General features: G+C 37.6%; 1 protein-coding gene across 1 annotated transcript; it reads right to left on the reverse strand.

The window, feature by feature from the left end:
* Window positions 1–6,462: 6,462 nt before the first annotated feature.
* On the reverse strand, window positions 6,463–19,179 carry LOC110711231 (probable 1-acyl-sn-glycerol-3-phosphate acyltransferase 5). The gene is made up of 4 exons (XM_021889606.1): window positions 18,831–19,179; window positions 12,955–13,558; window positions 12,334–12,464; window positions 6,463–8,685 (listed from the first exon to the last, which is right to left on the reverse strand). The coding sequence occupies exons 2-4, from the start codon at window positions 13,524–13,526 to the stop codon at window positions 8,243–8,245; spliced, it is 1,146 nt and encodes a 381-aa protein (XP_021745298.1). The 5' UTR covers window positions 13,527–13,558; window positions 18,831–19,179; the 3' UTR covers window positions 6,463–8,242.
* Between the last annotated feature and the right edge of the window lie 52,910 nt (window positions 19,180–72,089).

Consider the following 72,089-nt stretch of genomic DNA (forward strand, 5'->3'; position numbering starts at 1 on the left):
ATTAGGCTTTCGTATCTTAACGGCTGGTGGGGCCGGATGGTTATCCTTGACCTCATCAAGGTCAATTGGCTCTTTGCCCTGACCGGATGCTGCTGCCGCAGGCTTGACGTCCGAGAGATAGCATTCTCGAGCCGTCTTCTGGTCCCCGTTCAGGGAGCCAACAGTCCCATCATCCGTCTCATACTTGACAAGCATAAGAGTTGGAATGATGACTGCCTTGCACTCGTTAAGAGTGGGTCGGCCAAGGATGAGGTTGTAGGCGATCAGCTCCTCGACCACCAGGAACCGGATGGTCATGTGCCGACCGCTACCCTTTTCTCCCTGTCGGATGGGCAAATCAATGCGTCCGACTGGATGCACAACTCCTCCCCCAAAACCCACAAGGGGGTGGGAGACATCCGTCATACTATCCAGCCTGTATTTCAGGTTGGATAGACATTTGTAGCTAATGATTTCTGAGGAGCTTCCTGAGTCAATTAAGATGCGACCAACCAATTGGTTGGCCACTTTACATTCTATGACCACAGGGTCATTATGCGGCCGACAGACTTTGTCTCTATCCTTTTCGGTGATGATGGTTTCAAGGAAGGTGGATGTGTTAACCGTTTGTCCCTCTTCAACAGAATGGACCATCTTTCTCAGATGATCCTTGTTTCCCCAGATGGTTGGACCACCACCGCTGAATCCGCCTGCTATCGCAAAGACCGGTTCCTCATCCGTTTTAGAGCTGACATCAGGCTGGGGAGTGTTTTTGCTCGACTTCCCAGGATTCGATTAGGAAGCCACTTTGGACTTCACATAGGATTTCAGCGCTCCTTTTTTGGCCAGACGGTCAAGTTACCGCTTGAGGCTGAAGCAGTCGTTGGTGTCATGGCCGACATCCTCATGGTAGTGACAATGTTTGCTCTTGTTCCAATTTTCAGCGGAACCTTTCATAGGAGTCGGCTTCTCAAGAGTCAGTCGATCCTTAATCTCCATGAGGATGGAGTAACTGTCCTTATGGAACTTGTACCTTGGAACGTACAACTTCCACTCTTTCTTTTTCTTCTGGGCCAGCTGATCGGAGTTATCAACCACCCAAATTTGTTTTTTCTTTTTGCTCTCTTCTAGTTTTAGAGACGGTTAAGCAGGCCGACTCTCCTTTTGTCGGTCAGACTTCTTGGAGTCCGACTACTTATTAGAGAAGCAGAGCTCGGTCGCCTGTATATAAGCGTCCGCCTCCATCAAGGCTCCTTGGAGGGTGAAGATTTTCTTGCGGGCGAGTTTGAACTTGAAAGTCGACCCATCCTTCAAACCTTTGAAAAAGTATGAGAAATCCACTTCGTCAGACAGTCCTTGTATCTGGATTCTCACCAGATTGAACCGCCTCACGTATGATCGCAGCCCTTCTCTATCTCCCTGCTGCACATGGCCTAAATCAAGGCTTGTTTTCTTTGCAAGGATGTTCATAGAGACGTTAGAAGCAAACAAGAACGCAAGCGTCTTGAAGCTATTTATGCAACCAGCCGGCAGATTGCCAAACCACTGTTAGGCTATGCCCTTCAGGGTGGCTGGGAAGCATCGACACCAGGCGGCATCATCCAACCCCTGTAAGTACATGAGGTGGGTGTATGCCAAGAGGTGGTCTTCAGGGTTGGATATATCATCATAGGTTCCAACCATGACATTTTTAACCTTGGCCGGCTGTTCGGCCTCGACTATTTTCTTGGAGAACGCAGAGGGTTGCTCCCCGAGGTTTTGTATCCGAAACTGTCAGTCCAAAGGCTGATAGTTATACGCCGCCTGTCCTTCGAAGAAGGCGGTCTATATGGTGGTTGTGCCACATACTGCGCCAAATTGATTCGGTGAGGCCCCAACTACATGAGGGGGCCGCTTGAGGGAAACCTCGGCACGGAAGAGGATTTCCTCACCGAGGTGTTCTGAAAACTGTCGTGATAAGTCGACGTTGAAGCCGACTCCGACAGCTGCTGATTCCTTAGTTGGTCGATGTACTAACGAGCATCAGGAAATGTCTGTTTGCTACCATCCGGATGAACATGCCGGATGGATTTCCTTTTCACCGTTTTAGGGAAACGAAGTCTTGACAAGTCAAACTGAGGCCGATCCTTCTCCGGGTGAGGATTCGGCTGTCGGTCTAGTACCGACTTCTGCTGCCCAGACTTGGCAGGCCTTGTGGCCGACTGCTGCTTTCTAGGGGCAGTCGTCCGCTTGTTGATTAGTCCTTTAATTTCACCCCTGAGGCTACTCATGAATTTCATGAGCTATTCATGGGTGACTGGGGCTGATCCTGTCGCCTGGGAGCCATCAATTGCATGCCCCGTGGGCTTACTTGAGGGTCCAGGGGGCCTATTAGTACCCGCCTAGTTAGCATTGCGCTCCTGCCTGTCTTTCTGACGGAGGCGCTTAGAGATGAGTGACCCATTAGGGGCCACATAGGTTTTGACATCTGCGTCATCACCTGAGTCATGGTCCGTCTAAACCTGTATTTCTTCCAGAGGCCGGTTGGTCTCTGGAGGCGGCACAAGATTATCTTGGGAAGCCATCTTAGAGGTAATCTCCCCACAGACGACACCAAATGTTTCGGGGTTTTTTGTGTCCCTCGGGAGAGTTACAACTCAAGACTGGATTCCATAAGGTTGCTTGTACCTGCAAAAAAATGACCGTCGGATGGTCGGTGGTCCGCCTCCAAAGATTAAGTTAGTAAAGTATTCGGAGTAAAACGTGCGGAAATAAAGTTATTTGCTTGGATTCTAAGCTCGGGTATTGTGCTGTCTGTTTCTTGAGAACGACAGCTTTGTAATAAATGTTGATGTGATGTCCTGTCCCCCGTAAATGAAGGAATTGTCCCTATTTATAGGATCTTTTGGGGAAGTGTGCCCTCCCTAAGGTTTGATGACCTAGGGATTAGGGCACGTCGTTTTGCGGCGCCTCAAAGTTTGGGCCTTTGAAGGCCGCCATTTCAGAGGTGATATCTGAGTGACATGTGTCGCACATCCTAAGAGGCCATTTGGGCGTCTCTTAGGGCGACACGTGTCGCTCTCTTTTTGGTCCATTTGGGATCATCAAATACCCTAAATCAGGGATGTATCGGCCTAACACGTGTCACCATCTGGAAGGTCCAAGGTGGCGCCCCTTCCAGTGACACACATGTCAGGTTCTGATTGGGCCACTTGGCCGGGTATAAAATACCTAAAACAGATGATAATATATTTCATAGATAAACAATTTAATCAAAATGGTAACCCGTTACAACGCCCGGGCCGCACACTAGTTAATAGAATAAAAGTGCGAGGATAGTTCAAAATTTATAGTTTTAATCTATGTTGCACCGATACGGACACGGACACGGACACGGGTACGATACGGACACGGTAAAACGGCAATCCTAAAATAGGGGACACGGGTACGGCGAATAACTAGGCATATAATATATTAAAAAAACGAAAATTTGACAACCTATTCAATAAAACACTAAGTAATTAAACTCAAAATAAGTCATTTTGTTTAAAACAAGTAATTATTTAGTGTCCGTACCAGTGTAATTATTTAGTACCGTAAAACAAGTAAACAAATTCGGTACTCATCTATCTAAACAAGTAAACAAACAAGTACACAAATACACTCAAGTAAACACTATTTCTTCTTCCTTTCTCTCTCCTCTCATCTATCATTTCTCACTCTTAAACTCCCATTTCTCGATCTCTCTGTGTCTTCCTCCAATCATACATCACAACACTTTGAAATTTTTTTCAACTCTTCAATAACACCAAAAAATCTACTCTAACAAGAAAAATCGAGAATTAAGGGATGAATTTAAATGAAAACGAGAATGAGAGGATTAACTGAGAGCACCGGCGGTGACGAGCGAGGGCGACGAGCGACGGGAAAGATTAAAGGGGGTTTCCGTTAAATTCGAGAAAGAGAGGACGGAGAATGACACCTGCGACCGGTGTGAGTGGTGACGAGCGGCGGTCAGCCGGTGACGAGTGACGGCAGTCGGAGACAATCTAGGTTGCGGTGAGGCTGAAGTTCCAGTTGTTGCCTTGTTGGTGTTTGAGTGACGAGAGAAAGAAGCAGAGAGGATTGAATTTGAGATAGGCAGGAGGACATGAGAAATTGAGCAGTAGGGTTTGAGGAAAATGCAAAATTAGCGTGTCCACTACCAAACGGGCCGTGTCTAGGGGTGACACGGTCCGTGTCCATGCATCGTTTTTTAAAAAAAAAAATTGGACACGGATTTTGGTGTGTCCGAGACGTATCGTACCGTGTCCCACCCGTGTCGGTGTCGGACACGCGAGTCGACTCGGACACCCCTATTATGTGGCGTGTCCATGCATCACAGGTTTTAATAAAATGCTTAAATTTACTACTTTCTCCAACTTTGTTTGTTCTTTTGTAGTAATTTTTTATGTGTAATTTTATAAAACTACCCTTAATTTTTTTTTTTTGAACACCCTTATTGAAATACTGATTTTAACTTATTAACTTAAACCCTCACATTGATTAACTTAATTATTTCCACCAAAATCATTCCCTTTCCATCTTAATTTATTTTCATATTCATTGGCAACCCACCACCACCAATCTCCATTCTATGTTCATCAACCCTAAAATTTATCTCTCTGTTCATCTCCACTCGATTTGAGTGTAACATTTTATGGAGACACCACCATTGCCAGAAGTCATTGTCGTTGTCCCTTTTGTTGTGCCCGCCTCCATTTTCTCTCTCTTCCTCTTCTTGTTGTTTTGTCATTGCCTGTGAAGCACATATTTGAAGGTTTTATTGTCAAATTTAATCATAAAAACTCTAGACCAATTAAAGCTTTAATTGATGATAAAGAAGGCATTTGTTTGTGGTGCTACGCGAGATTTTTTGGGTTCGTCGTTTCATGGATTGTGGGTTCGTGGGTTTTGAGTTATGGGTTTGAATTTGTTGTTGAATTTGAGATTTTGGGTTTGGGTTTGAGTTTTGGGTCGAGGATTTCGGGGTTGTGGGTTCATGGGTTGTGGGTGGTGGTTTTGGGTTCGTGGGTTGTGGGTGGTGGGTTTCGGGGTTGTGGGTGATGGTTCTAGGTTCCTGGGTTGTGGGTGATGGTTCTGGGTTTCGGGGTTGTGGGTGATGGTTGTGGGTTCATGGGTTCTGGGTTTCAAGGTTGTGGGTGGTGGTGGGTTGTAGTGGGTTCGGTGCTGCTAGGTGGTGGTGGTGGGTGGTTTCATGGTGCTAAATGGTGGTTTCATGGTGCTAGATGGTGGTATTGGGTAGTTTCGTGGTGCTAGGTGGTGGTACGTCAATTCAAGTTGCTGGATTGTGATTTTTGATTTAATTTATTTATTTTATTTTTTTTGGAAAAATTGATTTTAATAATCCCACCTTTAGCTGAATCGCTGTTAATAATCCCAACTTTTGATTATTATCTAATAATCCAACCTATATTGTCGATTCTCTTCTATTGGTCCTTAACTTGTTGGTAACCGATTTTAATAGGTTAAACATTTATGTGTTGATTTGTGAATGATTGTAAAATTAAAAAAATTAAAGAAAAAAAAATTAAAAATCGAAAAGAAGAAAAAAAAAAAAAAAGCCATCACGCCACCCACCCTACTCCATCTTCCTGCATCCCCACTCTCCACCACCACCACCACGGAACCCTACTTCCCATCCTCACCCAAAGAAAATAGCCCCTACCCCTAAAACCACCACAATTACCGCCCCCAATCCTCCTAAAACCGCTCTAATTCCCAATCCCACCCAACGAAAACCACCTATCCCCATCCCGGCGTCGATCTATCATTTTGAGCATCTAGGAATCGCCATATATAAATGCAAATTATGCTCGAAAATAAGCTTGCAGTAGTGGGATAATGAAGTCGTTTGAGCTCAGGAAGAAGTTTTTTCATGAGAAAGAAGTGTTGGGCATTTCCTAATTTGAGAATAAAGTGTGATAAGTGGATCAAGAATGACAAAAATTGGGTTGACGAGAAGTTAAATCGATGATTTCTTTGGCCAGAGGAGGGTCTAATTAAGTGGAAAGTAGGTTGTGGATTCGATTTGGGAAGCATTTAGGGTTCTTGAGAATAATTGTTTGGCTTTTGGGTTGTTTGTTTTTGTTGTTGTGATGATGGTGGTTTTTGTGGGTTGATTGAAGAAGAAGATGAGTGGAAGAAGAAACGATACTTGAGAAGATGGATTACCCGTTATGCGTAGAACATAATTGCAGGAGGGTGGCGCGTGGGTGGTTATTATTATTATTTTTTCATTTAAATAGTGACATGTGTTATTGAAATCACAAAAAAAAATTTACCTGATGTATAGGTTACCGGTCACAAAGGACCAATAGAAGAGAATGCACAATAAAGGTGGGATTATTAGATAATAATTCAAAGGTGGGATTATTGAAAGCAAATCGGCTAAAGGGGGGATTATTATAACCAATTTTTCCTTTTTTTCATTTTTTTTTTGGGGGGGGGGGGGGGGGGGTTGGATTAACACTTAAATGCATGCCCTTATTTTTCATTAATCATGCTTTCAATATTTTGCCTAAGAGTCCGCAATCCTATTTTATTGAGTAATTCGTAACGGAGGAAGTATATATTGACATACGTGCATATTTAAAAGTAGAACTTTTGGAATTAAAGGGAAATAAATCAGCACTATAACACTTCTTTACTTTCTTTAAGATTGTAACACTATTCCGGATTATGTGGTAACATTGTAACAATGATGATAACAAGGATGAAAATGATGATAACAAGGATGATGATAATAAGGTAACACTATTTCATCCTTCTCAAGACAATTTTAATCAGATAATGATAAATGCAAGGAAACTGCCACCCCACGATGTGATAACTACTATCCAAGACTATAAAATTAGAACAAAACACCATAATTCAAGACATCGAATCAATTAATCAAACTTGCATTTTACATTCTTTTCTTAATTCTTTTTTTTTTCTTTTTTTTTTTTAAAGCTTCTAGGCCTAGTGGCACAGATTAGTTAGGGATAGCGAGAGCATTGGTATGTTATAATAATTGGGAGCAGTTACACATTTCCGATTGAGATTAATCATGAAGTGTTGATTCAATCAGTAGTCTGTTTGTTTCTCTAACTTCCTACTTTTATTTGTATTCTGATGATCAAGCAATTAATATTGTCTGTGTTCTTTGGTAAAAGAAAAAGTACTGTATTTCATCAAACCACGTTGAATTTCATCTCAAATGTCTATCAATTGTTTTTGTTTTAGTAGTTGAGAATAAAATAATTATATAGCTTAGTTGATTAGATCATCTCGCCTGGTTTCAGAGGATCCTTATATTGATTTTCTTTTTGACAAAGAGATTGATTTTCATAATCCACCCCTTACAGCTTTATAGCTATCTGAGGAAAAAAACAAAAAAAAAATTGTTTTAATAGTTCTAATACTGTATATTTCCTATTCTTGAATTAGATAGGTGGAGCCTCGAGATGAGGTAGATCCTTAACAGCAACAAATTCCTAGCTACTGCAGAGGAGGATCACTTAAGGCACATTCACGGGTCTACTAGAGTTTTTGCAACTTCCCCACTTCAAGCTGAGGGGTTAGCGGTGCATGAAGCTATACATCGAGTGCCTGAGTATTATGCCAATGTAATCATCAAATCAGACTCTCTACAGCTGATTAATGCTTTGAGGAATCCAGAGACCGCAGATGAGGATATCAAGCTATAAGTCCAGGACATCAGGACAGAAGCTACTAAAAGAGACTTTCTAGTTTGTATCAAAGTAGGTAGAAGTAATGTGCAGCTAGCACATGACTTGGCTGTTAGAACCAGATTATCTGGCTAGTTGGTTACCCACATTTTCTGTCTGCCTAAAAAAAACAAAAAAAAACAAATTCCTAGCTTTGTTACCTAATATATGGAGTCGACTGCATGAACCGAGAGTTTACCTCATATGTTCATCCACAGTAAAGGAACCAAACAGAAGAAAAAATATGAAAAATAAAAAAAAATTACTTCTGTTCTGATTAGACTAAAAAAAGCCAGTTCTTTCCTACATTACAAAATTGGTTTATTTTCTTTATTATAGTTTGTAGATATTCAGTATGATATATCACCATAGTTAAAGTGTACATTCACAAGCAATAGCCTAACAAGGAAAAGGGCATCAGATTACAGGTGTTTGTATGTGCTTCTAGGAAACTATCTACAAACTCAAGTTTAATGGAAAAAATTTCAATTTTTTTTTCTAATATTCTTCCTTCATTTTTTAAAATTGTCTCTACATAGCCGTGGCTTTATAAAGTCCAATAATGGCAACGGTCGAAAGTTAAAATAAGTAACAGAAGAAAGATATACACAACTTAAGGCTATGTAAACTCTTACCCACATAGAAACGAAGGCAAAATATGTAAAAATACCAGTCAATGCGATTACCAGGGTACAATTTATCAAGCACTTAGCAGTTGACAGTTCTGCTTCGGTTCTCTGGTTTGGAAAATGTCCTTTGGTGTTGAAGTATGTAAGCAACTGATCCTTGCGCCGAAATGCATCCATCAACCAAGCAGAAGCCTCCTCTTCAGGTACTGGAATTTGCTTTAATGGAATGCGCCGAATATTAATATGGACTTCTGAGGGATCTACTCCAAATACATTGTCCATCAAATCAGGACAACTGTTCTTGTATGCAATAGTCACATCATAAACTGCAAATAATAGATCAAAAGCTGTAAAACTATTGTTGGAGAAAAAATACAACAAAAGAGATCCAAAGTCTTGTCACAGATTTCACAGGCTACAAAGATTACAAATTCAACATGTTTAAAAAGAAGCCCGTATTTTGTTTTCTTTTCCTAAAGAAATATGTGCTCCCCTCCCATTTGTGCGCGCACGAGCATACACACACACACACACACACAAACAAAAAAAGCAAATGTAATCAAGTTTTGGAAAAAGAAGGCTGGTTCGGCTACACAATTAAACTGGCAACAAATCACGCTCTCTGAATGTTCTTAATACTTTATCAATTATTTCTGAAAGCTCTTAAAACTTACACTATTTTGGATACAGCGAAATAGAGAGAAAGGAAGAGAAGAGAAAAGAAAGGATGCATCATCCTTTGATTGGATACCTAATGCAAGGAGGGAAGGGGAGGAAATTGGAATGATCCATTTCCCTTTCCCTTTTAATAAACCAAATCCCAGAGATTTAGAAATGAAAAGGCACCATCTTCCTTTCCCGTCCCCATCCCCTCACCTCCCTTTCCCTTCTCTCTTTTTCCTTCCCCGTCCAATTCCCTTCCTTATTGCCATCCAAATGTAGTGTTAATTCCATTTTCTAGCAAATTCCTTATACTACTTACCCCTCTTAATCAACAATATTTACAACATTTACTCACTACTTATATTATTCACATTTTTCTTACACCTACTCACCTTTATACATTATCTCTCTTAATTTACCCACCTTTCTTTCAGCCACTCATCACATCAACATTCACTCTTGACATATACTATGTTTAATACCCGCTTTAAGATAAGGAAAGACAAACTCAAGACTGTGTACATGAGAAATACTTTTGGCAAGGGTCAGTATAAGATAAGGAAGAATTATGAGTTGCTAAAAGATGCTCAAGATAAATGCAGATGGGATATACTAGTTTGGGAAAGATTAGCCACTCCCAAACATCAGTTTATCAGCTGGCTGGCTATACATGGCAGACTTCAGACTAGAGACAGGCTTTCTAGGTTTCGGGTATTCTCAGAAACAAAATGCCTGTTGTGTGGCATTGAACAAGAACCCCATGATCATCTGTTCTTCACATGTCTGTACAGCAAGAAAATCTGGGAGCATCTTGATTCTTGGTGCAGTATCAATGGGAATCTGGATAGCAGAAGATTAATGCGAAGGCTAGGAGATGCAAGCCTGCTTTCTAGCAATGCCTGATGAGAGTCTGCACTTCAGCTGTGGTGTATTGGATCTGGAAAGCTAGAAATACAGCCTTCTGGGAGTTGAAAATTTTGTGTACAGATACAGTTGTAAAAAATATAAAAAGAGATATTAGAAATAGACTCTTAGGGACCAACTCTAAGAGGATAGATTGTAAAGCTAGAGAGTGGCTAGATGAGCAAGTTGTATAGTCTTTAGCTTGCTGTTTTTTTTTTTCTGGGTGCTGCTCAACTCCCTGTTTGGGATTGGTTGTAAGAAAGGTTTTTGAGCAATAAAATCTACTTATTTACCCAAAAAAAAAAAAAAAAAAAAAAAGTGCTTTAAGGTTAATTTCGTATGGTTTTCAGCTCTTCGGAGCTGTTCTCGTTAACAATCTCTCTTCTAGTGTGGTTTGATCTATTTTATTGTGTTATGTAGGAATTTGGAGATTTTAATGTGATTTCCGACCTCATTGGATGTTACAAGAGAAATATACCCTTACTCAACTACGTAATAGGAGAACTAGTTAAGTCATACTTCCTCCATTTTTTTTTATAGTTACACTTCCCTAGAATGGAAACGTCACAATAGTTGCAACACACTATAAAAGGAAGGTTTTCATGGTGAAAATTGTGTTATTACCTTTATTTAAAACTCATGGCTCACTTGATTATACTCCTAACAACTTCTTAACCCTATTTTAAGTGTATTATATCATTTGAGGTCCACTTTTCTTAAATACTGTGATAAAGTAGGTGTTGTAACTATAAAGAAACGGAGGAAGTATTTGTTAGGTATGCGACACACCTATTAACTCTCGAATTATCTTAAGTGCAAATAGTAAATGTTAAGAACTTCTAACAACAGCAGAGGTAGTAGCACTTAATTTTTTTTTATAGAAATGTGTTTTCCAAAAGAATTTTGAGCTGCAACTCCCTCCACAATATTATATTCTTTAGGAAAATTTGTCAGAAAAAACCATTTATAGCAACTATTTTGTTGGGAAAAACCTTATAAATTTTTTTTGGCAAGAAGAAACCAGATTCTTAAATTATTTTGTTGAAGTCAACCAATGGTGAGAATCCGGCATTGACTGAGTGTTTTCCGGCGTTGACCTCATATGTGCCGGTCACATGCTCCTTTATTTTTACTAAACCCATCCAATTTCTCCTAATTCCCCCACTAATTTCCATCTTTCCTTTTAATTTACCCCCTTTTATCTTCTTCTTTCCCTTCTCCTTCTCTCTCCTCTCTTAGATCTCCTCTCTCCTATGTCATCTCTCCTCTCTCATGGGTTTTTCCTGGTTTTTTGAATTTATCCCAGAAATAGTTTTCTTCAATTAAATTCGACCAAGGATACACTGAAAGAGGTGTTTAATGGTTGCCTAATTCTTCAAATTGCAGGTGTTTGAAAAATTAGGTCTTTTTGCCCCCTTTTGTAATCTTCCCTAATTGATCTTATTGTTCTGAATTTGGCAGCAATCATGGCTCCATTGAACGATATCAGATGTTCTTGTGGTTTGGACATCTTGGACCCACGACAATCCTTACACTCTGGGTTTATATATAGCTTTGTAATTGGTTCCTTTTAGCTTCTTTGAACACGACACAACTCCAACACTTCCCTCTTTCCTTGCTTTGTTCTTCGCCATTGCAGAGAAGATTGAATAAAATTTCAGAAAAAACTTACCCAAAAAAAGGAAACCCAAAGCAATTAGATATAAACCATTAAGTGAACTTACCGTTTAGGATGGGTGGAAATTAACTTTTTTGATTGATTTCCAGATTGAGGAGTGACGCCATGGCAGAACGCGCAACAACCTTTAATTACCTCAAGACAGGAGAGAGAAGAAGAAGGGAAAGAAGAAGATAAAAGGGGGTAAATTAAAAGGAAAGATTTAGAGGGAAATTAGTGGGAATTAGGAGAAATTGGGTGGGTTTAGTAAAAAAAAGGGGCACGTGACCGCCACATGTGGGGTCAACGCCGGAAAACACTCGGTCAATACCGGATTCTCACCTTTGGTTGTCTTCAACAAAAAATTTTAAGAATCTGGTTTCTTCTAGCCAAAAAAATTTTATAAGGTTTTTCCCAATAAAATAGTTGCTATAAATGGTTTTTTCTGACAAAATTTCCTATTCTTTAACTACAGTATAATTGGTAATCTCATGCACCTCATAATATTATCACAGATATAAAATTTCAAAACCATGAACCACCAATTCAAATATTTATTTAATTTTTTTAAACAAACAAAAGAAAGAAGAAAATAGGTGAAGAGTCCGGTTTTCACAATTTCTTTCTTAAGTACGCACTTCTCAGAGATTGTACTTTACTGCCTGATTTCATCATGGAGCACATTCTTTGGGGAATGGCATGAATGGAAATTAACAGAAAAAGGAAAAAGGAAAAAAGAAATTGAACTAACCTGCATCTAAGGAACTCCTTAAAGTGTCCAGACAAGCACAGAAACCTTTTGTTTTAGGAAGCAAAACATTCTTCAGAACAGGAAGACCATTTTCAGCGGCGAAGTTCTGACTACTTGTGCATTTCTGTTCTCTGCCAAAATTATATAGAAAAGTGATAAAGCAGTCAGTGGCTAAATAAAGGGAAACAATTGAACAATTAACAATAAAAGCCATACAATACTTTGGGAGCCAATAAAAGTCAAGCATGGAATCTATTGCTTGACTAACCTGTTAGCATAAAATTCCATAACATGTAGAACCCATGGTGCCTTTTTCATTGCGAAGCATAGCTAAGCAATTCACTGGAGTTAAATCCCCAGTAGTCTGGCCAATAATTGGCCACCATATTATAAGGGACTACAATGTGCAGTAAGAATAGCATTGTAAATTTGTAATATCAAGCTACATTAAGGATTCAGAAGCATTGCATTGATATGGCAAGCATTGAGAACAGTGAAATACTACATTGTACACTGATGTTCGATTCAAATATCACTATGCTTGTCACTTTTCTCAAAATAAAATATCAAACCAAGTGATGAAAATATATTAATTTGATATAGAGGAGTATGAGTTATTACGTAAAATCAGTTCCTTCAGGGAACAGAGCAAGCCACAAGGGATCCTGATGGCTAGTAAATGTCAGTAGCATTTGGTGCATGATTGGTTCATCAGTCTCCCACTTCCTTTCTAGAGGTATGAACTCAAAAACATTAAATGCCCAGCCAAATATTGGAAGTTTCATTAAACTATTTTTAAGGATGTATTTGATGTAGCCAAGGCGTCCCTTCCTCAGTGCGAGATCCCATAAGTACATCCAATCAACCTCAGTTCTGTGATTGGCAATAAGCAAAACACGCTCCCCAGCAGGAACGTTTTCTCCAGAGAAAAAAAGATTGGTTTTGTTTATCTTCTCAAATAGAAAAGGCCATAATGCCAACCAAAGACCAAAGAAAAAGGCTGCAACTTTCCTACTGTAATGGATACTGCAGACCCGTAACAAGCCTGCTACCAGAGGTGCAAAGAACACTAAAAACATAAAAGCAGTTGAAAGAATAACCGTCAAACATATTAAACCCCTCAAAATCCTAAAAGGTGTCAAAGGACGGTGCTTTAACTCAATTTCAGTTTTAAGGGGCTTGCCAACTTCCATCTTCAAAATTCAAACCTCCCTCCTCAGTGCAACTGCATAACGAAAGAAAGAAAACGGCATTTGGATGTCACCACGCATTATAAGACATTAAACACAATATTTAAATTTTAAGGGGGGAAAATCACATTGGTAAGACAGTGGAAATGCAAAATAGACGATCACTTAGTTGTAAATAATTGATGAGAAGCAAAGAAAATGATCATGGAACAAGCCCCCAAAACTATGTAACAGAAGTGTACTACAGAAATCAAATATGAGAAGATTTGGACAAAATAAACACAAAGAAGAATTTGCCAACTAGGAGAGAAGGAATGAACATGTGACTTTGGACAAAATAAACACAAGAAAAATTTGCCAACTAGGAGAGAAGGAATGAACAAGTGACAGAAGGGAATTGCAAGATGCTGTTGAAGTTAGTTTGGCCCATCTAGCATGATTTATCATTAAAAATGGCAATAGCAACTAGCCCATCTAGCATGATATAACTTTAAGACTGTGAATAGAAACCTAAAGATACTTAGCACTATTGTACTAGTATATAGCCCAGACAATGCTTTTGAGTTACTCTATGCTCTAAAATGCATGGATTACTTATTTGAAATTAAATAATCCCTCCATCCCAAATTATTCGCCACACTTTGACCGGGAAGGGTTTTAGACAGACAAATTGACTTGTTGACTTCTAATTATTGATAGTGGGGGAGAATTTTTATTTTATAGTTAGTGAATAGTGGGTTTATATTTATCATAGATAATAATTAGTAAGGTTCTCTTATTAAATTTAGTTAACAGTGAGGTTTTTTTTAAAAAAAAATAAAATAAAATTATTATGACTAGTGATAATAGATACCAAGTAAAGTGAACAAAAATAATACTAAATAACGGGCCCATGCATTTATAGATGTGTTGCACGCAATACGAGATGACCTAATAAGAAAAGTCTTACAAGTATACAAAGATGGAAGGAGTAATGATTTTTCCCTACTCCTCCGGTAGATGGGAAGGAAAAATAAAACAGTATATTGGTAGGAGTTTAATTTTGTGACTTGGCATTAAAGTGTGAATTTTACTGTCCTCACTTTCCACCTTTGTTACTATGCACTTTGATATATACTCTAGAAAAAGGGGAAAAAGGAAGAATGACATCATACAGTAAATGATCAGGAATGATTGGAAAACATACAAGGGCAGTCAAGGAATTATCCATAAGTTTGTTTGAAGAGTGAGAAGTAACATCTACTAGAATATAAATACGGGAATAAGATAATGGAGAGGGCATACTGAAAACTGTTTCATCACTTTTGCTTATTGTTAGCTAGGAGGCCAATCCACTCCTCAAATTTTGTGGTAGCTTGTAATTGTTTGGTTACTCTGATCAATTAATTAAAGCTTATCTCCATCCTCTATTTCTTCTTTCATTCTCATCAATTAATTTCCATTAGATCATCAATTTGTGAGAAAACCAGACCTATATCCCAACAAAGAGATGCATTTCTAGTTCAATTATCCTCACATAGACCATTCCTTCAAACTCATATTACCACCCAAGCAGAACCAACACATGCATAACTTTAACAGGTGAAAAGGTTAGAAGTATTGAAGAACAGGAGTAAATTATTTTAGGCTTATACCATATTTCATCTACTCTTGTCATCTCAACTACAATCTAACCATAACATTAATCTCATGGACAATGATAACACAAACTTAAAGGTACCAAAAATCTACAATTACATCCCGCAAACTAACATTGACAGACAACATTGGTTTCAAGATAAAGCGTTGTGAATTTTATGGGTACGAAGTACTATAATGTTTTTAAAATAAGAGATCGTAAATCTCCATGTTTCAGTATAAACATATATAAAGTTAACCAATTTGGAAAAAAGGCATACACAATATCTTTATTCTTATAATTCAAAAACCGCCAACAACTTATACACTGTTCCATCTAATTATTAGAAAATTTTGTGTAAAACTACCCTAAACATAGGTTGTTTGTGAACTAACTACCCGTTTTTTTTTTCATTCTGTTTAAAACTACACATAAGATGGCAAATATTTGTCCGGCACTACCCATAAACGATTTCCGTCCAACTAAACCGTTTGTGGGACACACTCCTACGTGTCCCACTCAATTTTCTCCTCCTTCATTTAGTTTCCCTCCAAACTCATCCAAAAATCAAAGAGAAAAAAATTCAAGCAATTCAACATAATTTCTCACTAATTAAGTAATGTTTCATTATAAGGGATACAATTTAGGGTTTAGAACTTTAAATCAGTTTGGAGATTTTAATTTATAGGGCTTAAGGATTGAATTGGATTAAGGGTTTTGCTTATTTTGTTTTTTACAAATTTAGAATTCTAAGTTGAACAATAAAAAAATTAGGGTTTACCACATGTTCAACAAATTTTAATTTAAATGCCAAAAATTTCATAGTAATTACTATATTGTACCTTGTTTATCCTTGTTTTCGTTCAATATTTTCTGCATTTACTTTGCCCTTCCCTTTAGCCATTGATGTAGTTTCAACCTTTGACACGGAATTACCCAAAACAACAAGAAGATGAATAGGAAAGAGAGAGGGAACAATAAAAAAGGGTTTTAGGCACTGTCAATTTTCTAAAAAGGGGAAGAATTTGGAGATTTGCTTAGATCAGATTAAGATGGTGAAAGGTGGAAGGCCAAAGAGAAGTGAAATGGAGGAAAAGTAAATAATGAAGGAAAAGAAAGGTAGTTGAGGAGGGGAGTTAATTAGGTTGGAAACCGTAGAAATAGGCCCTAAAAAACGATTCAATAGACGCAAATCGGTAATGGGTAATGGTAGACAAATTTTTGCAATCTTATAAGCAATTTAAACAAAATTTGAAAAAACGGGTAGTTGTTCACAAAATAGTTTATTTTTAGGATAGTTCTATACAAAATCTCCTAATTATTATTTTTGATTTCTACATCTACCTAGTACTATGACAAATGACAATTGACTTAAATGGGGTGTTTTAATAGCAATGGTGGAGGGAAAGAAAGAGGTAGGACAAAGAGAGAAGGAAAGGAGGAGTAATGCAAGCATTCTTTCCTTAATCCAGTTTAGCTATTGCTTTATGTGTGCAGGTAGCTAGACTATCTTCATTAGTTAGGCTTTTCATACTCATATTAGTTTGAAGTTTACCTTAGGTTGTAATTCAGCCAGTGGTTAAAGAAAGCTCCTTGAGCTTGAAGACTGAACACAAGAAATCTACAACAGTTCTAAGAGTCGAAACAACAGGAACTTAATTAGCTTTAAATAACTAAAGTTCCATCCTATGATGTAATTCATCTAATAGATATAGTTATTTTATGAAAAAACTACCCATGTCATCTTTCTGAAAAGCTGCAACAAAGGAGCAGCAGTCTGCAATGATGAAGCTCAAGAAAGAAGGCAAACAGCTCCTACCAACTTGGAATATAGCTCCATTTAAGCCAACACTTCTTTAGCTATAGAGGGCTTTGATCTTAATGGTTAGATGTAAGGTTGTAAAACTGATGTTCGCAATATTTAATTCTGAACACAGTACACCAGCAGGGCTTAATAAACCAGCTCAGTAGAGAGACCTTTGATTCAAATGTACAAATTACTGAATATAATTTTGAACTTTAGATTGAATTTGTATAAGGGGAAGTGTTCTATTTCTTCTTGAACCTGGTTTGTTAGTTCTAATATGGGATTTCTACAGAGTTATGGAATCAGTAGCTTGATTGGCTAAGTATGATGCATAAATGCCATCAGTGCTAATTCCAGCGAGATCAAGCTTGTTTTACAGTAAAGTACTTTATCTTATGGCAGCTTAGTAGTTCTATTCAGGTTACTTAGGTACACTAGTCTAATTTAATGATTGGATCATGGAATTACCCCAGAAGAATGTTTGAGTTTCACGTTCATTAATTCATACTCCCTCTGTCCCCCGTTAAATTTCCCATTTCTCACAAAAATACTTGTCTCCCATTAAACTTCTGATATCACATTTTGGGTGGATCTACATAATAAAATGCATTTTTCAATCGTCTTATCTCCCCTTATAAAAATACCCTCTACATGTTTCAAGAATTCTAATCAACAAATCTCCACTACAACTTCCCTCGTAAAAACCTATGTCTAGGAGAAACAGAAAGTTAAACGGGGGGCTGAGTAAGTATCTTGTTTAGTCTTAAATTTATTATCATACATTGCATATTCTTCGCTCATTGAGCCAATTTTGTTCTGTCCAGTTCGCCTTTCATAAATTGACACTTACATGAGTCAACCTAAGTAACGCTTTGTTTGGATAGCAAAGAAGGAAGGAAAAGAAGGGGAGGGAAAATGGAGGAAGGGAAGGGAAAAGAAAGGGAGGGGGAGGTGAGCTCCATTTTCCCTCTAAATCTCTCCAATTTTGGAGAGATTATGGTTATTATAGAGAAAGGGAAAATGGATCCCTCCCTCTCCTTCCCCTTCCTTCCCCCAATCTTTTACCCAAACAAGAGATTTTGTCCCCCTCCATTTCTCTTCTCTTCTTTTCCTTTCATTTCTTCCTATCCAAACAAAGTGTAAGTTAGCAGTCAACAACTAACTCGGTTAGTAACATTTCTACTTTGATTTTATATGTACCACCTCAAAAAACTTGCTTATAATATCACGGCATCATAGATTGGTTTTATCTGAATTAATTCAATGCTGTCCAATAACTTTTCACTACACCGAAGATAATTGTAGTCATAATTCTAAATTCTACACATCGCGGGTAATATATAATAACGCCAATGCCATATCCTTCCAATACACATTAGGAATCCGATCCTTCCAATACACCAAATGCCGGAAACATGGCTACGAAATCGAAATCGAAATCGGATCCTCGTTTAACATCAAGCATTATTCAAGATGTGACCAGATTTAGAGTCAAAGGAACTTTGACTATAACACTGATTGATAGTTTATGTTGTACAAGTCATCCCTAAACTACTCTATTATCATAAAGTCAACAAATTTTGGGTTGTTAGGATTACATTTTAAAATCCACAAACAAATTAGCAGCCAATTTTGACTCAATAATCAAATTAGTCGAAAATAAGTCAAATTATACTCGATTCATAATATGAATAGAAAAATCCTAGCAACAAAATCGGTAGTTATAAATTCATAATATTTCATAACTTCAGTAATTATTAGCACTACTTCAATAATTCATCTTAGAAGAGCCCTAAATTGACTAAATTTACAATAAACACTAGGTTGTGAAATTCATATTCCATGATAAAAAAAAAATAATAAATAAATAAATAAATATTACCTGAGAAGCTGCTTTAAAGGAGGAGAGAAAGCTCAGAAGCGGCTTCAATGGAGAATTCAGAGTGCGCTTTAATGGAGAAGAGAAGAAGGAGAGGGTTGGTGGATGCAGCGTCAACGTAAAGAAGCTCCAAAGAGGAAAAAGAGAGAGAGTTAAACATAAATACGATAAAAAATAATGACACGCATACGTCAACCGCCAAATCTGAATAAAACAGTCATTTTCATTTATGGAATATGTTTTTGTTCTTATGGAATTTTACGTGTTGATAGCCATGACAGGGGTGTTTATGATCCAAGTTGAGTTTGAGTTTGAAGTAATTTGACTCGACTTGTTAACATATTCAGTCGATTTTTATTGGAGTCGAGTTTTGATTGATTTTTGATCGGCTTGACATTTGTTCAAATTTGACTAAGTCAAGCTTTGCCCGAGTCTATCTCGATTAGCATATAAATTGATCCATTTTAGTAGAACTTGCTATTTAGTGTAAGATCTCTTCCTACTCTTTAATTTTGTCTTTTGTGAAATGTACATATAGTGATATGATTATATAAATAACATACTCCCTTCGTTTCAATATGATAGTCACATATGGAATCAATCATATAAAATAAGAAAAGAATAATATTTGGAATCTAACATTAAAGTACAAAAATTGTTCATAATTAGTTTTACCTTATTTAAATTTTTTGATTTTTTTTTGGAAAGTATTAGCCATAATTGCATAGGTCATGGGTGAGATTTCCTTACTTAGAGTCATGTCATCAATCAACAATCAATTAATTTAACCAATTAGAATTTAATATGTATAAAATAGGAAATCAAAACTAAGTTAAAAATGGAATATATTCAATATAGGTATAAGTTTTTGAGACATCTAAAAAAGTACTCCCTTTGTTCCACAATGATGTTCTTGTTTAGAATTTTTTGACTCTTTCAAGAAAGATAGAATCTTCTAAATTTCTCTTAATCTATAAGAACAAATATATTCATGTGGGATCTAGTTTGATTCGTCTTGGTGAGAAGATTATTAGAGCATCTCCAATGGTATACAAATAGGACTTGCTTGCAAATTAATTAAAATTAAAAGCATGTAGTTTACCATTAGAGTGAAAAATTAATATAGCTAGATTAAGCAACGTTGCATGATTTTTCAAAGATAATATCATCCATTAAACATATGACATGTGTATAATAAAACATATTTTTATTATTTATATTTCTTCCAAGCTACAATATATGAATATACTACTATTAACCATTAGAGCACTTTGTAGCTACAAAATATATTAGCTTGAATATTTGATGTGGCAAGGTAAAAGCTACAAAGTATTGTAGCTTACCATTGGAGATGCTCTTAATATCTAACTTTTATAATTTTTGCTAGTGTAAGATTAAACATATTTATGGTCAAAGTTGGGTAAAAATTTACATCGATTTACGAAACAGGAACATCATTCTGAAAGAGAGGGAGTATATGGGACTAACATTATGAAACGAAGGGAGTATTGATTATTATTGTAAAAAAATGTTTTCAAATCAATTTTTTATTTTTTTTTTTATCAAAATATAAGGGAATTTGAGTTTCTCATGTGATTTTGAGTCGGGTAATGAGCTACTCAAATGTACTCATCAACATATCGAGCCAATCTCGAGCTTGAGTTGTTTGCCAGTTGTCTTTACTCATAAAAACCTTGCCGGTTGTGATTAAGTTTAATTCAAGTTAGGAGCGTTTGGTTGGTTTGATAACGGAAGTAAGTATGTTCAAGAACGCCATATTAAGAAAATTTTTTAAAAAAAATGATAATGAAAATACAAACCCTTTTGTTTGGGGGTAAAATTACCCCAAAACGTGGACAAATCTCCTAGTGACACGTGGCCCAATCAAAAGGCGACACGTGTCACTATAGGAAGACACCACGTAAGCATAATAGGTACTAATTGCGGAAAACATGAATCACATTCATAAAACACCTAATCCCAAGATCTCATGCACAACACATAAAGAATAAGAATTATACCTTTGAAGCATGATTCCACGTATGATCGATCAAGAACAATAAGGAGAACAAGAACCCCGCGTGTGATTCCTCTACTAAGTCCACGAGCACGGATCAAACCTCCACTAATGCTAGTTAGTCGTGACTCAACACTTCAATCAACCTTCAACGGAGATGAGAGTCATAAGCATACCACGAACCACCTGAACAACCACCACACGTGCCGCCTTGGAGGCCGGCCGTACGGTCAAGGGAGGAGAGAGAGGGTCGTGTGGAGATAGAGAATTAGGATTTTGGGAGTTGTTTGCTTGGTGCACAATTCACAGTGAATCAATTGTTATATCATGCAACCCTAGGCATGGATTATATTTATAGATCGCATCTCTAAATAAATCCATGTCAAGCCCAAAACATTCTAAGCTCATCAAACTATCCTAGCCCAACAATCAATGTGGCATGCCATAAACTCATGAGGCCCAATAATGGGCCTCTAACTTGTTTAACCCAATACTCTTTTGTGTGACCTCATAGGTTCCATTCTATAAGGCTTTGGGAACTTAAAATTTTCAATGCTTGATAACCAACATATCTTTTCGCTTTATACGTCAGTGAGTATAGCTCATTGATGTATTGATTCAAGTACGAATTAAAGGAAATGATGGAACTTTATTATACGGTGCATTAGATGCTTAATTATGCCTAACAAAGTATAAAAGTCAAGGACTCTTAAAGAAATGATTCTGAAAGATTATGAGATAAAGTATGATAAGAATTATAGGAATCGAGGAACAAAGAAAAGGAATAAGATTCCAGTTCTGCTAAAGAGTTTATGTTATTCTAATTAACTTAGCAAGTTATTATCTTCACAAGTATCAGATACTACTTGAGTGTTCCACTTTGAAAGTGACCTCAAACTATTGAAGATAAGCTAAGTTATTGACTTACAAGCTACATCAGTTGTAAGGTAGTTTGCTTTGTTTAAAGACCTTTTAAGCTAAGACTGGAACAAATAAATGGTTATTGAGTTCCATAACCATCAAACAATTCGTTAACACACGGAAAGACTAACATTTGGAGTAAAGAGCAATAGTTGCAAATTTATTTGAATGCATGGTTGCGTTGTCTAAACCATGAGTCAAGATTTCTTGATTATTGTAGGGAATATTTCAAGCATTACCCCAAACTTGAACCCCACTGTGATCATACACTTAAGCATGGTGGCGTCCAAAGGGAAGGAAGCTAGAGCAAAAGAGTCGCCAACAAGTTTTAGAGCTTGTAAACCGTTCACAGGATGAAGGTTGAGCCCCTTAACGATCCAAGAGATCGTTAGCTCCAATAGATCTGGAACCAAGACTGGAGGTTCGGGGATGAAGGTACAAATCCAATCTAAAAGAGAAAGAACTCGCCCTAATAATAGGCCTATACTTTATTCTACTCATATTCATGTGCGCTTTTTGACTAATATGCAATCAATAGGTTTACCCTAAACCTGTTTATCTATGTTGGTTGAATATTAATGCACAAATAAACCTATTATTGGCGATCACTTGAAATGAATCATATTAACCCTAAACAAGTTTATTAATTATCTTATTAAGCGTGATTACAAGTACAAATTCCCTTTAAACATGCGTAAAAGGCATGATCAAACAATAACAATAATATATAATCAAGCAACATAATAATAATAATAATAATAATAATAATAATAATAATAATAATACTAATAATAATAATAATCGTAATTATAACAATAATCATAACAACTATAAAAAATAATCATATTAAAGCATAATAATAATAGCAAGATCCTAGGCATGATACTAACAAGATTAATAACAAACCATGGCATGTCACTAAAAAATAAAGATCAAAGCTTTAGCCCTAACATGATACTAACATGCTATTAGGAAAGAAATAGGAAGCATCATAACAATCATACTTGATATTAGAAATTTTAGTTATTACCCTAAACATGATACTAGGAAGCAATAAAACATCCTAACATGATACTAGGATGCAATAAAACATCCTAATATGATTTTTATATCAAAATATCAATAAAGTAATTAAATTACTTACTTGGATGCCTCGTATCTCTTTCTAATAACAAAATACACACGTTAATAACTTGAAGGAAAATAATAAAATCAAAACAATTAAATTAAATAATTGAAATAGAGATTTGGGACCAAACCCTCGGAAGTATCAAACCTTTCACGTTTAGGGCGAAGGCAACTTCAAACTTGGATAGGTGTGTCTAGTGCTAATGTATGAGGAATGGTGTTTGTAAAAGGCTAAGATAGAAAGAGGGAGAGAATAAGCTTTAGCTTAGAGAGAGAGAAGAATTAGAGAATTCTGGTTGAGAGTTGCTGAAAAACGGAGGTCCAGGGACTCTATTTATAAGAAAATAGTCCGGAATCGATAAAAATGAATCAGAGTTCGAAAAGGAATAAAACATCCTCCTGTCGCCAACGACAGGGGCTCGTCGCCAGGCTGCGAACTTGTCGCCAGGCGACGAATCTGTCGTCATGCGGTGCAAGACAGTTTTTGCGGATTTTGTTTTTATCATATATTTTAATCCAGAAGTCTAAATAAGTCATATAATATGTTTTTGGAAAGCTCTTGAAGTCTGATTTCCAACCCATTTATAATCAGATTAAAATCTTTTGTAGATAAAAATATATGGCCGAAATAGTGGAAGGGTGTCAGTTTTGGATAGAGTTTCGTATTCCATTCATATCTTTTTCATTATAGCTCGTAATTTATATTATAATATATCATTGGAAAGATAATTTCAAGATCTATCCAACCATATAATATTTGGATAAAGATTATGAGGCAAAAAAATAATATCTGATTGTCTTTGAACATCTTTAAATTCGAATAGAATTAGGATTTAAAAAAAAGAAAGTTTTATTCAATTTCAAACTCTTTGATTTTATCTTTTCAAAAAGGATAATTAAGATCTTTTAGAAACTCATAGAAACTTCTAATAAATCCTAATTACTTTAGGAATAGGATTAAACCTTTGGACCCTTCACATGATCATTGGGTCGTAGGTAAATCTGGTTTGGGCCTAGTTTAGTATTTTGGCCATAACTTCCTCATTATTCATCGGAATTGGGCTTATAATATATCATTGGAAAGGTCTTTTCAATTCTTATCCAACTACACCATTATTATATTAGACCCATATCATGGATCAAAATAAATTGGAATGCACATTTTTCATAAATAGAGCAGGCTTTCGAAAACAGAAAGAAAGATGTTTTTATGAAAACTAACCACAACATTAGACTTTCCACACTTTCACCTTATTCGATTATGATTTGACGTGAAAGGTATTCATCACCGGGTTTGGTTTTGGGGAGACACAAATGGGTGTCTACAGAAGCCCCCACTTTGACTGAGTTTGGAGAAATGCAAGTTTCAAAAACAAAAGTCAAAGTATCGATAGGGACGGAGAATGATTCAGAACATTATGCGATCCTAAATCATTCTTGTAACGCTGATACCTGCAAACTAGTGTTAGTTAAACAGATAAAAGATTTAAGAAACGCGTATCTTGCACCGTGGAGCACACGTCTCTGAAGGTAATCGATTTGTTGCATTTCATGTTGTGACAACCTTCCACAAACTAGGGAACGCCATCTTGGTGTTTTGATGTTCACTCGTCTCTGAACAATGGAGATTTCTTTTTTATGTCCACGCGTCTCTGAACAAAGAGCTTTGATGATCTTCCTCAAGCTAGGGGATACCGTCTGAAGACTGCTACGCTTGTAATTGCCTCTAATTTCCGCAGTGATAGTCTTCTGCAAGCCAGAGAATACTATCGAAGATTGCTTCGCCTGAAATGACCTTCTACCGCCTCTTGACCATCTTCCGCAAGCCAGGGAACATGATCGAAGATTGCTCCGCCTGAAGCCATCCTCAGTTGTTACGATAATATTCTGAAGAAAAATACTGAAGATCAACGCTTGTTGATCCTTAATGCTGCTTGAATTTTGCTGTTGATGCTTTAGGTGATGATAATCCTCTTTTCTTTGGGAATAGTTTCCAACACAACTCTTGTATGATGTATGACAATCCGATTTAGGGAAAGTTGTCAATGCCACGTAACAATCCATCCTTGGAAATGTTGCTACGATGAAGTGACAATCTGTATCTCGGAAAATTTTCCAAAATCCAAATTTGGGAAAAGGTGCCAATGCTTCGTTACAATCTGTCATAAGAACTTTGCTACGATCGACAATCCACATCTTGGAGTATAACTCTTGAAAGCAATCCACCTTGGAAATTTTCCAACGTTATGCGACAATATTGGCACTATTGACAACCTGCGTATTTGCAAAAAGAGTTGACCGAAAATCCACTTCGGGAAAATTTGCCATTTACTGAAATGAATGACAATCCACGTTGAGGAACCTTTGCCGAAATTTATGATGAGTAGAGACCTACGATAATCCTTTGGGAAATTTTGCCATAGGGAACTATGTGTATGACAATCCAATCTCGGAAAACTTGCTAGAGATGACAATCCAAACTTGGAAAAAATCGCCAAACAGAGAAGGAGCACGACAATAGTTTGCCAGAGATGAAAATCAGATCTTGGAAAAATTGTTGTATAAGTGCTTTTTTTGAACTGATGCGTTGGTGCTTGTAATGAGCCAATGCTTAGGCGCTTAAGCTAAGTAAGACGATCGTCGTCAGGACAATCACTTACTGCGATTGTAATTGAGCCGACTACTAATCATGTCAACTTTCTTATAGGGGCTAAATGCGTATCAAGGAACCTAATATTGTTGTATGAGGTCCGCATAATCCAATAAGGGACCACACATCTCGTCGATGCACCGACGCTTGCTGAAAGACTTTGTCGTCGCGTTCTCGCTCTGTCGCTAGGCAACAATTTTTGTCGCCAGGCGACAACCTTGTCGTCTGACGTTGGAGTCAGGTTTTCATTCGCGGCTTTTTAAAAAAAATACGGGAATGATCTTGCTCACTGGAATGTACCTGCAATTATATTTTGGACTATAGGACTTCACTTATCTTTCTTTAGGATTGACCTAAGACTTAGTGTTGCTGAAAGGAATTGTGTCCTTCGAACAAGTGTATTATTTTGACAGTGGGTTCAGAATTATTAGAAAGCTAATATATTCAATAAGGTCAAGTGATCGGAGTGCCTGGGTGGAGGCCGCTTCCGATCAGTAATATTAATGCATAATTAATATTACATCTTAATCTTGACTGAACCCTTCGGGTCACACCGAAGCAGTCAACGAACCGAAGCGACGAATTAATTCGAAAGGAATTAATGAGTCGACCGAATAATATTTATTTAGACGTCGTAAATTCGAGCTTGGAGCGTCGAAACTGAGCATTGGAGAATCTCAAATGTCAAGCCAAAATTTAGGAATTGGCGAGACGGGAAAATGCTTCAAGTAACAAGCAAAAACCCTAGCCACGTAAAAACAAGGGAAGCGCGCCAAATAGGAGCGTGCCACGTGTAGACCTTGCAATCCTGACCTAGACCCGATGACCCAACTTGAATGACCCGACCCATGACCCTAAATCGACCCGAAACCATTGAACCGAAATTGACCCAAAACCCGAATCAACCCGAGCCGACCCATACTCGACCTGAAGTGGAACTGACCTGACCTTGACCCGAAACCCGAAATGACCCAACTCGAAACGACCCGACCCGAGATGACCCGACCCGAAGTTGACCCGAGACCCGAAACGACCCGGCCTGAAGTTGACCCGAGACCCGAAGTTACCCAACCCGAAGTTGACCCGACCTTTAACTTGAATTAATTGACCCAAATAGACTCGAAACCCAAAGTGACCCGAACCAAAATTATCTTATACCTAAAATGACCAAAATCTATTTAAGCTAAACCACAATAGATAAAAACCACAATCAAATTGACTTAGTTTTTTGTATTAATATAAATTTGTAATGTGTAACATTGTAAGTAATTTACATATTTTGAGCTTTACTTTTCTCGATTTCTTCGGCCTTTTATCTCTATAAGTTATTAAAAATTTGTAAAAAGATTGAAATTTAATGACTACTCTACGGAGTTTGTCCATAAAATTAAAAAAAATCTACTAAAGATCGAAATAAAAGTCACAATTCTCACAAGTCTAGAAAAAAAATAGTACAGTAATAATGAAAGTCAAACAATTACTATGTTCAATGAAAAAAAGTAGCCTTAATAAATATAGTGATTTTTTCGTCAAAAAATATATAAATATATATACATAGTGGAGTTTAACCCAATGCATCACCCGGATATGACCCGCCTCGAAGTTGACCCGACCTGGAGTTGACCCGAAAATTGGACCCAAAAATTGACCCGACTTGAACTGACCCGACCCGATAATTGACCCGACCAAAAATGATCCGACCCAAACTTGACCCGACCCGAACTCGGCCTAAATTGTTAACCTGATACCCGACCCGACCCGATTATCAGTCGACCCGACATCAACCCGAAACTCAAAATGACCCGACCCGACCCGAAATTGACCCGATAACCTTTTGACCCGAACTTGACCCGACCCGAAATGACCCGACCCATACCCGACTCGAATGACCCATTTTCCAGGTCTAGCCACGTGGCAGCACACATGGCAGCACACCACATGGAAGCCACCAAGTGGCAGCATGCCACGGTGGCAGCGCGCCATGGTGGCAACGCATGTGGCAAGGGGGGCCGTGGACCCGGGTGATGGGTCATGGACACGGGCCAAAATAAAGTGGCCCAACCGAACCCAACTTGGGGCTCAAGGTTGGGTACACATGGTTAGCTCACAATGCATGTGAGTTTCCTTGGGGACCAAGTGGGAAAGTGGTCCTCACCTAACCATGTGACACTTGTTACTTATTCCTTGGTTTATTTAAATAAGGGTTGAATTCATCAATCTTTCCATGTGGGATATTTTTGTGAAAAGTCCCACATTGAAAGATGAGTGAAATTCACAAGACAACTTTCCTTATAAATAGCCAAAGCATGGCTTGAGGATTCTTTGCTTGAGTAAGAGTTGTAAAGGGCATTACTAGTAAGTGAAAACCCTTGAACTCAAGTGTTGGAAAATGTATCACATTTAGTGAAAGCCTTTGAACTCAATTACTCGGGTTTTATTGGTCGGGTCTTGCTAACCCCAAGACATTAGACCTTGTCGGTATTTGTTGGTGCGGGTGGATCAACGTTGGAGGCTTCGTGTTTTCGAAGCTAACTTTCAAGTAAGAGCCCATTCGGTCGGGCGAAGCACGCTAAAAAAGGTAACCGTTTTATTTTAATCTTGTGATTAATTTAATCCTGTTTATGGTTTTATTTTTTGCGAGTGCGGTCTTGTTTTTGGGTTTGTTTCCCCGGTGAGTCAGACTCACCAAACCCCAACAGCGGTATCGGAGCCTCACTCGTTTATTTTTAAAATCATAATAATTTTCAAGGTGTTTTTATAGCTTAATTCTTTTGGTTTTAAGTTGCTAATTAGATGAGTAGCTCGTTTTATCCATTTTAACCTTGTATTAGAGCTGACTTCAGCTCCCGAACCTAGATTTCGACCCAAAAATAGTGAATTTTGGGTGGAAAAGGCGTTATGGAAATGGTTTTACCCTTTGAGATCTCGGTTTTTAGCCAAAAAAAAGACCAAAAATGCACTTTTTGTGGGGTTTTTCGTTTTTACGAAATTTTTTTAGTCTTTATAACCTTGAAAAATAATGCATATTTATGGTGGTTATGTAATTGGTTTAATACATATTTTATATGAAATTTTAAACCTCTTTAGGCATGATTACTTGGTGGTAATTTGTGTTTGAAAGCTTGGTTTTATTTTTCACATAACTGCAAATTAATTGCATTATGTGTGAAATTGTGGTTCTTTGAGGCTTCCAAGTACTAAAGATTCAATATTTAATTATGTTAAGTGATTGAAACTTTGAGTTACTAAATTCCATGAATTTTTGTTAAACTTTGTTGATTCAATCATTTTTTAGTTGATTGGAATCACAAAGTTTGAAGCTTGTGATAGAAATTTGTTTATCTTCATATTGGAAGATATAATTTTTCAAGGATTCACAAGTATTAAAGTTGGAATCTTTATTGAACTTATATTCATTTTTCCAACTCCCTTTTATTTTTTCAAAACTCAAGATTAATTTAAATTAATTAAACTAATAGTGAGTAATTTCCTTCTTATTTTTGTTGCACCAAGTTAAACCAATTTTATTAAAGAATGATTCTTGGAATAATTTTGGTTTTATGCACTTAGATGAATTTAGTTAAGTTGGACTTGTTATAATTTTCATTTTTCCTCAAAATTAATTGATTCTAAAATTAATTTAGTAATTGATTAAAAATGTCACACAAAGTCGGGATTTTTCCCGAAGCATGAGCACCAAATCGAGGCTTAAGAGCCCCAAGCATGCTCTCAGCCAGTCGGGTTGCTCACGCAACCCACATGGGGCTGCCGAGGCTGCTAGGCGCCTCGAAGTGGTGCACATGCGCATGGTGGCTGCTGCACGTGCAGCCCTTGGCGCAACATGGCAGCCTTGTGGCTTGCCGTGGGTAAGCCGCCTACGGTGCTTACATTTGAACTTATTTGAGGGTTGTTTTTGTGCATAGCTTGGTATATCATTAAAGGTAATATGCGTAGACATTGCTTGCGAAGCAATGTGGTGCAATGAGCTCATGCAACATGGCCATAATGGGCCACGAATTGGAGTGTGAAAGTTCGCTGATGTGGGTGGTGTAACGCCTAGCGACATCGTGACCCACTCTCACGTTCCTTGAGCATCATTCGGTCGTGCGAGTTGTGAGCACTCCAAGTCTTATTTCTAGCCACTTGGATATTTTGGACTACGTAAAATTTTGCTTATTTTGCCGTTTTAATTATGTTATTAATCTAATTTGGTTTTAATTATTTTAATAAATTTTGGAGGCTAGGCCTCGATTTTAATGAGCGGCATTTGAAAATTTTATTTTGGCAAATAATTGGGTTTTACCGGCTTAATTAATTGGATTAATTAAGATGGATGCAGAATTTAGTGGGAGCTTCAAATATTAATTGCGCTTATTTACATAATCGGTTAAAACAACTTTGACTAGTTTTAATTAGGCGTGTTAATTGGATTAACCACCTAGATTTGTTACTAGTTATCGCGTGTTTATGCACTGTTACTTGTTTATTGTTGTAAAATGCATGGGCCATTCACAAATAGTGAATGGATGAATGGAATGTATATTCTCTCACAGGTTTTATAAAATGGCAACTAGCGTGCCGGGGCCCGATTAGGATAGAAAATACGGACTACGATCCGTAGTGTATTTTTGTAAATCTAAATACGGTTTGCGTACCGTTGACTATTTTTGTACCTTAATATTTAGATTAGTCCTAATCGTAGATACTAGTATTGCATAATTATGGTCAAGTCTTGAAGATAAAGGCTCTTGGATGACAAAGCCATGAAGTTGCAAAAGAAGACCTTTTGAAGACTTGAAGAATTCAAGGGGTCATTCTAGTTGCCAATATGCATCAAAATGCTTATGCTTTACATATTCATGATTATTTATATATGAATCATATGTTAGATGCATGTTTAGGATTTCGAATTTTGTAATGATTAATTAAGTTCACTTAAATAAACCAACATAGAAACCCTAGGTCCCTAAATATTGAGTAAAATTGCCATTCCAAAATAACACTTATCGACCTATTGCGAGTAGTGATGGGCTACGCCAAAGCGAGACATCACTACTACTCCCTAGACTCATAAGGCATACCGGGTATGCAAGTTGGTTTTGGTTGTACTCAACGATATGAGTGATGGAGTCCTAACATGTCGTGGCAAAGTGGATAAATTGTTGAGAGAGCATTAGAAGCGACGATTTATTCAACCAAGAGTGGCTTGGAGCCATTAGCAAATCGTTTCTTACCTTGGGAAATTGAGTGCTTAGACAAGCCAAAGCATGCTTAGCCACTCTTTGTTTCCTTGGATCTTGGAATCGACTTATTCTCGCCAAATGGGGACAAATTTAATGCGTGGATAAGACGTTTAATAAGATTGAAAATTTCCATAAATAACTTTTAATTTTCAAACTTATTATGTTATTTACTTGATAAATGGTTATACTTTGCACTTATATTTGTATAATTCCAAATCAAACTATATTGTTTACCATGATTGGTAAGTGAAATCTTTGAGAATGGTTCTCAAAGAAAAGTAAAGAATTTCTAAGATACAATTCTCATAAATGACTTTTATAACAAAGTTCGAAAGGACGGTTGGACATCATGTATTCAAAATACTAGGCAGTTTTGATAGAACATGAAGTATTGAGATGCAAACTCAAATTGTCAATATTGACAACCAACATATCTTTTTGCTTAATACATAGATGAGTAGGACTCATTGATGTAGTAATTCAAGCGTGAATTAAAGGAAAAGATGGTACTTTGTTTTACGGCTCATTAGATGCTTAATTATGCCTAACAAAGTATAAATGTCAAAGACTCTTAAAGAAATGGTTCTTAAAGATTATGAGATAAAGTATGATAAGAAATATAGGAAATGAGGAACAAAGGAAAGGAATGAGATTCCATTTTACTATAGAATTCATGTTATTGAAGTTAACTTAGCAACTCATTATCTTCACAAAGTATCGGGTAATACTTGAATGTTCCACTTTGAAAGTGACCTCAAACTATTAAAGATAAGCTAAGTTATCGACTTACAAGCTTAGGATGAATCAAGTGGTGCTACATCAATTGTAAGGTCGTATGCTTTGTTTAAAGACCTTTAAGCTAAGGCTGGAACTAATAAATGGTTATTGTGTTCCATAAAATCAGCAATTGATCCGTTTACACACGGAAAGACTCACATTCAAAGCAATGAGAAATAGTTGCAAATTTATTTGAATGGTATGGTTGTCTAAACCATGAGTAAAGAATTCTTGGTTATAAAAAAACGTTTTCTTAACATGATAAACTGGCAAAAGCTCAAAGTCATGTTCATGATTTGCGTTCCGAACATCTTTAGCAATGTCACATCAACAAGAACGTACTCAATGCTCTATTAGATAGGCTCTTGATAGTCGATCAATTCGGAATCGTTCTAAGACAAGCAAGTCTTACTTGTTGAAACCGACAAAGTAAAGAGCTATTGTTCTTGGTATAGAAAATTGACTCCGAAATCTAAAGAGGATTCATTTACTTCAACGTTTCACAAAGAATTTGAAAGAATATGTCTATATCCATCAAACGTGAACAAACTTGACCTTGAATATTTCAAGAGTTCAGGTAAGTACAGAATCGACTTGGCAAGATATCAAAACATCTAGATTATATCGAGTGATGTTTGCTTGAGCCAAGCGTGACCATCACAAAGTTATGAAATTGAAATTTTCATAAATAACTCCACAAAGAGCATAGTGTGTCGTCATGGAGACCTCGATGCCATTTAAAAATGACTCGAACAGTGATGGATCACATCCCTTCCTGATAAAGTTCTTAAGATTTGCACGAAGGACTAATGTTACACTAAAAAAAATGTCAAGTTAAGAAAGGACGCCATATTCAGTTATGGATAGACTTAACTTCTAATTTTCTTTTAAAGTATATGTCTAAAACTCTTAGCCACAGTGGGAGTTCACTGGCTCAGTGGGAGCTAAGTGACTCAGTGGGAGCTCACCGGCTTAGCAAGAGCTAGGTGGTTGAGTGGGAGCTTAATGGCTCATTAAAGGCTAAGATAGCTCAAGTGGGATCTATCTGTTTGTTTTACAACGAACTTTTACCCAAAGACAATATACATGTCTCTTTGTAAGCATTCAAGTGAGACCACGGGCATTACCTCCACAACCTAATTGAGAACATAGTGTTTGTTGCTCTAAGTGGTGTCTTTCTGGAAAGTAACACATTTCCAAAACGACAAGTGGTAGGAAAATGAACTCGATGACAATCAAGCTTAACTACAAACTAGAACTGAGAATCTCAGAAGACCTTAAAAGGGCTTCGTGAGAATATTTGATCAAGAATACTCAAAAGGACTTTACAACTGCCTTAAAAGAGAATTCATTTCTAACAAAACTTTTGAAAAGTTAAAGTAAGATCAAGATAATCAAAGGGCTTTAGAAGCTCCTTGAAACTCAGTGTTTGATGCAATATACCCGTATAGGTATAAAATTTGCCAAAGGCTTGGATTGAATCCTATAAATTTTCTATTAAGTTAGAAATAAACCTAAGACTTACAAGCATACTATTTACTATTAGATAGTAAGGGAATGATGTCTTGTAAAATAGCTACTACAAATCCAAATTCCGAATAATGGTTAGAGGCCATAAAAATCCGAAATAGACTCCATGTTTGAAAATCATGTTTTAAAACTTGATTAATTTGCATAAAGGGTGAAAGAACCATAGATTGCAAACAAGTTTTCAAGGAGAAAACTAACAAATATGGAAATGTATATGCATACATAGCTAGATTGGTTGAAAATGATATAATTAAATTCACGGAGTTGATTTTAATTAAAACCTACTCACCAATCAGAATGATAAAGTCTTTTCGTGATTGTTCTAGCAAAATTGCACACATGAAATATGACAAATTAGATACCAAAACTGCCTTCCTAAATTAGGATTTTGGAAGTGACTATGAAAATAGTCTAAGGGTTTTGAAAATCTAAAATAAATTCTAGATTTGAAAGCAAGCTCTAGGAATCCATTATGGGATTTAAGGAAGCATTGCATATCGGAATTGGAACATGTTTTCTCATGAAATAAGAGGATTGACTTATGGAGAAACATAGAAATTCTTATGAATAAGAAGTTTAGTGGGAGCAAAAGTAAATTATATAAAGGTCCAACAAAAAGTTTACGAACTCTACTGTGAAATAACTATTAAATGCTAAATGCTTAGATTTGAAAGTATTTTCGACAATGGACCAAGCAAAAGACGATACTTAGTACATATTGGGAATTAAGTTATATGATATAGACTTAATTAAAATGTTTAAATGAGTAAAGAAATTTACCATGTTGAACATGAAGGACTTTGAAAGCCTTTCGACCCATATGTATAAAGTTAAGTAAAAGTTTGAGCTAGGTATAAGCTAGGCTAAATACCAAGTTAAACAAGAAAGACTCTAGTAAGAGACTTTCAACCGTATCACATAGCGAACAATTAAAGCAAGACGTACTCAGTGAAACTGAATGAGCTAAAATGTCACATGGATGGAATAAGATTGAGAATTACTCTGCAACTTAATCCATCATGTACGCTATGATATGGAATCGTCGCAAGACTTACTTGCCTAGAGCATGTGAAGTATGTATGAAGTACCAATCAACCTGAATCTATGTAATAGATCGTTAGATTATGGCCAAGAACATCTAAGTACTTGGATAAGTAACAGGATGAGTTCTTGACTTGTGGAAACAAATAAAACTTGAGAATTGATGTTGCAAGCATAAACCTTAACAAGGATTAGATCCTTAACAAGGAAGCCGTTTATAAGCACCAGCTAATAATGAGTCGTGGCTTGAGAATGGTAACATGGATGTGCATCCATGTGTAATGTGCGAGAATTTAAAGTAAATTTCCATGATCACAAGTGATTAGGGTATCCCAAATCATTGTGAGACCTAAGCAAAGCATCATCATGAAGTCTACTAAAATATATGTTGAGAATATTTTTGCCTTAAAGGTAATAATAAAGAATTTGTTCTATGGAAAGTTCGTTGTTGAACGTTAATGATTGTAGGTTGTCAAATTGAAGATCTCAATCATAAAAATGAGTGGGAGCCATCACTTGGACAATAAATCCTAAATCACATACAATCCATGACACTCTCAAATTTTATCATCTTATTATGATAGTGATCAGTAATGAAGATGCTAAGATTAGAAAAGTAGTTATAACTAAGCCTATGCAATAAGTGAACGACAACATTCACAATTGCATGAAAAGAAATCAAGCATATTAGATATGGGTGTTGTTTGGGGTAAAATTACCCTCTATATGTGGACCAATGCCACCGCGACATGTGTCCGCAAGCTCAGCTCTCTATGAGCCAATTAGAGCATGACACGTGTCACTCAATGATAAAAGAGTGATAATGGGCTCTAAGCCCATAAACCTAGAGCCTTTTAGGTTAAATGACCTAAAAGGCACATATCCCAATGCTCTATAAATACTGATCATTACATTAGTTTCAGGGGATCCAATTCTCCCTCCAAGGGCCATGCCCCCCACAATCACTCTCCCTTCTCTCTCTAAAAATACATTATATCGATCACTGACTTGATCGTCGGAGGCGAACCTCCGGCCCCCCGGGGTTCGTTGTTTTGCAGGTTTTCGGGCCGTTCGAGTGTTGCATTGCGGATCTGTCTCCCGAGGGACGTACACGCCCTCCATTCGGGTACGTACAAAAAACCCCAAAACATTTGGCGCCGTCTGTGGGGAGGCACATCTGTAATGGCACAACGGTGGATCACCGACTCAATAGGGGGAGCCTCCTTTAGGAGGCGGTAGACGTCCTAAGGCTGGATGCTGAGTACATCTGGTGTCATGAGGCCAAATGCCAAGAGTCAGATGGTCAAGAAGGCTGGTCAGACTAAATCATGTATCTTTTATTCTCTTAATGGATGGTTAAAAGGCAATGCCATTTGATCTAAGTTGGAGGATGGTACATTAGGGGTGAGGCGGCTAAATTGGCCAACTCCACTATTTTTATCTGACTCATTTTATGAGTCGGCCGCATGCTCAGGCCTCCTCAACCAGCTGGATGCATACAAGCGGTAGCCGCATGCTATTTTAATCATTGCTCATTTACTGAGCCAGCTAGATGCAACATTCGTACCCCACCATGAGACCAAGACATCTAGAAAAATTAATTCAAGCCTATCCAAGCTATTTGCTTGAAGATAGGACAGGCGGCATCCGTATGCAATAAAGCAGGCGACATGCGGCCAATCATTGTGATTGATAATTTGATACTATCAATATCACATATATTAACATATATATATATATATGTTAATAATTGTATTATACAAATTGTTTTTTCAAGAATAAACTCTTGGAATTAGTGGGGGACATGCGGCCAAACTTAAGCATCCACTCTCCATGAATGATGGGAAAGCCGCATGTGCAAGTATTATTTTATTCCTCTTCCATTTGCAACAAAATTCATATTGATATATGAAGAGCCGCAGGCAAATGGAATTTGTGGGAAAGAGCGAGAGCCGCTCATTCATTACCGGCCTTTGCACCGATCAATCAAACGGCAGCCGATAACCATCATCAAATGTATTAGCTTCATCAATGGTGGCAGCCGGTCACCATCATCAATAATGTCAGCCAGCAACGGTGCCCGGATGACCATGTCTTTAGTGAGGTAGCTCACCGTGGGAGAGCAGCCACACCTACCAGTCGTAGGGGTTGCTTGGTTCATCCTCAAAGGGGCTGCAATCGGCTGCTATATTCATCAATTATGCGGCTACTATGTTCAAAGCCGACTGCCATGGTTGCCTCGTTCACACCTCAAAGCCGGTTGCTTGGTTGCTTGATAAATAGAGGCGACAGCTTAATGAAATAAGCCAAGCGCCTAGTTATTCATTCTCAAGTAGCATACTCTTCCCATTTGTTATTTTTCATATTTATTTATGACAAAGCTTTGGAAGAGTAATATCATATTTACAAGGCTATACATACGGCATTAATCTTCATGTATCCAAGTATATGTAAACCGCATGTAATAGCATGAATTACAGATTACAGCCGCCCTTGTTAATCATCAAGCGGCAAGAGTGTACTCACGCACTTCCTACATTCGGCTAAAGAGGGTGTAAAGCTCTTAAGAAATTTCAAGCTCGTCTACCTGGTAGGCCGCACGAGTATTGTTCAAAATAACAAAAATCATTATTATGATATATATATATTAAAAAAAAAAAAAAGCTAGCAAAGGGCTCGATTATAAGCTTGGTCAAGCGGCAACCAAGCTAAACAAAGTCAGACGGCCATGAAGCCGGATGTAGGGGCTGCTTTGTTCAAGCGGCTGACATTACATAATCCTGGAGCATATGGTGTCAAGCGACTGTGGGGCTGCTTTGTGCCTTTATTAAGCCTGCTGTGGGCTGCTTGGTTCATACTCAAACCCAGCCGCAGGGGTGCTTTGTTCTTCATTAAGTCCGGATGTGTCAATAGCTCTCATTGAGCTTGATGACGGGCTGTTTTGTTCACCAACACACCCGGCTGCTCTGATCATCATTATCATTATTAGATGCTGCTTTCATATCATCCTTGAGAATATGGCACCCCGCAAGTACAAGCTATTTGCTGAAGAATGTGTGGGGCGGCAGCCGTATGTGTCTAGCAGGCGGCATCAAAATTAATTTACCAAGTCGGCAAAGTTCCATTCGAGACTTGAAAGAAATCAAGCATAAGTCATACGGATTTTGATGAAAGCATCCGGCAATGCTTTGGTAGGAGAGATGCGGCCAAGCTTGTAAGTTGTTCTTATTATCATATCATTATTATGATTGTCTAGACGAGAGAATAATTTTGATATATATATAAAAAAAAAAAAATAGTGAGCAGGCCACGCAAGGTTACTCACATACTCCTTAATCCTTGATAACTAGCTTACTTGTAATATGTGATGGAAATTAAAAGAATTATCTAGGAAAATAGCCTCCTGATAAAAGGAGCAAAAAGCTATGGCATAAAATGCCCAATTGGAGTATGTCTACTTTTGTGAGCTACTTTATTTACGAAGCACTACATAACGGGCATGCCCAGAATACCTTCTACATTCGGCATACGTTACTCAAAGAGCATGGTCTTTGCCTACCCATCTATGCTAATTCTACTTAATGCATACAACCAGTCAAATATGCTACACAAGCGGCTTTGACGTCGAGTCGACTGGGATTATCTGTAGGGGTTTCTTGGTTCATCTTCAAAGGGGTGGCAAATGGCTGTTATATTCACCAAATATGTGGCTGCTCTGATCAAACCGGCTTCCATGGTTACCTTGTTCAACCTCAAAGCCGGCTGCTTGGTTGTTTGTTTGATTAATAGAATCGGCAGCTGAATGAAATAGGCCAAGCGCTTGGTTATTCATTCTCAAATAGCCTACTCTTCCCATTTGTTATTTTTCATATTTATGACAAAGCTTTGGAAGAGCAATATCTTATTTACAGCTTATACATGCGGCATTAATATCCATGTAAGCCGCATGTAATAGCATGAATTAATGTTACAACCGGCCTTGGTAATCAACAAGCTGGTATTACTTTATTCATCCTCCATTTGCTACAAGCTGGTATTAGGATGGATGATGGGAAAGCCGCATGTACAAGCTGGTAACATTTTATTCATCTTCCATCTACTATACACGCGGCAACTGTGTGAAATAAGCTAGGAGGCAAGCGGTTTATTAGAGTTATTTAATAATCTGTTGCTAATTAAAAAGTGTGAGCCTACAATTATGTTGGGTTGCCATCAAAATTAAGTTCGGCTGTGGTGGTAGCTTTGTCTATCAATCAAGCCGGCTGCGGGGCTGCTGCCTGCCTCTATTAAGCACGGCTATTTTCTGCCTCTATTAAGCAGCTGCCATCTCTGCTCCGTTCTTTTATCAAAGTCGGCTGCAATGGCTCAACCCGGCTGAGTGGTTGCTTTGCTAATCCATGAAGCCCAGCTGCACCTATCCGAATGTGTGGGTGCTTCGTTCATCAGTTCACTCGGAGCTTGGTTTATTCGAGTAGTTGACAAACAGTATGATGTCTCATGTATGAATATTTGAGCTAGGTGGCAATCAAATATTAAAATACAAATCACCAATGATCTAAGAAAGGAACATTTGGTAATAAGTGGGATCACATTTCCTTTGAGGGGCCGCATGTTAATCCGAGGCAACCGAGCATTCTAAATAGCTTGGCGCATTAATATACATGCACAAGTATATATCAAGTGAGCTCAACCATCAAACCCAAACATGGTAATTTTTTATTATTGTAATTATTATTATTAAATTTTGATTCATTGATTGAATAAACTAAGTTAAAAACTTAGTAGCTAAACTAACGTCCAAGTGACGTGAGGCCAATGGCCGGATGATAAACTAAGTTTAAAACTTAGTAGCTAAACTAACGTCCAAGTGACATGAGGCCAATGGCCGGATATTATTATTATTAGAGGCCGATGGCCACAGTCTGCTCCAACATGAGTATGACCGTCTGCTCCAACATGAGTCAGATAACCGGCGACGTCCATTCAAGCGAATTCGTCGAGGAGAAGCATCTCCCATTTGGGTGGCACATTGCTCTACTAAAACATCAAGTGGCCCTACCGAATGCTAAGGCAGCACTCGCAGTTGTTTGATTTAATCTAAAGTGAAATCTAAAAAGCATAAAGTTTTCCAACTGTTCTAGTACAAATGGAAAACGGCTACTGTTTCATGATTAGAGGCTATCGAGGCCAATGGCCGGATAATAAACTAAGCTAAAAACTTAGTGGCTATACAAACCGTCTTAAAAAGACATGAGGCTAATGGCCGGATGGTTATCTGTTTTCTATAAATTTGTCTGCTCCAACATGAGTAAGGCCGTCTGCCCCAACATGAGTCAGATAACCGGCGACGTCCATTCGAGCGAATTCGTCGAGGAGAAGCATCTCCCATTTGGGTGGCACATTGCTCTACGAACACATGCAGACGACAAAGATTGAACGACCTAATTGGTCAACTCATAGTCGCCTGACCTGGGTAATCTAAAGAACGACTAAGTTTTCGGGAACCGAATGTCTAAAAGACATCAGTAGGTGACCGGCCGAAGTTCTTACCTAGATTACCTTCAGAAATTATACAAGTCCTCCCAATGGGGTAAAAGGACATTGAAAGTATAATTACAAAAATTTCCAGGCGGCCATTTGCCTCCTGTCTTGTCAGGCGGCCATTCGCCTCTTGCCTTATGAGATATCAAACGTCTCGAAAATATCCTACCATAGTGGGGCATAAAGAAATGAAAGTCGTCATCTGTCTAGTTCAAGCGGCAATCATTATTATGATTGATTAACTTAGAAAATGTCATACCATATAAGGTATAAAATTTTCCAAGTTAATCAAATCTCTCTTTTATTGACCTAGACACATGCCGACCAAAGAGCTTTTGAACAAGCGGCAAAGCCTTGATTTCGAAAGGAGCAATTCCTCTTGAAAGAGAAATTACCCCTTCCGAGGGGCTAATGTTTGGGGTAAAATTACCCTCTATATGTGAACCAATGCCACCGTGACACGTGTCCGCAAGCTCAGCTCTCTATGAGCCAATTAGAGCATGAAACGTGTCACTCAATGATAGAAGAGTGATAATGGGCTCTAAGCCCATAAACCTAGAGCCTTTTAGGTTAAATGACCTAAAAGGCACATATCCCAATGCTCTATAAATACTGATCATTACATCAGTTTCAGGGGATCCAATCTCCCTCCAAGGGCCATGCCCCCCACAATCATTCTCCCTTCTCTCTATTTTCTCTCTCTAAAAATACATTATATCGATCACTGACTTGATCGTCGGAGGCGGACCTCTGGCCCCCCCGGGGTCCGTTGTTTTGTAGGTGTCCGGGCCGTTCGAGTGTTGCATTGCGGATCTGTCTCCCGAGGGACGTACACGCCCTCCATTCGGGTACGTACAAAAAACCCCAAAACAGGTGTGATTTCTATAGATGTTTTATAAAGAGTGATCCTCTTAAAACATTCGGAAAAATCATTTATCATAAGATGAACAATTCAAGTTTTAGAGTAATTTAAAATTTCATGCAACTTAAATCACTCCGTTGACTATTTTATTGTGGTTTAGAATTAAGTAATGAGTCCATTCGATTTTTGGAATATTCAAAATAGGGTATTAAGACAAGTCTTGGTAAGGAACCTATTAAGTGAACGTTGAATATTATAATCGAAAATTATCCCTAATCTAGGTCATTTAAACGATGGACGATTAATGTCCAATTAAGATTAGTGTGTAGTTTGATTTATAGCACCGTTTCTTGTGCTACAAAGTCATGATTGTCATGAATCATTTGCACTGGTATTGGTTTAAAACCATACTTGACCGACCTATGAGAATACTTTAAGAGATTAAAAATCGTCATAAGTATACTTCTCATTATTGCTATCGGAACCTTTTTCCTTGACCATGAGTATGGTGAGTAATCTTGTTTGAGTGCTAGTTCGGTTTGATGATTGTCAAACGTCTGCCGTAATAGGGGATTATAACGGCATCACTCGGGCGGCTAGGTCCTCTTAGTAAAAGAAGCTACATTACAAGACTGGAAATGTCCCCCTACTAAAATAGGGAAAATATCTTTGTTGTTTACAAAGCCTCTCATAGAGCGAGACTGTAAAAATGCATGGCTGTGCTCGGATGGATTTTAGAAATCATCGGTTTATTGACAATCGGACTCGGAATCGAGAAACACTTCTGGACGTAATAAGGATGACAAATAAATCATACCTTATAGCTCATGAAGAGGTATTAAGAAACATAGGAAAAGGGCTATACACTAAAAGCACACCTTCCGGACAAGTGGGAGATTGAAAGGAATAGTCTCCTTCCGGACAAGTGTATTATTCTAATAGTGGGTTCAGATTATTAGAAAGCTAATATATTCAGTAAGGTCAAGTGATAAGAATGCTTGGGGGGAGGTCGCTTCCGATTAGTAATATTAATGCATAATTAATATTACAACTTAATCTTAACTGAACCCTTTGGGTTACACCCAAGAAGTCAACAAACCGAAGCGACGAATTAATTCGGAAAGAATTAATGAGTCGACCGAGTAATATTTATTTAGACGTCGGAAATTCGAGCTTGGAGTGTCGAAACCGAGTGTTGGAGAATCTTAAATGTCGAGCAAAAATTTAGGAATTGGCGAGACGGGAAAATGCTTCAAGTAACAAGCAAAAACCCTAGCCACGTAAAAACAAGGGAAGCGCGCCAAATAGGAGATTGCCACGTGGCAGCACACGTGGAAGCCACCAAGTGGCAGCAGCCACATTAGCAGTCACCAATTGGCAGCATCCACGTTGGCAGCCACCAAGTGGCAGCGTGCCACGTGGTAGCACGCCACGTTGGCAGCGCGCCATGGTGGCAGCGCATGTGGCAAGGGGGGCCGTGGATCCAGGTGACGGGTCATGGACACGGGCAAAATAAAAGTGGCCCAACCAAACCCAACTTGGGGCTCAAGGTTGGGTGATACATGGTTAGCTCACAATGCATGTGAGTTGCCTTGGGGACCAAGTGGGAAAGTGGTCCTCACCTAACCATGTGACACTTGTTAATTGTTCCTTGGTTTATTTAACTAAGGGTTGAATTCATCAATCTTTCCATGTGGGATATTTTTGTGAAAAGTCACACATTGAAAGATGAGTGGAATTCACAAGATAGCTTTCCTTATAAATAGCCAAAGCATGGCTTGAGGATTCTTTGCTTGAGTAAGAGTTGTAAAGGGTATTACTAGTAAGTGAAAACCCTTGAACTCAAGAGTTGGAAAAGGTATCACATTTAGTGAAAGCCTTTGAACTCAATTACTTGGATTTTATTGGTCGGGTCTTGCTAACCCCAAAGACATTGGACCTTGTCGGTATTTGTTGGTGCGGGTGGATCAACGTTGGAGGCTTTGTGTTTTTGAAGCTAGTTTTCAAGTAATAGCCCATTTGGTCGGGCGAAGCACGCTCAAAATGGTAATCGTTTTATCTTAATCATGTGATTAATTTAATTATGTTTATGGTTTTATTTATTGCGAGTGCGGTCTTGTTTTTGGGTTTGTTTCCGCGGTGAGTCGGAATCACCAAACCCCAACAGTTGCTTGACTCATTGACTTGACATGACTCAAGGTATAAACTTGACTTAATGATGACTTACTTCTTATGACTCGTGTATGCATAGTGTTGACTCGTGAAGTTCGATATGTACATGACTCAAAATGCAAAAAAGCAAAAATTTCCGTTATTTTTGTTGAGAGTATCGACTTTCTCCCGAAAAAGAAAGACGCGAAAAAAGAAAGAAGCGAAGTTTTTGAAGGTGCATGTTGAATGAGCTTAATCTATTAACGTTGTCTTTCATAGTACAAGGATTGTAAAATCTTAGACTATCCTAGTTGACTTGATAGTGAAAGTATTTAAGTGACTTAGGCGGGGAGGCTAAGTACTTCATACTTTATGATGTAATGATGATTGATGTCGATATGACAAGGCATGCTTCAGTGTTGTGTTAAGATTTCATGACAAAGGGTTCTTAAGGGAAGTATATTTGGTCATGTATCTATGATGTGTGTGATAGTGACACTAAAGTTTGGTCGCAAGGGCTAAGTGTGTGGAAAAATATAATAAAAAGAGTCAAATGGTGGTGACTCTTAGGCTGGGTAAGCTAATAATGTAAGGATCAAGCGCCCAAATCTAGCTCTGAGTAGATAGGGATTAGCATAGGGGATCCCATGATATTATTGTTGAGGTTTGATAAGTCCAACTTACCGCAGAAACGACCCCGACCCAAAGAACCACTCGCAATTAATAAAACCATAAAGCATAACAAATAAACATAAAAGGATAAAATCAGAATTTACCTTTGACGCGTGCTTCGCCCGACCTAATGGGCTCTTACTTGAAAGCTTTAGCTCCGAAAATACCGAGCCTCCAACTGTATCCACCCACAAAGGACGAACACCGACTTTTTAGGTCCGCTACCTTGGAGTTAGCAAGGTCCGACCAAAACCCGAGTGATTAAATGAGTTCAAAGGTTTTCACAATGGTGATGCCTTTTCAACTCTCACTTAAGTGATTTTCCCAATACCCCAACTTGGGTATTTATAGGGAAAACAAGAGAGTGAAAAAGCTCTCCCATCAATTTGGGAGAATTTGTTTTTTTCCATTTTATTTTAAATCTTAAATAAAATTAATAATCAAACTAGTAATAAATCAACAAGTGGCAAGCTCATGAGAGAGGTTAGGTAAGGACCATTTGGAGGAGGGGGGGGACCAAACTTGCTCCCCACTCCTTCTCCAAAAAATGGCCAACACACCCCTCAAACCTCCTCTCAAATCGCGCCACATGGCACCACACTTGGGCACCAAGGCACCCACGGTGGGCTTCCATGCGCGGCTGCCAGCAGGCCCAACACGCTAGCATGCGTGCAATGGCCCGGCCATGCTGCTACTAGCTGCTGCGGCTGGCGCGCATTGCGTGCTAGCTGCAACGGCTTGTTGTGGCATGGATGATAGCCAATGCACGCACAAGGCAGCACTAGCACGCACTAGGTTGTGCCTAGTCTTGCGATGCTAGCATTGGTGCGCTAGCACGCACCAGCCAGCCTAGGCTCGTCTTGGTGCGCATGCTAGCCACCATGCTATATCAAATGCCCCTAGCACTCGGTTTTCTCAGGGCATTCCGATGCTAGGGGTATTTTGGTCTTGTTGATTTATTATTATTTTCATGTCTCGTCTTTTACTATTTTTCGACTTGACTTCTGACGCTCGGTTTCGACGCTCTAAGCTCGAATTTCCGACGTATAAATATTTAATCCTTGGGCGACGAATTAATTTCTTCCGAATTAATTCGTCGAGTCGGTTTATATATTTGCTAGGGTGTGACCCGAAAGGTTCAGTCAAGATTAAGCTGTAATATTAATTATACATTAATATTACTGATCGGAAGCGGCCTTCACCCACGCATTCCGATCACTTGACCTTACTGAATATATTAGCTTTCTAATAATTCTGAACCATCTATCAGAATAATACACTTGTTTGAAGGACACCATTCCTTTCAATCTCCCACTTGTCCTTCTGGATAAGTGAGCATTTAGTGTATAACCCCTTTCCTATGTCTCTTCATGAACTATAAGGTAAGATTATTTGGTCATCCTTATTACGTCCAAAAGTGTTTCTTGATTCCGAGTTCGACTGTCAATAAACAGATGATTTCTAAAATCCATCCGAGCACGGCCATTCATTTTTACAGTCTCGTTCTACGAGAGGCCTTGTATACAACAAAGACATCTTCCCTTTTTTAGTAGGGGGACATTCCCAGGCTTGTAATGTAGCTCCTCTTACTGAGAGGACCTAGCCGCCCGAGTGTTGCCGTTATAATCCCCTATTACGGCAGACGTTTGACAACATCAAAGCAGACTAGTACTCAAACAAGAGAACTCACAGTATTCATGGTCAAGGAAATAGGTTCCGATAGCCATAATGAGAAGTATACTTATGACGATTTTTAATCTCTTAAAGTATTCTCATAGGTCGATCCAATATGGTTCTAAACCAATACCTGTGCAAATGATTTATGACAATCATGTCCTCGTAGCACAAGAAACAATGCTATAAATCAGAATACACACTAATCTCAATTAGTCATTAATCGTCCATCGTTTAAATGACCTCGATTAGGGATAATTTTTTATTATAATATTCAATGTTCACTTAATAGGTGTTTCCTTACCAAGATTGGTCTTGATACCCTATTTTGAATATTCCAAGAATCGAATGGACTCATTATTTAATCCTAAACCACAATTAAATAGCAAACGGAGTAATAAAATATTGCATGAAATTTATATTACTCCAAACCTTGAATGATTTTTCTTAGTGTCTTACATTAAATAATGTTCAAAATTTAACTAAATCACTAAACAAGGAAATCAAAGCCAGTATCCTATATGCCTGATTCCCATTGCCTCAACGTGCTTGTTGTGCTTCACTTGAGGCAAAGGTTTAGTAAGTGGATCGACTACATTGTCATCCGTTCTAACTTTGCAAATTCTGATTTCACCTTCTGATTTCCATTCTCGAATCATGTGAAACCGCCATTTGACATGTTTGACTTTTGGATGTTCCCTTGGCTCTCTGGCATGAGCAATAGCTCCGTTGTTGTCACAATAGAGGGCTATTGGACCCTTTATGGAGGGTACAACATCAAGTTCACCAATGAACTTACGAAGCCAAACATCCTCCTTAGTCGCTTCAGCAGCTGCTAAGTACTCGGCTTCAGTTGTAGGATCTGTATTTGTACTCTTCTTGGCACTCTTTCCAACTGAACGCTCCTCCATTTAGAAAGAACAATTATCCAGATTGCGATTTGAAATCGTTTCTGTCTGTATGGAAGCTTGCGTCGGTATAACCTTCAACAACTAATTCCTCTGAACCACCATACACCAGGAATTTATGCTTGTTCCTTTTCATGTACTTTAGGATATTCTTGGCCGCAGTCCAATGGGCCTCTCCAGCATCTGATTGGTAACGACTCGTAGCATCAAGCCATACGATACATCTGGCCTAGTACATATCATGACATACATGATCGATCCAATAAGCGAAGCATATGGAATCAGATTCATTCTTTTCCGCTCATCAAGTGTCTATGGACACTGCTTCTTGCTCAGTGTTATGCCATGTGACATTGGAAGGTGACCTCTCTTGGCCCCTTCCATGCTAAATCGAGCAAGAACCTTATCAATATAAGTACTTTGACTCAAACCAATCATCCTTTTTGATCTATCCCTATATATCTTGATGCCTAGTATGTACTGAGCCTCTCCTAAATCTTTCATTGAGAAACATTTTCCAAGCCAGGCCTTTACATACTCTAACAACGAAATGCTGTTTCCAATGAGCAATATGTCATCGACATATAAGACTAAGAAGGCGATGTAACTCCCACTGACCTTCTTGTAAACACAAGATTCATTTGGATTCTTGATAAAACCAAACTTACCGATGACTTCATTGAATCGCAGATTCCAACTGCTGCTAGCTTGCTTTAGTCCATAAATGGACTTCTTAAGCTCACAAACCTTCCCAGCGTTGTTTTGGTTGACAAAACCTTCAGGTTGTGTCATGTACACAGTTTCTTCCAAAATACCATTTAAGAAGGCGGTTTTGACGTCCATTTGCCATATTTCATAGTTATAATATGCAGCAATTGCTAGGAGGATCCGAACAGATTTAAGCATTGCGATTGGTGAAAAGGTTTCATTGTAATCAATACCATGAACTTGTCTATAACCTTTTGCCACCAATCTAGCTTTGTAAATGAATACATTTCCATCTTTATCGGTTTTCATCTTGAAAATCCACTTACATCCGATAGGTGTATAACCTTCGGGTAAGTCAACCAAGTCCCAGACTTGATTTTCAAACATGGAATCCATTTCAGATCTTATAGCCTTATGCCATTTAGCAGAGTCGGTGCTTGCCATCGCTTGCTTGTAGGTTGTCGGTTCATCTCCATCCATAATCAGGATGTCCTCTGATATCTCGATTAATACTAAACCAAGATATCTATCAGGTTGAGATCTCGGCCTCTGAGACCTACGTAGGGTAATGGATTGAGCATTTGCATTGTCGGTTTGACTTTGCACATTTTGATCATTTTGACATGCGTCAACAGATGCTGTTTGAGCACTTTGACTGTCATTCTGATTTTGTTGCTCATCCTCACGAACTTCGTCGAGTTCGATTTTCCTCCTACTTGTCATTTTGGAAAGGTGTTCCTTCTCCAAAAAGACACCATCACGAGCAACAAACACTTTGTTCTCCGATTTGTTGTAGAAGTAATACCCTTTGGTTTCTTTTGGGTAGCCCACAAAGTAAACCTTGTCAGATTTGGGATGAAGTTTGTCAGAAATCAATTTCTTGACCTATGCTTCGCATCCCCATATCTTTAGAAAAGACAACCTAGGAGGTTTCTTTGTCCATAATTCATATGGAGTCTTTTCTACTAGGGGTGTTAAACAAAAACCCGACCCGTTGTCCTGCTGACCCGACTTGATTTAACCGGGTATTTTTTATTTTTTTTAAATTAACGGGACGGGTACCCGACCCGGGAAATTCAGCAGTCGTCGGGTCGGGTCATGGGCCGCTTTGTAAAGGAGGCGGGTACCTGATTACCCGGTTAGAGTTTTTTTAGCAGCTCTTTTAAAGAGCTAGGGTAAGGTGTTTTTCAATTTTCACTTCTATTCTCTCTCCTGCTACAGCCGCCATCTCCTCTTCTCCATGCTCTTCAATTCTCAGTTTCTCACAACTTTACAATCTCTCCTCCATCTTATTTCTTGATTGAAGAGTTATTATCTTATAACTCACCAATTTCTACTTTTATCTCCCAAATATACTCCATTTTTTTAAAGTGATTGACACCCATGTCCATCAAGGCATCAACATAAATCTCCAATAACGAGATTGTTATCAGAATCGGCATGTGGTGCTTCCGAGTGCGGCGTGCGGTGGACGTGCTTTCGAGTTCGACGGTGTTTTTAGATCTTTGGTTTATTAAATTAGCTTTTTTTTTTAAAAAATTTATTATGTGCATAATTATAATTGTGGATTTGTAGTTCAATGTGTAAAGCGACTTTGGGATTTTTGGTTCCTAAATTTTACGAATTTTTTGATTTTACAAGTAGTAGTCAAACTCAATTTTTGTTTGATGATTGAGTAATAGATATAATAATTAGAATTTTATAGCACTTTTTTTTTATTACTTTAATTGTTTTACAGCTTAATCTTCATTTTTAAAGATGGAGTAATTTGTTCTGATTTTGCTTAATAAGGAATTTAAGAAATTCGGGTATCCTATGACTCGACCCGAGAAATTCGGTTACCCGACACCCGGGTACCCGAGTTTCTCGGGTCGGGACATGGGTTGACTGTGAAACTACCCGATAATCCGGGTACCCGCATTTTCGGGTACCCGAAAATGCGGGTACCCGGATTTGAACACCCCTATTTTATACAACTTTTGATGGTGCACAGTTCGGTGTTAGTGCCGCAGTTAGAAGTGCGTGTCCCCAGAAAGAGATAGGAAGTTCACTAAGACCCATTGTTGATCGTACCATGTCCAACAAGGTTCGATTTCTCCTTTCGGATACTCCGTTCCAAGGTGGAGTTCCTGGAGGTGTCAATTCTGAAAGTATACCTTTTTCTTTTAGATGGTCATGGAATTCTTGGCTCAAGTATTCACCACCTCGATCCGATTGAAGGGCTTTGATTTTCTTGCCAAGCTGATTTTCAACTTCACTCTGAAATTCTTTGAAATTTTCAAATGATTCAGATTTATGTGACATTAGGTAGACATAACCATATCTACTATAGTCATATGTGAAGATGATAAAATATCGGTGTCCATTTCTTGTGGTTGAGCTCATTGGTCCACATACATCAGTGTGTATTAGACCTAATAAGTCTCCTGCCCTTTCTTCCAGCTTGGAGAATGGCTGCTTAATCATCTTGCCTAATAAACATCCCTCGAAGTTCTCAAACGATTCTAAATCGAAAGAGTCAAGAACACCTTCTTGTAGAAGTCTCTTGATGTGTTTGATGTTAACGTGGCTAAGATGACAATGCCACAAGTAAGTTTGGTTTGACTCCATGGTCTTAGCTCTTTTTGTAGTATTATTCACATTATAAACTTGTTTGTCCAAATCAAGCACATAAAGACCATTTTCAGAATGTGCAATACCATATAAAATATTATCGAGATAAAACGAACATTCATTGTCTTTTACTCGAAATTCAAAACCCTTGGCGTCCAACGCCGAAATTGAAATGATGTTTTTGGTAATGTAAGGAACATAATAAACGTTATCTAGTTCCAAAATAAGCCTGGTGGGAAAAGAAAAACTGTGATTTCCTACGGATGTGACACTAATTTTGGCTCCATTGCCGACCCGGAGTTCAACCTCTCCCTTCTCTATCCTTCTAGCGTTCCTTAGTCCTTGAGAATTGGAACAAAGGTGTGAGCCACATCCGGTATCTAATACCCATGATGCTAAGCTAGTGAAGTTAAAGTCTATAACGAATATACTTGATTCAGAAGCAACGGTTCCGTTCTTCTTATCTTCCTTGAACTTGAGGCAATATCTCTTCCAATGTCCCTTCTTCTTACAGTAGAAGCATTCGGAATCAGATTTAGAAGATGCTACCTTCTTCTCTTTGTTATCCTTGGTAACTTTAGGCTTAGGCGGAAAGGTTTTCCTCTTTCCCTTCCCCTTAAAGCCTTTCTTCTTTTTGCCTGAGAATTTGAACGGCTTGCCCTTTTTAATCATGAGCATATCATGCTTCCCCTCATCCTTGAGCGTTTGCTCTGCTTGCTTCAACATACCATGAAGCTCGGTGAGGGTTTTCTCCATGTTGTGCATGTTATAGTTCATCTTGAACTGATCATAGCCTTTGTGCAGCGAGTGGAGAATGATGTCAATTGCCATCTCGATTGAATACCCCGCATCAAGCCTTCCCATGATCTTAAACAATCCTATCATTTTGAGTACATGTGGGCTGACTGGCTCTCCTTTCTTGAGCTTGCTCTCAAGGATCTTCCTGTGGGTTTCAAACCTTTCAGTTCGGGCCTGCTCTTGAAACATATTCTACAGTTCAGAAATGATCTCAAAATCTGTCTCCTTCTCAAAGAAAGTCTTTTGAAGCTCTGGAGACATTGTGGTCAACATGATGCATTTGACATCTCGATTGGCACTTTGCCATCGATTTAGGGCAGCCTGAGTCACCTCCTCATTGGGAGCCTCGGGAATTTACTCATCAAGGACATATTCCTTTTTCTCTTGCATGAGAACAATTCGCAAGTTCCTTTGCCAATCAAGAAAATTTGGCCCACTCAACTTCTCCTTGCCAAGAATTGAGCGTAACGAGAATTGGTTGTTTGAGTTATTTGAATACATGATTCTACAATTGAAAGAATTTGTAATGAAAAACCATTCATGAAACTTAAATAAGATTGAATTCATGCATTTTAATCAAACTTATTTAAAACGTCTTATTCACACATTTAAAGTTGTCCCTAATTTGGTGAGAATAAGTCGATTCCAAGATCCAAAGAAACAAAGAGTGGTTAAGCATGCTTTGGCTTGTCTTAACACTCAATCTCCTAAGGTAAGCAACACTTTGATAATGGCTCCAAGCCACTCTTGGTTGAATAAATCGTCGCATCTAATACTCTCTCAACAATTTATTCACTTTGCCACGACATGTTAGGCCTCCATCACTCATATCGTTGAGTACAACCAAAACCAACTTGCATACCCGGTATGCCTTACTTCCTAGGAGAGGTAGTGATGCCTCGCTTTGGTGTAGCCCACCACTACCCTTGTTCGGCCGGTAAGTGTTGTTTTGAAATGACAAGTTTTTACTCAATATTTAGGGACCTAGGGTTTCTATGTTGGTTGATTTAAGTGAACTTAATTAATCATCACAAAATTCGAAATCCTAAACATGCATCTAACATATAATTCATATACATAAAACGTATATATATATATATATATATATATATATATATATATATATATATATATATATATCAAAAAACATAAATATAGATGCATTTGGAAACTAGCATGACCCCTTGAAATTTTCAAATCTTCAAAAGGTCTTCATTCGCAACTTTTTGGCTACGTCTTCCAAGAACCTCCATCTTCAAGACTTGACCATAATTAAATGCAACTACTAGTATCTACGATTAGGACTAATCTAAATATTGAGGTACAAAAATACTCAACGATACGCAGACCGTATTTAGATTTACAAAAATACATCACGGATCGCAGTCCGTATTTTCTATCCTAATCGGGCCCCACTAGTTGCCATTTCATAAATCCTGTGAGAGAATATACATTCCATTCATCCATTCACTATTTGTGAATGGCCCATGCATTTTACAACGAAAAACAAGTAACAATGCATAAACACGCGTGAACTAGTAAGTAATCTAGGTGGTTAATCCAATTAACATGCCTAATTAAAACTAGTCAAAGTTGTTTTAACCGGTTATGTAAATAAGCGCAATTAACAATTGAAGCTCCCACTAAATTCCGCATCCAACTTAATTAATCCAATTAATTAAGCCGGTAAATCCCAAAATTTGTCAAAAATTTTTTTGCCAATGCTGCTCAAAACCGAGGCCTAACCTCCAAAATTTATTAAAATAATTAAAACAAATTAGATTAATAAAATAATTAAAACGACAATTATTAAGAAAAAATACGTAGTCCAAAGTGTCTAAGTGCCTAGCACTAATACATGGAGTGCTCACATTTCGCACAACCATTAGATGCTCAATGAACGTAGGAGTGGGCCCGATGTCGCTAAGCGTTACACCGCCCACATTTCGCAAGCAACATCTACGCATACCCCTAATCACACGACGCATGCACCAAGTCCCAAGCGATGCACCATATGCTTGTACCCCACATACGCGCGCCACAGCAGCCCCAAGCACCACGCAACACAGCACACATGCATACACGCACATGGCAGCGTGCTTGCGGCTGTGCGCACCAGCCACAGCTTGGCTGCACGCACAGGGCATGGCAGCCCCTTGGCAGCCACATGCGGGCTGCTATGCAGCCCGGCTAGCCAAGGGCGCTTATGCCTTGTTTTGCGTGCCATTAGCCTCGGGATTTGATCCCAAATTTTTCGTGACTTTCGTAATTAATGCTAAATTAATTTTAGAATTAATTCATTTAAGCAAAATTAAAAAATTTAAACAAGTCTAACTTAAATAAAAATTTTAAAGTGCTTGTAACCAAAATAATTCCCAAGAACCATTCTTTAATTAAATTGGTTTAACTTGGTGCAACAAAAATAATAGGGCAATTATTCACTATTAATTTAATTAATTTAAATTAACCTTGGGTTTTTGACAAAATAAGAGGGAGTTGGAAAAATGAACATAAATTCAATAAAGATTCCAACTTTAATACTTGTAAATCCTTGAAAAAATTATATCTTCCAATATGAAGATAAATAATTTTTCTATCACAAAGTTTCAAACTTTATGATTCCAATCAACTAAAAAATGATTAAATTAACAAAGTTTAACAAAAATTCATGGAATTTAGTAATATAAAGTTTCAATCACTTAACATAATTAAAAATTAAATCTTTAATACTTGGAAGCCTCAAAGAACAACAATTTCACACTTAATGCAATTAGTTTGCAATTATGTGAAAAATAAAACCAAGCATTCAAGCACAAATTACTACCAAGTAATCATGCCTAAAGAGGTTTAAAATTGCATATAAAATATGTATTGAACCAATTACATAACCACCATAAATATGCAACTAATTTTCAAGGTTAGAAAAACTTAAAATTTTTCGTAAAAACGAAAAAACCCTCGAAAATAGCATTTCTGGTCTTTTTTTTGGCTAAAACCCGTTCCCTGGAAGCCTAAAACCATTTCCAGAACACATTTTTCACCCAAAATTTACTATTTTTGGGTCAAAATCTAGGTTTGGGGGTGAAGGTAGCTTAAATACGAGGTTAAAATAGATAATACGAACTACTAATCTAATTAGCAACTTAAACTAGAAAAATTAAGCCATAAAAATCACCTTGAAAAATATTATGATTTTAAAAATAAACGAGCATGGCTCTGATACCGTTGTTGAGGTTTGGTAAGTCAAACTTACCGCGGAAACGACCCTGGCCCGAAGAACCACTCGCAATTAATAAAACCATAAAGCATAACAAATAAACATAAAAGGATAAAATCGGAATTTACCTTTGACGCGTGCTTCGCCCGACCTAATGGGCTCTTACTTGAAATCTTTAGCTCCGAAAATACCAAGCCTCTAACGGTATCCACCTACAAAGTACGAACACCGACTTTTTAAGTCCGCTATCTTGGAGCAAGGTCCGACCAAAACCCGAGTGATTAAATGAGTTCAAAGGTTTTCACAATGGTGATGCCTTTTTCAACTCTCACTCAAGTGATTTTCCCAATACCCCAACTGTGGTATTTATAGGGAAAACAAGAGAGTGAAAAATCTCTCCCATCAATGTGGGAGAATTTGATTTTTCCATTTTATTTTAAAGCTAAAATAAAACTAATAATCAAACTAGTAATAAATCAACAAGTGGAAAGCTCATGAGAGAGGTTAGGTGAGGACCATTTGGAGGAGGGGGGGACCAAACTTGCTCCCCACTCCCTCTCCAAAAACCGGCCAACACACCCCTCAAACCTCCTCTCAAATGGTGCCACATGGCACCACACTTGGGCACCAAGGCACCCAAGGTGGGCTGCCATGCGCGGCTGCCAGCACGCTAGCATGCGCGCAATGGCCCAGCCATCCTACTGCTAGCTGTTGCGGCTAGCGCGCATTGCGTGCTAGTTGCTGCGGCTTGTTGCGGCATGGATGCTAGCCATTGCGCGCACAAGGAAGCACTAGCAGCACTAGCACGCACTAGGCTGTGCCTAGTCTTGCGATGCTAGCATTGGTGCGCTATCATGCACCAGCCAGCCTAGGCTTGGCTTGGTGCGCATGCTAGCCACCATGCTATATCAAATGCCACCATGCTATATCATGCACCAGCCAGCCTAGGCTTGGCTTGGCTTGGTGCGCATGCTAGCCACCATGCACTCGGTTTGCTCGGGGCATTCCAATGCTAGGGGTATTTTGGTCTTGTTGATTTATTATTATTTTCATATCTCGTCTTTTACTATTTTTCGACTCGACTTCCGACGCTCGGTTTCGACGCTCTAAGCTCGAATTTCCGACGTCTAAATATTTAATACTCGGGCGACGAATTAATTTCTTCCGAATTAATTGGTCGAGTCGGTTCGTACATTTGCTAGGGTGTGACCCGAAGGGTTCAGTCAAGATTAAGCTATAATATTAATTATACATTAATATTACTGATCGGAAGCGGCCTCCACCCAGGCATTCCGATCACTTGACCTTACTGAATATATTAGCTTTCTAATAATTTTGAACCCGCTATCAGAATAATACACTTGTTCTAAGGACACCATTCCTTTCAATGATCATGGTGTGTGAGTGTGTGAATGTGAATATGAATGCATGTTGCCTACGTATCCGTTAGGAATCAGGCCAAACGTAGCTCTAGCCGAACCTCACACAAGTGTGCCTATACCTCAAAGAGGTCTTTTAAGGGTTGTGACGTGATTGGGCTAAAGGTTTGAAGAAGAAGGGGATAAAGGCTCAAGACCCTAGATATGCCCCCAAGGTGTGCAACTTTGCTTTTGAATATTTGTATTTTCAAGCTTCTGGTTTCTCACTTTTGAACTCTCTTTTGTTTATATATTTTTTTACTCTCTTTCTTTTTCTCTTTTGCATTTTTTATTTTGAATCTTTTTTCAATAAGTGTGGGCAATCCCAATCATGCGATCTATCACTCACTTGATATTTATGTTTCTCAGGCACGATACCGAGCACTAGATAGGGAACGTAATCCAAGACGTGTTCTTATCAAAGATATTTTCATATCATAGACATTGGAACACTTGCCCTTTTGTACACTTTTATTTATTTTTTTATTGCTTTTTAATTTATTTTGATCTTTTGAAATCACTCAAACTTTTTATTAAAATTGCATAAGTTGCACATTGTCCCATCCCAATGTTAGGTAGATGTGGGTTGAAGAAAGAAAGGTCTATCGTTAGACAAGGCTCAAAGTGGTTTATCAAGAAGAGATTGTATATTTGAAGGGGTGAAGATGATATGATAGGCTACAAAGGGTGCCTCAAATAATTTGTATACCTTGTGCTTAGTTTGACATGAATTATTATTATTATTATTATTATTATTATTATTATTATTATTATTATTATTATTATTATTATTATTATTATTATTTATTGATTATTATTATAAATCTTAAAAACATACAAAGTTATACAGCCTATAGAAAATTAGTGGGAAACCGAGATACAATCTGGGCCCCCACTCCTCTAGCTATTGAAAAGCCGATCCTAGTAAATATATGAGCTGCAGCACGCGCCCCAATGTCTTGAGTCTTCGAAAACTTCTGGATCCGCTTCAGCAATGCAACAACCTCCTTTTCTAACTCCCCAAGAGAAGAGAAAGAAAAAGGAAGGACGCCATATCCTATTGCTCGACAACTAGATTCGTACTTCACCCGCTTCCGATTAGCCGCATCAGTCACTACCCGTCCAGGAACAAAGTCAGAAAGCCCAAATTGTGTCAATGGAGAAGACCCTGTCAAGTCAACACAGACATTGCGACCACGATCCCATGATTAAAGTAACACATCTTCAGGTATGAGAGCCCCGTCTTTCCCTCCAAATAGCCCAATGTCCACCTCCTTCCTAGCAGAAATCCCTGACCGATAGCAAATATCAACAAGGGTATCCCGAACAATATTGTGCCGATGTTTAATACCCACCATACCAGGACATGAAAACGCGTGATCACCGATAATATCCCCTGTGAAAACCCTTGAACAAGCAGAGCACGGCGTTGAGACAAAAAACAATGGAACACCCAATCGGTAGCATAACACACATCGGTAAGTCTTTGCGTTCATCGTCTGACCCAACCCTGAAATAGGAACCGCCGAAGCCAAGCGGAGGTATGATCTCCCTGCTGCGATTTCCACAACGCTGATTGACAAGGAGATAAAGAGAAGGCGGATTCTGCAGAAGCGGTAACCTTTGTGAAGTATATATCTGCCAATTTCTTCATGATTTTAGGAGCAGCGACCTCAGTAGGATTACACTTAATGTCAGACTCTACCGTTCTATCAAACAGACTCAACGCATCCGCAAAGGCTTGACCAAGGCCAACAACGCCAGCATGTCGTAGTAACTTTGTCTGCAACCCAGTAGACTGTAACCGAGAGGCAAGAAAAGCATAATGACGAACATCACCAGCAGAATAAACACCAAGTCTGGCAAACGCAAATGGTAAGGTGGCAAGTCACCACTGCCAATCGCCAAACCCAGGCCCCGAAGCAGTAACGATACGCTCCAAGGAAGAACGAAGAGCCTCGTCAAAAGTGCGCTGAGCCACCTCAAAAGTACTCGGAGGACAAGTACGCAAAGCAAAGTAGAGTTTTGAAACTCTGGTACATGCCCTAAGCAACAACAACTCACACTGGGGATCATCAAGCTTAGCAACCTTATCCATCAGAGAAATGGTCTTGGTCACCCTCTACATCACAAGGTCACCTCCAAAACCGGGATCGGAACTAGCTGGACCACCAAGCAAATTAAAACCATGTGAAGGTCGAGCAATATTAGGCGGAAAGACACCCACAAGCCTACTTCGAGGGTCCTCTTAAGGCCAGAAAACTTCAGTTTTTTCCACATTGAGATGTAACCCAAAATGAGGCCCTTCCTTCATGATCAACTCCAGAACCTTCCCCACCACCAAAGTGTCACCAATAATAGTGCTGTCATCCAAATACCATGCCTGAAGACATAAGTCAAAAGCATCTCCAATTTTACAAACCAAGGGCTGTAAAACCCTGCTGCACTCCCTGACACGACCATAAGGATTGGTCCCCATAATAAAATCTAGCTGGATTAGAATAGCAGAACTCAACCCATCACAAAATGCCCGGGCAACGACGACGAACTTCACGCAATATGACCGTACGATCAACAAGATTGAAAGCATTTTGAAAATCCACCAACACCATATAAAGACCAACGTCAGAACCACGATCCTCAATCAACCGATTCACAGCATGAAGAATTGCTTCACCACCTAAAGAAACCCCAACGCCAAACTGAAGACCATCAAAGTAACTTCCTAAAGACTGGCCAACCATAACAGCACCTACCTTCGAAACCAGACACCGCCAAATAGTACCCACAACTATAGGACGAATACCACCACCGGGTTTGACAAGTGGTGTAAGAGGTGCACTAGCAATATACTCCCCTAGTTCCATAGGACATCTTCCAAATAGAAATAGATTAACCACCTCGAAAATAGAGTTAACTAACTCATATGCTACAACCACAACAACACCACTCAAGCAATCCATAAGGTGTTGAGTGCGTAAACCGTCCCTATCACATGATGTGCCACGCGGAAAACTCTTAATCCGATCCAAAACAATAGCAGAAGTAGTAATGAGATGAAGGCCATCAATAGGTATATCAGACAAGGATGGAGCCAGAGAAGTAGGGTGTTTAGACTATAAATCCGCGATAGTGGCCTCATTATAAGGAGCAACACCTGAAGAAGAAAGAACCCGAACCGCAGTAGTGTAATGGCCATCACAAATCTTCCTGCGACACTGCTTAATATTTCGCTCCTCTAAATCAAGGTACTCATCATCTACCACTGATAAAGTAGGAGAATCCTCTACAAAAGTATCCTTCACAAGTTACAAATTACCGCCTGGTGCACTCCAAGAACAAATAGCACGGGAAATACTCTCTTCTTGACGCCGACATTTTACTGAAGACCTTGACTCAGAGCTGCTCCGCGGGCGAAAAGTTTTAAGGATGCAAAGAGGTAACACCAACAAAGAGACCCAAGCAGTAATGTCATCAGGCTTATAGATTACCTTATCAAGAGCACGTTTCAGAACCCAAGAAAACCCCAAACGACACTTGGGAGGGATAGATTTCATCGGACAAAACCCCATGGAGAATAAATAATCAAGAAGAGCAACATCAAAACCACACTGTTGATCTGGCACCAAACCAATCATGGGTCCAAGCTGAGCCGGAGAAGAAGGAGCTTGTGGCTTAGAGAAACCATGAAGCACAAAACAAACAATACCATCTCCATCATCCGGGGATGACACAAACTCACTCGGACTATGACGGCACTTAGTACGATGCGTATGTGTTTTGTAACAAAATCCACATACCCAAATCCCCATACGCAAAAAAGTAACTTCATCCTCAGAATAAACAGCTAAAATAGAAGTAAGAGAATGCCGTGTGATATCCCGTGCACTAGTACAAAAATGACGATCACCAAGATGCCTGATTAAGGTCGTTGCCACTTCCATCTTGACACCCACTAAGTCCTACAAAGGGGCAATGAAACTTCACCCGGGCAGCCGACATAGTTACACACAGCCACCAATAAAAACTACAGTAGAAACCACCATAATACACTAGTAAATACAAATATGACACAACCCTAAACAACTGCCAAAAACACCAATACCGAGCCAGAAAATCACAGCACCAAACACACCATAATTGCACCCAAAACACACCTGAAAACACCCCTAAAAAGCGCTAGAAAACTGCACCCAAAGCACACCATAAACCGCAGCTAAAAACACTTTAAAAGATGACATATAACGCCGGAAAAATGCCCCCACCAGCAACAGAAAAAAACAGAGCACTTCGATGGTTAAATAAGCACCGGTAATCGGCCAGATGATGGTCGTGATATCCACCTAAATCAAGCACCTTTAACGCTTAAAACCCACCTTATAACGCACCTTAAAACGACTGGAAACAACGAACTGAAAACCGCCTGAAACTGCCCAAAAACAGCCTAACATGACCAGAAAATGCTAGAAGCTAACCCAAAAAAAAAGACCTGGAACGAAGATAAACGTCTCTGAGAAACCGTAGCCGGAAAGTCGCCGGAGAAAGCCTCGAAACTGCCACAAACCGCCTAAAAATAACGCCCGAAAAAAGAACAACAGCAGCCCGTTTCCACTAGAATTTCGCCCACCAGAATTACCTATAATGCCTTCAAAACGCCGTACCTTAATGCACGACCACCAAGAACCTAATTCCGCCGGAAAATGGACGTGGAACCCTGCCCTACCCAGCCCTAATCGCCCAAAAACGAGCGAAAACGTTAATTATTATTAATATTAATATTTTTTTTGCAATGCAATGATCATATTCGAGGGAAGAAATGCTCATTTTGTTAAAAGAAAAGAAAGAATGATCCTACAAAATAAACCTAAGGGAAAATAAAAGGTGTCTATGCTAGACTTATTGGGGAAAAGAAGAATGAAAAAGAAATAGAAAAGGAGGTCATGAAATCTTGTCGTTGAAGCTCGCCTCGTGTCTTGTGTTGTTTTCTTTATCATCACCCAGTCTTCTTGCTGGCTAGAGGCAATGGGATCTTGTTTGCTTCTATGAGATCTTGAATGAGATTTTAAAACCTGCAGCATTCATCCGTGGTATGACCATTTCCTTGATGGTACTTGCAATAAGAATAGGGATCCCATCTTGAAGATCGCTTTTTTGGCGTTGGATCCTCGGTAGGGCCAATAGGTTTGATTAATCCTCGATCATAGAGACGATCGAAAGCAACATCATAGGTCATTCCAATGGGTGTGAGTTCGCTTTTGGGTTTCTTTTTAGATCCTTGATTATCCATGGCTAAGCTAAGACTTCATTAAGATCAAAGGTACTAACATTGTTACTAGAGTGGGCGTTTTCGAAAAAAGATGGATTGTCGTTCTTGTTTCCTTTCCAGCCACTGTGGTTACTATTATTAGTAGCTTTTTGCTTTGCGAGGTCATCTTCGATTTCGATACCGATGTCACAGACGGCCTTGAAAGTATTCAAATTATGTTGATATTTTAAATGCTTCGAATACTTCTCTTGGAGATTCTTAATAAACATCCTTACAGATTCTTTTTCGGTGGGCACCTCAATCATCTTAGCGGTAGTTTCCCTCCACTTATTAAAGAAAGAAGTAAAGCCTTCATTTTCTTTTTGTCTTAGCATCTCAAGTTATCTATTGTCGGTTTCAACTTGAATATTACACTTATATATGTCAATGAAAGCGTTTTTTATTCCATCCCAAGTAGAGGTTTTCTCTTTATCAAGAGAAAAGAACTAATGTTGACAAACGGTTTCTAAAGACATTGAGAATAAAGAGTGAAAAATATTCTTATCAATCCCCTTAATGTTCGATCTAGTTTCAAATGCCCTTAAGTGAAAGTAAGGATTGTCCGTTGGCTGGAACTTAGGGATGTCGTTGGCATTGAATTTCTGCGGAAGAAGTTCCTTGTCCACTGAGACCCCTTGAAAGCTAATGCCTTGGAATCTATAGTCATTGGATATTTTGCTCAAGCTTTCTTGCATGAGCTCCATTTGTTGTTGTTTCACAGGGTCATAGATTTGAAGGGTTAAAGTCTTAAACACTTCAGTTATGCTAGCCATTTGCTTCTTAAGCTCATTGAATTCTTCTTGACTTGCCATTATCTTCTTAGCTTTTCTCTTTTGACGAATCGGTTTATCAAAAAGTTGAACTTAAATAAAGGTGTTTTCCTTGATTAATCGCCCTTTTCTCCTTTACCTAGTAATGTGGAAAGGGAAATTAAGGATAAGTTTTTTTATTATTTATTTTAACTCAAGCTTAATTCAACATGGAAGAGAATGTGGAAGAGAATGGGAATAGTTTGGACCCCCCACTCGAATGACGGAAAACGACTCATGCATGAACCTAGGCATGGTCATGGTGTATATACAAAGTGTGTGCTAAGACTAGTGAGTGTAGGTGACATGTTAAGACTTGTATCATGACCATGTGGCTAGACTATGTGACTATACTCAAGCAAAGACTAAGTTAAGACCTCACATATATGCATTAAACTTGACAGGTTGTGTTATTTTTGTCATAACTTTTTATTTATGACTCTGATTGGTACGAAACTAACTCCAAATTAAAGATAAAACTCGGGGCTACATAACCATATGTTGTACAACTTGTAACTCTTCCTAAAACTCCGGATATGACCAAAACAAGTTGGCGCTTGTGTAGTATACGGGAATTAAAATCCATGTTGACTCCAAGGAACTATGACTCGATTTTAGACATATTTATTAGCTCAAATTAATTAATCAATTAATTAAGAAAAGTCCTTTAGTCCTTGGTTAGTTTATTTAAGCATATTCATAATTACAAGTCAAACCAAACGGTTAGTTTAATCACATGTGAGTATGCACAAGCAAATAATGCACAAGTAGTCAAATAGTCACAACATGATGCAATGAGTTTGCAACCTAACCATGGCTCTAGTTCTCTAAAGTTAAGGATAGGGGTTAGTCAAATAGGGTCCATGGTTATGAGTTTAGATGCATCGCGCGGAAGCCTTACCTTTGGAAGGGTTGGCGCGTGTGGATAGGACTTCGCGAGTTAAATTCGCTTCCGTGGTTTGGTGAATTCAACAATCTCGTATGTACTCTTCGTTTCCAAGAGTGTTCAATTGGGTAGATGGAGCATGAATTCTCAGAGGGTTATTTCCATATGTAGAACACATATGGGTTTCAGAAAAGAGAGAAAAACTCAATTAGGAAGTAGAATCAAGCCAACAGTGCTAGAACTAGTCAAAACAAGAAGGCAGAGTTCTGGCTCGGTATTAGAAGAACTTGGCGCCAGACAACAGAGTCTATTGCCAAAAAATGACTCCGTCGCCAGACCACAAAATTGTCGCCAGGTGACGAGGTCATTTTTCAGGCGACGCACTCTGTTTTCTAGACGCTGGTTCTTACATGCTTCAGCAGCTTTATGTGTTCTTAGAATTTTCCAGTTTTCGCAGTATTATTTCGATTCTAGTTGTGAAAGATATTTTTCAAATTACCGACGTGTAAAAATCCTATGTTTTTTTACTCATTACGGATGGTCTTTCCAATGAGAACCTTTTTATGTGTATGCCAATAATGTTAATCAAAATTACGCACATGAAATACTTAGAACTTTTCGAGTCTCATCCACTCATTCTAAATTATTGCCAAAATAAATTTTAGGAATTAAAATAGAAATCCTCCCCAGTAGAGTCGCCAATAACTGTTGGGGAATATTTCAAGAATTACCCCAAACTTGAACCCCACTGTGATCATACACTTAAGCATGGTGGCGTCCAAAGGGAAGGAAGCTAGAGCAAAAGAGTCGCCAACAAGTTTTAGGAACTTGTAAACTGTTCACAGGGTGAAGGTTACACCCCATAATGATCCATGAGATCGTTAACTCCAATAGGTCTGGGACCAAGAATGGAAGTTCGGGGATGAAGGTACAAATCCAATCTAAAAGAGAAAGAATTCGCCCTAATAATAGGCCTCTAATTTATTCACTTCTATTCATGTGCGCTTTCTGACTAACATGCAATAACTAGGTTTATCCTAAACCTGTTTATCTATGTTGGTTGAATATTAATGCACAAATAAACCTATTATTGGCGATCACTTGAATTATAATCATATTAACCCTAAACAAGATTAATAATTATCTTATTAAGTGCGATTACAAGTACAAAGTCCCTTTAAACATGCATAAAAGGCATGATCAAGCAATAACAATAATATATAATCAAGAAACATAATAATAATCATCATAATCATAATAATAATCATAATTATAACAATAATCATAATAACTATAAAAATAATCATGTTAAAGCATAATAATAATAGCAAGATCCTAGGCATGATACTAACAAGATTAATAACAAACCTGTAGGGAATAATTTCAAGCTTTATTCCCACTAGCTTGAACCCCACTGTGATCATACACTAAAGTACGGTGGCGACCAAAAGGGAAGAAGATAGAGCAAAAGAGTCGCCAACAAGTTTTAGGAACTTGTAAACCGTTCATAGGATGAAGGTTACACCCCTTAACGATCCAAGAGATCGTCAACTCCATAAGGTCTAGAACCAAATAAGGGTTCGGGGATGAAGGTACAAATCCAACCTAAAAGAGATTGAACATACCCTAATAATAGGCCTCTACTTTATTCTGATCGTATTCATGTGCGCTTTTTAATTAACATGCAATCAATAGGATTAACCCTAAACCTGTTTATCTATGTTGGTTGAATTTAATGCACAAACAAACTATTATTGGCGATCACTTGAATTTATAATCATATTAATCCTAACAAGATTATTAATATCTTATTAAGCGTGATTACAAGTACAAATTCCCTTTAACATGCAATAAAAGGCGTGATCAAGCAATAACAATAAATAATAAAGCAACATAAATAAATAAATATCATGACAATAAAATTATAATCATATTCATCAAAATAATAATAATCATAAATAAAATAATCATCATCAAAATAATAATAATAATAATAATATTCATAATCATCATAAATTATAACAATTATAATCATATTCATGTTCATGAATCATAATTAAAATAATCATATCAACATTAAAGCATAATAATAGCAAGATCCTAGGCATGATACTAACAAGATTAATAACAAACCCTAGCATGTCACTAAGCAATAAAAATCAAATCTTTAACCCTAACATGATACTAACAATCATAAACATTAGGAAGAACGTAGGAAACATCATAACAATCATATTTAATTTTAAAATTACCCTAGACATGATACTAGAAATATCATAATAACAATATAAACATGATTTCTACATCATAATATCAATAAAAACCATTAATGCACTTACTTTGATGCCTCGTACCTCTTTCTAATAACAAAATACACACGTTAGTAACTTCAAGGAAAATAATAAACAAACAGTTAAATTAAATAATTGAAAGGGAGATTTGGGACCAAACCCTCAGAAATTAAACCTTTCACGTCTAGGGCGAAGGCAACTTCGAATATGGCTAGGTGTTTCTAGATCTTGTGAATGCGGAATTTTGTATTTGAGAACAAAGTTTAGAAGAAAGAATTGAGAGATTAAAGAATGCTAATTAAAACTGATTGTAGATGAATGATCGTGAGAATTGGTGATGATAATTCGTGAATGAAAACGGAGTTTTTAATACGATATTTATAGAGAAAATTAGCCAAAAAGATAAAATAAACAAAACAGAGTTTGTCGCACAAAAAACAGAGCTGGCGCAAACCCTGGCTAGCTGGCGCCAGGCACCAACACTAGCGTCAGGCGCCAATGGCTAGCGCCAGGCGCTAGGCCTGGTTCCAGGCGCCAAAGCCTAGGGCCAGGCGCCAAGCCTAATTTTAACGCGTTTTTGAAAATCAGATAAGTTTGCCGTACTGGAAGATAAAATCATATAATTTCCTGGAAAATGATATTTGATTTTAATTAAAACTCTAAAAAGTCAACAAAAGTCAATTTATCAATGCTAATTGAATTAGGAATGAAAAGAACCTTCTAGAAGATTCTAGAAAAATAAAACCATTCCTAATTGCATTAGGAATGATAAATCATATTAGGCCCTCCACAAGATCATTGGGCCGTATATAAAGCTCAAACCGGGCCCAGTTTGGTAAATTGGCCATAACTTCCTCAATATTCATCGGAATTGGGCTTATAATATATCGTTGGAAAGGTCTTTGCAAGCCCCATCCAACTACACTACTATTGGACCCATATCATGGACCAACCAAACTGGATTGGCTGTTTTCTTAAAATAAGTTTCAAAAACAGAGAGAAGAGAAAATAATTAAAACTATCCGCAACACTAAACTTTCGACACTTTCACTTCATTTGATTATGATTCGACGTGAAAGGTACTCATCACTGCGTTTGGTTTTGGGGAGACACAAATGGGTGTCTACAAAACCCTAGCATGTAACTGACTAATAAAGATCAAAGCTTTAGCCCTAACATGATACTAACATGCTATTAGGAAAGAAATAGGAAGCATCATAACAATCGTACTAGATATTAGAAATTTTAGTTATTACCCTAAACATGATACTAGGAAGCAATAAAACATCCTTACATGATACTAAGAAGCAATAAAACATCCCAACATGATTTCTATATCAAAATATCAATAAAGTAATTAAATTACTTACTTGGATGCCTCGTATCTCTTTCTAATAACAATATACACACGTTAATAACTTCAAGGAAAATAATAAAATCAAAACAATTAAATTAAATAATTGAAATAGAGATTTGGGACCAAACCTTCAGAAATATCAAACCTTTCACGACTAGGGCAAAAGCAACTTTGAACTTGTCTAGGTGTGTCTAGTGCTAATGTATGAGGAATTGTGTTTGTAAAACGCTAAGTTAGAATGAGGGAGAGAATAATCTTTAACTTTGAGAGAGAGAAGAATTAGAGAATTATGGTTGAGTTGTTGAAAAACGGAGGTCCAGGGACCACATTTATAAGAAAATAGTCCGAAATCGATAAAAGAAAATCTGAGTTCAAAAAGGAATAAAACAACTTCATGTCGCCAACGACACGGGCTCGCTGCCAGGCGACGATTTTGTCGTCAGGCGATGCAAGACAATTTTTGCGGATTTTGTTTTTATCATATCTTTTGATCCAGAAGTCCAAATAAGTCATATAATATGTTTTTGGAAATTTATAGAAGTCTAATTACAAACCCGATTGGAATCTAATTAAAATATTTTGTAGATAAAAAGATATGGCCGAAATAGTATAAGGGTGTCAGTTTTGGATAGAGTTTCGTAATCCATACATATCTTTTTCGTTATAACTCGGAATTAATATTATAATGTATCATTGGAAAGATAATTTAAAGATCTATCAAACCACATAAGATTTGGATAAATATATAAGGCACAAAATAATATCTGATTGTCTTTGAACATCTTTAAATTTGAATAGAATTAGAATTTAAAAAAGGAAAGTTTTATTCAATTTCAAACTCTTTGATTTTATCTTTTCAAAAAGGATAATTAAGATATTTTAGAAACTCATAGAAACTTGTAATAAATCCTAATTAGTTTAGGAATAGGATTAAACCTTTGGACCCTCCACATGATCATTGGGTCCTAGGTAAATCCAGTTTTTGCCTAGTTTAATATTTTGGCCATAATTCCTCATCATTCATTAGAATTGGGCTTATAATATATCGTTGGAAAGCTCTTTTCAAGCCCCATTCAACTACACTATTACTGGACCCAAATCATGGACCAAACTAAACTGGAATGCACGTTTTTCATAAATAGAGTAGGTTTTCAAAAATAGAAAGAAGATTTTTTATAACAACTAACCACAACATTAGTCTTTCCACACTTTCACCTTATTCGATTATGATTGACGCGAAAGGTATTCATCATCGGGTTTGGTTTTAGGGAGACACAAATGGGTGTCTATAATTATAAACAAACATTTTCGTAACATGAAAACTCACAAAGTTCAAATCATAGGCATGATTTATGTTCCAGACATCTTTAGCAATGTCAAATTAACAAGAACTTACTCAAGGTTATATAGGCTCTTGATAGTTGATCGATTCAGATTTGTTCTAAGACAACCAAGTCTTACTTGTTAAAAATTGACAAAGTAAAAAGCTATTGTTCTTGGTATAGACAATTGACTCCAAAAGCTAAAGAGGACTAAATTACTTCAACTTGTCAAGAGGAATTTGAAAGAATATGGATATATTCATCAAATGTGAACAAACTTGACCTTGAATAGTTCAAGAGTTCAATGAAGTACATAATTGACTTGGCAAAATATCAAAACGTCTAGGTTAGATCGAGCGATGTTTTCTTGAGCCAAGCGTGACCATCACAAAGTAGTAAAATTAAAATTATTTTCATAAATAACTCCACATAGAAAATAGTGTGTCTTCACGGTGACCTCGATGCCATTTAAAAATGACTTGAACAATGATATGTCACACCCCTTTTTATAAAGTTCTTATAGATTTTCACAAAGGACTAATGTTACACTAAACAAAATGTCGGAGCTAAGAAAGGACAACACATTCAGTTATGGATAGAATTAACTTCTAAATGTCTTTTCAATTATATATCTAAAACTCTTAGCCACAGTGAGAGTTCATTGGCTCAGTGTGAGCTAAATAACTCAGTGGGAGCTCACCCGCTTATCAAGAGCTAGGTGGTTGAGTGAGATCTTAATGGCTCATTAAAGGCTAAGATAGCTCAAGTGGGAGCTAAGAGTTTGTTTCACAACAAACTTTTACCCAAAGACAATATACATGTCTCTTTGTAAGCTTTCAAGTGAGACTATGGGCACTACCTCCATAACTTAATGAAAACATAATGTTTGTTGCTCTTAGTGGTGTCTTTTTGGAAAGTAGCACATTTCCAAAATGACAAGTGGGAGGAAAATGAACTCGATGACCATCGAGATTTGCAATAAACTAGAACTGAGAATCTCAAAAGACCTTAAAAGCGCTTCGTAAGAATATTTGATCAAGATTACTCAAAAGGACTTACAAATACCTTAAAAGAAAATTCATTACTCACAAAACTACTAAAAAGTTAGAGTAAGATCAAGATAATCAAAGGGCTATAGAAGCGCCTTGAAACTCAGTGTTTGATGCAATAACCCCGTATAGATATAGAATTCACCAAAGGCTTGAATTGAATCCTATAAATTTTCTATTAAGTTAGAAATAAACCTAAGACTTACAAGCATACTATTTACTATTAGATAGTAAAGGAATAATGCCTTGTAAGATAGCTACGACAAATCCAAATTCCATATAATGGTTAGAGGCCATAAGATTCGAAATAAACTCCATGTTTGAAAATCATGTTTAAAACTTGATTAATTTGCATGAGGGGTGAAAGACCCATCAATCGCAAATAAGTTTTCAAGAATTAAACTAACAAATGTGGAAATGTATATGCATACATAGCTAGATTGGTTGAAAAGGATATAATTAAATTCACGGAGTTGATTTTAATAAAACCTATTCACCAATCGGAATGCTCAAGTATTTTCATCGTTATTCTAGCAAAATTGCACATATGGAATATGGAAAAAAAGATACCAAAATCTCCTTCCTAAAATAGGATTTTGGAAGTGACTATGAAAATAGGCTAAGGGTTTTGAAAATCTAAATAAAGCTAGATTTGAAAACAAGCTCAAGAAATCCATTATGGGATTGAAGGAAGCATTGCATACAAGAATTGGAACGTGTTTTCTCATAAAGTTAATAAAAAGATTGACTTATGAAGAAACATAGAAATACTTATGAATAAGATGTTTAGTGGGAGTAAGAGTCAATCTTGTAAGGTCCAGAAATAAGTTTAAGAACTCTGTTGTAAATTAACTATCAAATGCTAAATGCTTAGATTTGAAAGTATTTTCAACAATGGACCAAGCAAAAGACGATACTTAGTACAAATTGGGTATTAAGATCTATTGTATAGACTTAATAAAATGTTTGAATGTGTAAAGGAAATTACCGTGTCAAACATAAATTGAAGGTCTTTGAAAGACTTTTGACCCATATGTATAAAACTTAGTAATGTTTGAACTAAGTATGAGCTAGGCTAAATACTAAGTCAAACAAGAAAGACTCTAGTAGAGACTTTCAACCATATAACGTAGCAAACAATTTAGCAAGAAGTAGTGAAACTGGATAAGCTAAAAATATAATGTAGGTGGAAAATATTGAGAATCATTCTTCAATTAATTCCATCATCATGTACACTACGATATGGAATCGTCACACGACTTACCTGCTTAGAGGATGTGTAGTATATATATAGTACCAATCAACCTGATTCTATGTAATAGATCGTTAGATTATGGCCAAGGATACCCAAAGTACTTGGATAAGTAACAAGATGAGTTCTTGGCTTATGGAAACGAATACAATTTGAGAATTAATGTTGCAAGCACAATCATTAACAAGGATTAGATCCTTAACAAGGAAGCCGTTTATAAGCACGAGCTAACAATGAGTCGTGGCTTGAGAATGGTAACATGGATGTGCATCCATGTGTAATGTGCGGGAATTTAAAGTAAATTTCCATTACCACAAGTGATTAGGGTATCGCAAATCATTATGAGTCGTTTGGAGTGAAACCCTAGCAAAGCATCATAAGGAAGTCTACTAAAGTATATGTTGAGAATATTGTTGCCTTAAAGGTAATAATAAGGAAGATGTTCTATGGAAAGTTCGTCGTTCAACGTTAATGATTGTAGGTTGTCAAGTTGAGGATCTCAATCATGAAAATGAGTGGGAGCCATCACTTGGACAATAAATCCTAAATCACATATAATCCATGACACTCTCAAATTTTATCATCTTTTTATGAAAGTGATCAATAATGAAGATGCTAAGATTAGCAAAGTAATTATAACTAAACCTATGTGTAGACACCCAAATGTGTCTCCCCAAAATCAAACCCAGTGATGAATACCTTTCACGTCATTTGATTATTGAATAAAGAGAAAATGTGAAAAGTCTAGTGATGAGGATATTTTTATTAAAATATATCTCTTCTTTCTATTTTTGAAAATATTTCTTTTCGTACCTTATTTATGAAAAATGTTCATTCCAGTTTAGTTTGGCCCATGATAAGGGTCGAATAATAATGTAGTTTGATGGGGTTTGAAAAGACCTTTCTAACGATATATTATAAGCCCAATTCCGATGAATAATGAGGAAGTTATGGCCAAAATACTAAACTGGGCCCGATTTGGTTTTTATATGCGGCCCAATGATCTAGAGGAGGGCCTATTATTAATTATCATTCCTAAAGCTATTAGGATTGATTATAGTGTTCTAGAATATTCTAGAAGGTTCTTTTAAATCCTAATGGAGTTAGGATTGATAATTATGTTTCAAAGAGTTTGAAATTAAATAAAACTACTTGTTTTTAGAATCCTTGTTTTGTATGAAATGGAATATATTCAGATTTTATTTTCGTGCCTCATAATATTATCCAAATTTTATATGGTTGGATAAATCTTGAAATTATCTTTCCAATGATATATTATAATATTAAATCCAAGTTACAACGAAAAAGATATGAATGAGATATGAAACTCTATCCAAAACAGACACCCTTCCACTAATTCGGCCATATCTTTTTATCTACAAAAGATTTTAATATGATTCTAATTGGGTTGGAAACTAGACTTCAATAAATTTCCAACGACATATTGTATGTCTTATTTAGACTTCCAAATCAAAAGATATGATAAAAATAAACACGCGTGAAACTGATTATAAGTGTCTGGCGCTAACCTTCAGCGCCTGGCGCTAATGTCCAGCGTCTGGCGCTAATTAGGTTTTCTTCTCGTTAAAACTCTTATTCGTTTATTTCATCCGTTTGGCTGATTTTCTCTATAAATAGCCTCTTAAAATTCTATCTACAATCAATCATCTCTAATCACCTATTCTCTAATTCTCTCTCGAAGCTAAAGCTTTTTCTCTCTCTTTTCTAAACCACCCTTTTATACAAAAATCTGCATTCACAAGACTAAGAAACACCTAGCATAATTCGAAGTTGCCTTCGCCCTTAGACATGAAAATTTTTAATTTCTGAGGGTTTGGTCCCAAATCTCTCTTTCAATTATTTAATTTAATTCTTTGTTTTATTATTTTCCTTGAAGTTACTAACGTGTGTATTTTGTTATTAGAAAAAGGTACGAGACATCCAACTAAGTGCTTTAATTGTGTTATTAATATTATGAGATAGAAATCAAGTCTAGGTTGTTATTATGATTCCTAGTAGCAATTTAGGGCGTTTTGATCTTCCTAGTATCATGTTTAAGGTAACAACTATAATTTCTAAAATCAAATATGACAATTAAGATTTTTGCGATGCTTCCTATTATTTTCTAATATTTATGATTGTTACCATCATGTTAGGGTTAAAGATTTGATCTTTATTGCTTAGTGACATGCTAGAGTTTGTTATTAATCTTGTTAGCATTATGCTTAAGATCTTGCTATTATTATGCTTTAACATGAACATGATTATGAAAATTATGATTATGATTATTGTTGTGTCGAATTATATAATTTAACATAATTTGTTAATTAGCGAATTGTTTCACGTAATTTGTTAATTAACGAATTATTTCATGTAATTTGTTAATTTACGAATTGTTTTACGTAATTTGTTAATTTACGAATTATTTCACGTTATTTGTTAATTGACGGATAACTTATATATAATTTGATTATTATTATGTTGCTTGATATATATTTATTGTTATTGCTTGATCAAACCTTTTATGCATGTTTAAAGGGAATTGGTAATTGTAATCACGCTTAATAAGATAATTAATAATCATGTTTAGGGTTAATATGATTATAATTCAACTGATCACCGATAATAGATTTATTTGGGCATTAAATTCAACCAAAATAGATAAACAGGCTTAGGGTTAACCTAATGATTGCATGTTATTCAGAAAGCGCACATGAATACGATTAGAATAAAGTAGAGGCCTATTATAAGGGCAGGTTCAATCTCTTTTAGGTTGGATTTGTACCTTCATCCCCGAACTACCAGTCATGGTTCCATACCTATTGGAGTTAACGATCTCTTAGATCGTTAAGGGGTGTAACCTTCATCTCATGTACGGTTTACAAGTTCTTAAAACTTGTTGGCGACTCTTTTGCTCTATCTTCTTTTCCTTTGGATACCACCGTACTTTAGTGTATGATAACAGTGGGGTTCAAGCTAGGGATAATGCTTGAAATATTCCATACAGTTTTTGGCGACTCCACTGAGGAGGATTTCTATTTTAATTCCTGAAATTTATTTCGGCAATGATTTAGAATGAGTGAATGAGACTCGAAAAGTTCTAATTATTTCGTGTGCGTAAT

Source organism: Chenopodium quinoa, unplaced genomic scaffold (assembly GCF_001683475.1).
Source record: "Chenopodium quinoa cultivar QQ74 unplaced genomic scaffold, ASM168347v1, whole genome shotgun sequence".
Classification (NCBI taxonomy): domain Eukaryota; kingdom Viridiplantae; phylum Streptophyta; class Magnoliopsida; order Caryophyllales; family Amaranthaceae; genus Chenopodium; species Chenopodium quinoa.

What these genes read in the sequence shown, in the direction of transcription:
- LOC110711231 (XM_021889606.1), bottom strand. Translation starts at nt 13,526, where the DNA reads ATGGAAGTTGGCAAGCCCCTTAAAACTGAAATTGAGTTAAAGCACCGT. An exon ending in CCTGAAGGAACTGATTTTAC is followed by an intron (nt 12,465 to 12,954) that starts GTAATAACTCAT and finishes TAATTTTGGCAG; the next exon opens with AGAACAGAAATGCACAAGTA. An exon ending in AAGGAGTTCCTTAGATGCAG is followed by an intron (nt 8,686 to 12,333) that starts GTTAGTTCAATT and finishes TATTATTTGCAG; the next exon opens with TTTATGATGTGACTATTGCA.